At 34.9% G+C, this 72,089-nt stretch overlaps 2 non-coding genes across 2 annotated transcripts; both read right to left on the bottom strand.

Annotated features, from left to right (window-relative positions):
* Window positions 1-6,261: 6,261 nt before the first annotated feature.
* On the bottom strand, window positions 6,262-6,393 carry LOC149177062 (U6atac minor spliceosomal RNA). The gene has a single exon (XR_016258967.1). It is a non-coding gene; the product is annotated as a U6atac minor spliceosomal RNA (small nuclear RNA).
* A 49,824-nt stretch (window positions 6,394-56,217) lies between these two features.
* On the bottom strand, window positions 56,218-56,348 carry LOC149177061 (U6atac minor spliceosomal RNA). The gene has a single exon (XR_016258969.1). It is a non-coding gene; the product is annotated as a U6atac minor spliceosomal RNA (small nuclear RNA).
* Between the last annotated feature and the right edge of the window lie 15,741 nt (window positions 56,349-72,089).

The raw sequence follows: 72,089 nt of genomic DNA, 5'->3' as shown, positions 1-72,089 counted from the left end.
GCAGGATCATTAACCATAGAAATATTTTCAACATTAAAATGCACACAACAATCTTCAAACAGAGCACCTCGTGGATATAATCTTTTGCAAAAAAGATTAAATGCTATGTGAAATATCTTTAAGGAAGTTATGTTTCCATGAGGTATTATTCTGTACCAAACTCTAACATCTTCATCTAAAGAATACATGAACAATTTCATTTTCACATCTTCAATAACAATACCCTGTTGTTCCATGCATTCATGAAAATCCTAGAGGTGTTGGTCCGACCTTCTATCTGTGTTTCCACTGAATGTAGGAAAATAGGTATACCATTCATGAACTGAAGGGACATCATGGGGATAATCAACAACAAAATAAAAATCCAGTGGGGCAAATTTGTTGGCCAAGAACACAGGAATGGCCATTTTGAAAACATCTTTAGGTGAGTAATCTCAAGTTCATATGTAGGGGAAGTTTTCTGTTGTTTAGCATCAGAGCGAGTATGAGGTCTATTGAAAGCTAGGATGATAAAATAAGTATATAGACAATGGAGTCACCAAGGTGTTTATAATAGATTCAAATAGTGGAGTTGCCAAGGTGAGAGATATTCAACCCACACTTCACTTTCTCACCCGACAGAAGGGAATGTAAAAATTGTTGTACCCAGGGAAAACTATTTTGATACATTCCTCTGCAACGACGCCAAAAAGATGTTATATCTTTTTCTATCTCCTATCACACAAGTTCTTCAGAAGATATAGAATCCTCCTAGAGACAACATCTGGGTTGATAGGAGACCAGTGCCTAGGGAATCCGAGAGGAGTGCTTTTGAATATTATCAGTAGGGATTTCTGCTGCACTACATATGTCACGTAGTTTGAAAAGAAATAATTTAGGGGCTTGGTTCAATAGTCCATCATCAAGTTAAACTCAAGCAAACACAGATATAAATACTCAGGGGGTAAATATGGCTAATCTCAAAGAGAAATGTCTTGGTTCTGGTGGCCAACACACAACAATAGGCAGCTTAAATTTTTTGTTGTAGTATAGATAAAAGAGAGGAAGGAAAGGAGGGAAATCGATGCAGAGGGCTAGACATAACACAAAATCCGAAGCAACAATACCTAGCAGAAATATGGAAGAGTGAGGACTCGATGCAAATGCAAAAAGAGTGGAGTGCGAATTAAGGTTTCAAGCTTTATGCCTCATGAATACATTTGTCACCAAATAACATTAAGTAAATCTGTGCACATTACACATATTGTAGGCTATTAAATAACACAAGTAAATATGTAGTTAACACAGGTACTGTTACTACTTAGCAACAAATATACAACCATGAATGAGAGTGATACCAATGACTTCATTACACTATTTCATAGGAGGAAAGACACACATGAAGTGATAAACAAAGGAGAAACATAACATGCATTGCTCTGATTGGAATAAAAAAAACAGTTTCATTAACCTTCAAGATGGAGTCCCAATCATCAGTCAGTTACATTTAGCAATTGTATAGCTCAAGCCCCTCGCGAACAAGCAAATTGAACCAATGTGGAACCACAGAATTCCAGCCTCTTGGATGCAGAATTCAGGAACCCGTGTTAAGTGTTTCTTTCGACTCATCCATCTCTTACCTCTCTATATTACACTATCAGAGTGAAATATGCCCAGTAACATTGCCATAATGCTATATTGGAGCTTTGACTTATAGGAACTTTTACTCTTAATGACATTACAAAACAACGAGTTCCGATGTCCTTGGCCCCTTTTGTTTAACCCCTTTCTATTTTATTCCATGGGACTGAGGCTCATGACTTACCAATTAGCATTGAGGTGCTAGAGCATTTAGACTCTTATCGGGGGCCCTTTTTCCTTTGTTAAGATCTCTCTACCCCTCGTTCTTTAAGTTCTTCTAGACTACGTGCTAGCCAAATATTAGAGCCCCTTGAATCAGAGGTTTCCAATTAGGGAAATAACATGGGAGTTGCGACATTCTAATTCTCCAATATGTTGACCTCCGATATGACATCATCATTCCACATGGAATTTCATGAGTGGTGACACGTGTCACCCAGATTTTCCCCCTTAAGCCCCTTAAAACGCAAAAACTAGCTCCCACATGTCCTGCTGTACTACCAAGTCATGCTGACGTTAGCTGCCATTGTAGATTTATCAAAACCAATCATATGATGCCATGTGTCTTTATCAGAGCCAATCATATGTTGCCACATGTAGCTTATCAGAGCCAATCATATGTTTCCACATGCCATGCTAGAGGAGAGAGAAAAGGGCCCATTCGCCTTTAGTTTTATGAGGAAATCCTTTGTTAATCGTTTTCAGTGCTCCCTAGAAGTTTTTAAATCTATCAAAACTTCTCCCATATCGTAATTTTTTAAAGGTTCACATGTTCATAAGTTTTGATGTTGTGATATTGTGATGCGTCGATATTCTGTTGCTCTGATGCTGTGATGCGCTGGTATGCCTGACCTCGAATATGCGATCGCCAATATTCCTAACTATGATGTATCTAACCTCTGATATATGATTGTCGATATCTCCAGACCTCCGATATTGCAATATCTGATATCCTAATATGCCTTCACAAGGCTTCAATCATTGAAACTTGAGAAGACCATAACTTTTGATCTAGGAGTCCATTTTTGGACTTACACATATCGTTGGAAATCTTGTTCAAAGAACTTTCCAATGGAGAGGGTTTGATTTTGTCTTTGATTCCTTTTGAGGCTTGTAAGATGACTTCAAACTTCTCTTCTGATTTACTCGTTGGACAACTGAAAACACTTTTTGCAGTAAGTGACAAAACAAGGGATGGTTAAAGATTTTTGGCCATTGAATTTTCAACTAGTGTTTGTAATGGATGTGCTCTTGGAAAGCATCCACAAGACAAGTTTGAGAAGGGGCATGCATGGAGAGCCTCTTCACCTTTGGAACTTGTACATAGTGATCGCATTGGTCCATTTCCAGTACTTTCAATGAGAAACTCAAGATATGTCTTTTCATTTATAGATGATTACACAAGATTCACTTGGGTTTACTTCTTGAAACTCAAGTCTGAAGTTTTTCAACATTTAAAGATTTTCAAAGCACATGAAGAAAATCAGTTTGGAAAATTCATCAAGATACTCCACACCGATAATGGGAAGGAATATGTCAACAAAGATATCAAGAATCTTTGTAATGAATCATGAATACAGTTGCAGCATACAATTCCTTACACTCCGTTGCAAAATGGGGTGGTTGAAAGGAAGAATAGATATTTGAAAGAGATGGCTAATTTCATGTTGCATGCAATATATCTTCCATCAAAATTGGTGGTTGAAGATATCAATTGTACCTCATACATCCATAATAGATCTCATTGTAAATATGTTACTGGAAAAATACCTTTTGAGGCTTGGACTTGCATGCAACCTGAAGTCAGTTATTTCCACATTTTCAAATCTCAAGCAAGGGCTTGCATTCCTATAGTGAAGAGAAAGTATTTTTAGTCTCAGAATAAGGCATGCATGTTTGTTTGATATTCTGATGAAGTTAAAGGGTACAAATTGCTTGATATCAGCACTGAAGTTCTCTTTATCGAAAGGAGTGTAAATTTTGAAGAAGATGCTTTGCATGCACCACTAGATGAACCTGTTACAAATTTTCCCTCACCATTAATTGATGAGTATGTAGATGATACTTTAGATCAAAATTTTGATCTAGATGATCCTTTTCCTGTGACACCTATTGGACCACTAGTTGTTGAACATCGAGATCATACTTCCTCATGTAGTTCAAAAGATTCTCGACCACTTTTAGCACAAAAATGGCACAACATGAGTGATCTCCTAGATGATCCTACCACTATACCTTAGTTTGAGGAAGATCCACAAACACTGTTAGCTATGGAGCCATGCATGTGCATGCACTCTTATATGATGCATGCATCTGATCCACAAAATTATGCAGAAGCAGTTGGGCATCCTAAATGGGAAGCAACAATGGATGAGGAATACAACTCTCTCATTGAGAACCAGACTTGGGATCTGGTTCCACTACCTTCCAATCATAAACTTGTTAGGTGCAAGTGGGTTTACGAACCAAGAAATCAACATATGGCCAAGTTAGTCGATATAAGGTATGGTTGGTGGTGAAAGGTTTTCAGCAGGTACATGGTGTTGACGATGCTGAGACTTTTGCTCCAGTGGTAAAAATGGATTCCATCGAACTATCTCTCCATTGCAGTAGAAAGAGGATGGGAGGTGCATCATATGGATCTGAAGAATGCATTTCTTCCCAGTGATCTCGAGGAGGAAATCTACATGGAGTAGCCACATGGATATGTGCAAAAATCATCTCTGGTATGCAGCCTAAAGAAGTATCTCTATGGTGTCAAGCAAACACCTAGAGCATGGTATGAAAATATGGATTCCTATTTTTTATCTCAAAACTTTCTACGCTGCAAATCAGATTCCAATGTTTATTTTTTGAAGAAAATTGACTCCTTATTGATCATAGTACTCTACGTAGATGATATTTTGATAATAGGTAGTTCAACTTCTACCATTGCTAAGAATAAAACTGCATTGCATAAGTAGTTTTCTATGGCAGACATGGGCTTTTTGAATTTCTTCCTTGGACTAGAGATTGATCAATTATAGTGGTTCCGGGATTAAAATTTCTCAACCAAGGTATGTTAGAGATCTCTTGGTGTGATTTCACATGAGTGACTACAAGCCAACAACCACGCATTCTTATAATGGATAAAGCTTAAGAATGGAAAAGACACACCATTGCTTGATTTCACATTGTACTGTCATCTTGTGGAAAGTCTTTTTTATCTCACTCACTCCTATCTTGATCTCTCATATTTCGTAGGAGAAGTTTCCAAATACATGCAAAAGCCACATGAGTTACACTGGAAATCTGTAAAGCACATCCTTCGATATGTCCAGGGGACAATCACTCAGTGGGATTCATTATGCATCAAATTGTTCTTTGGATCTAATTGGGTTCACAGATTCAGATTGGGTTGCTAACAACATCGATCGCAAGTCCACCTCCGGTTATGTACTTAGTTTGAGATTCGGCCCAACTTGTTAGTCAAGCAAGAATCAAACCACCATTTCATTATAATTAGTAGAGGTCGAGTACATAGGAGAAATGAATGCCACTATTTAGGCCATTTGGCTACAACATTTACTATCTGATCTTGGTATCAATGTCCATCATCTAAATATCATTTGCTATGATAATCAAAGTACACTAAAGTTTTGTAGAGATCTAGTGCGGCGGAAATAGACCAAACATATCGAGATCCACATGCACTTCATTAGAGAACTAATTCATGATGGGATTATTGATATTCAATACTATCCCAGTTTCAAGAAGATTGTTGATATTTTCACCGAGACTTTCACTGAGTAGAAGTTTTGATTTCTGCAAGATCGTCTTGGAGTGAAAGACATGATTGCCTAGTAGTTGTCTTTTCTCTACCTTCTGCATTATATTTTGAGAGGCGGTTTTCTTCCCACTGGGTTTTCCCTCTTTCCTCTTTTCATGCATTGTATATGGGTACCTAAAATGGCCTTCTTGCTGGGACTCATTCATTTTGTATCACACTCACCTAAGTTATTCTTAAGGGGGGTGTTGGTGTACATGCACCTAGTTAGCCTTAATTAGCTTCAGTTCAACTCTAGTTATTGCATGTGATGTGCACTTGGCTTTAGTTAGTTAACTTGAGTGTTTACATGTGGTGTGCACTTGGATTTAGTTAGTTAACTCGATTGCTTACATGTGGTGTGCACCTGACTTTATTTAGTTAACTCTAGTGCTTGCATGTGGTGCATGTGCACATTAATAGAACATAAAGCACACTTGGCTTCAGGTAGCTTTAATTATCCATGGTTATTGCATGTACTAAGCTTAACTTAGTTTCTTTATGGATTGATTCTCGAAACCAATATTGTGTAATCAAAATCATTCTCGATTCCGATATTCTTTTTCAATCTCTTGCAAGTTTGTTCAATTATTCTTTAGGTAGATCCATATTTGCGCTCTAATAATTTTACACCATTGCAGTAATAGACTCAAAGTTTTAACACACAGAAACATGGAAAATCAGTACTTTTTGTGATTGGAGAAGGAACACATGAAATTTGAAATTAATACCTTTTGTGATAAGAGAAGGAAGGTATGAAATTCAAAATGCATTTCGGGATGAAGGGCACATTCTCATGATTTGAATTAATGAGATGGTTTAACAATGTTAAAACAAAAAAATTGTGGTAATATCCATCCAAGTGAGGGGATGGATGAACAACCTTAAATGTGTGTGATAAGAAAGTTTCAAGACTATTCTCTTCCTTGTCGAGGGAGATGCAAACCATCTCTCCTTTCTACTAACACCGAATTCAAGAGATGAAAGATGTGGTTTTCGCTTATCATTATAACTAGGTCGACATGTGGTATTTTTTTAGCCTTTACATTAGCTGGACAACTCATGCAAGTTTGAGGAGGGAAAATGTTTCATGTAACAGATGACAGTAACCCTTAACCAATTTATAGCCAATTTTCATAAATATTTTTTTAATAAATTAAAGTTAGTAAAGGATATACGAAACAAAAAAACCATTCTCATACTTTCCATATTGTACGTGGGATCATGTATTAGATGAAGAATATTCTGAGATTATCAAATAATCCATACCATTCATAATTTAAAGATTTGAAATTCCTCATGCTCAATTATATTAAAGATTCGAAACCTCAAGCCGAAATCCAATATAGGCCATGCCTATCCATATAATAAAATTATAAATTATTTTTTCTTGGGAAACAATTATAATATGTATGTCATATTTTAAAAAATTTAATGATGAAGTTTCATATTAATAATGATGATATTTTATATTTAAATTTAATTAACAAACATATAACAACTTAATACTTACAATATTTTTTTCAATAAAAACTTACTCTTTGTATATGTGTATAAGATTAAAAATATATATAACATGCCAAAAAGATGTCATTCATATATATATATATTAAATTTATGTTAACTTTGAATCTATAAAGTCTCTACAAATCAAAATTTTCAAACATCTTTCCAAAAAATAAATCTTTTGTTCAATTTTTGTTTTCTTAAAATTTACATTAAAAGCAAGTGTAATATGCAGCTTTGCTGCTTAGTACCTACTTCTTATGTAAAAATTAATTGATATCTAATTTAGATTAATTTAAATGTTTAGAGTCAAAAACCTTCAAAACCATGTAATTGATAGTTATTTTATATTAATTTAAATGTTTATTGAGTTAAAAACCTCCAAAACCATGTATATATAAAGTATGCTACATAATAATCATAAACCCCAATTTAAAATAGCTTTACATATAATATCATATTTATATCTCTTAAAATTAAATTAAATTGTTATTATTATTATTATGTAAAAAATTGTATTAAAATTTATAAATATATAAATTTTGAAATGCAACATCAACAATTTTCATGTAAAAAACTTAAAATAATTAATTAAACATTGTCTAAATAAATAAATTATATTTAAAAAGAAATATAAATGGTTTATGCAAATAAATTAGTTTAAATGAATATTGTAACTAAAAAATATGTTGTTATTTATTTTATATAGTAAAAGCAAAAACAATCAAACAATTATTAATTAAACAATTAAAAACTGTCAAATTAAAAATAAAATAAAATAATATATGACTGACTATATTTATTGCCTTTTACAGTTTTATTAGTAAAACTATATAGTAAAAACAAATATTAAAAAAGTGAGGTGGAAAAATAATTTACTAAGCATAAATATTTAGATTTGATAGGTGTACTCTGTTATTAAAAGTTATGACACTTGGTTTGGTACTTCATACATGCTCTCGCATCCAAAATTTCTAGCGTGTCTTCAGAAGCACAAATTTCAGACAAGTATGCTTCAAAGATTAGCTAGTTATGAGAAACGTTGATCGTAAAGGTATTATCCATCATATAAGACTTTGTTGATGACTTGCTAGCTTTGGAAAACCTTCACAATGGAAAAGGAACTTTGTAAAATCCTATTCTCCTTGCAAGTGCAAGATTGCTTTATGGTCTTTCTAGTGTACAAAAAAACTAAACAAAGGTAGCGAAGAGAGCACATGCAACAACTATAGCATTCTAATTAGAAACCACCGGGATCTATAGCATTCTAATTAGCAATATCAGGTATATTGGAGTCATCCATATGTCTTGGGATAGTCAAAATTAAACTTCCCTAATCTCTCTTAACAATGACAACTCATTTTCATAAATATTTTGATTTTGATAGGTGTAATCTTTATTAAATGTTTTGACACTTGGTTTGGTACTTCATACAATGACAATTAATTTTTTTAAATATTTTGATTTTGATAGTTCTACTCATTAAAAGTTATGACACTTGGTTTGGTACCTCATACAATGACAATTCATTTTCATAAATATTTTGGTTTTGATAGGTGTACTCTTTATTAAATGTTATGACACTTGGTTGCATGCAATATATTTTTGATTCTTTGTTTTTGATTTTTTTGTTTTCCTCACCATTCAATTTTAAACACCATGAAATTAACCATTTCATGTATATGAACCAATAGAATATAGAAATTCAAACTTAATTTTTTTCAAAATTTATTTTTGATTTTCAAAATATTTGGTTTAATATTTAATTTTTTCAAACCCTTAATGAATTTTATAAAATCTGTTTAGAAATTTCAAAACTAATTGAAAGTCAAACATTTTCACTAAAAACAAAAACAATATAACCCGCTAAATATAAACATATTTACATTTTAAATCACTTCCCTCCATATTTGATAAGATAGTATGTAAAATAGATCTCTACCGAGTCTTTGATAAGGAGAACAAACACATAGAAGGATGACCAACAAAAAACTAGTAAAATATGAATCTTTGAAAACTTTCAAACTTCTGCAAAGAGCAAACTGTATTGATCTTGAAAATGGTACAATACACACAAGGTTTTTACCAAAGAGTTTTGAACCATTTGTCTTTCTTTTTCATACATTATATATTAAAATGTACAAAAATTTAAGATCCATAATATCCAGGAAAGAAACCATAAAATATTACAACCTTTTTATGATACAATTTACTAAACAAAGTTTATCCCTATTGACAAAATTATGTGTATTCCATGTTGAGCTCTCGAACTGGGAATCATAATACATGAATATTTATTTATTTATTTTCCATACATTATATATCAAAATGTACAAAATTGTAAGATCCATAATATCCATGAAAGAAACCATAAAATATTACAACCATTTTATGATACAATTTATTAAACAAAGTTTATCCCTATTGACAAAATTATGTGTATTCCATGTCGAGCTCTCGAACTGGGAATCATAATACATGAATATTTTCTTACAAGTTGTCTCCAAATAATTTGTTTGGGTTTCCAAATCTTTCTCTTTCGCACGTTGTTTGATTGTCAAGCAAAATGACCTACACAACATAACCAACTCTTGAGACACACCACACGTTTTCAATATATGCATGTCAATATTATACTAGGAACAATGCTCCCAAGATGAGAATTTGGAATCACATGAAACATAAACCTATTGTTGGCTTGATCGCTATATTAGAGCTTCAATGAACGAAAGTTGATGATCAAAATAGACATATGACATCCATTATGTTGCGTTGACTGCAATTTTGGAAGCCAACCATTATAGCTTGCTAACACCCCTTGTGCTTTACTTCACTAGGAGAGGGAGATAAATCTCCACCATTGGTTTATAGTGAGATTAAGGGAAAATTAAGAAAGAAGATATAGCAACAAACCTAGCAAATCACCAATTGGACAGTTATCAACCAACGGAGCATGCTCCAATGGAGGATGATTCATAGGAGAAGCTCTTTCATCTGTAAGATAACAATGCAATTTTCATCAAAGAAAATAATGACATGTAAAGTAATACAGAAAACATAATATTGACTACATGAATTAGGAATCCCATCCATTGCACCTTGAATGATGTGATAGCTAGATAGATGGTGCATCCGTCTATGTGTTTGAATTGAATTCACACTGGTGGGATGTCGCCCCTCTACAAACATTCAGACATTATATTAATAACATTAATAACATCCATTACACACATTTAAGAGAAAATTAATAGGAAAGATATAATAACAAACGTGGAAAATCACCAATTGGTCAGTTGAAAACCAATGAAGCATGCTCCAGTGGAGTATGATCCATAAGAGAATCTCTTGCGTTTGTAGAATAACAATGCAATTTTCATCAAAGAAAATAATGGCATGTAAAGTAATACAAACATCATAATATTGACTACATGAATTAGGAATCACATCCAATGCACGTTGAATGATGTGATAACTAGATCGATAGTGCATCTGTCTATGTGCTTGAATTGAAGGCACACTGGTGGGATGTCGTACCTCTGCAAACATTTAGACACTACATTAACAACATCAAAAACATCCAATACACACATTTAAGAACAAATTAAGAGGGAAGATATAACAAAAAACCTGGCAAACATGGTAAATTTTAGGGGCGAATTTTAGCCCAAGGGCGAAATTTAAGGGGTTTTTCATTTTAGAGGGGGTGAAATTTTTATAAAACACCCATTTCATATATTTAGCCCAACTTTTATTTAAAAAGTAATTATTTTTTTCATTTTTTCCATTTTCTGGTCTCGGAGGTTGTTTGGGAGGTTGTATTTGGTCCCAATAAATAAAAATATAAATAAAGTGCAGGTATGGTAAATAAATAAAACCTCTTTTTATACTTACTCCAAAGGAACGATAAATAAATAAAAATATAAATAAACTAGAGGTATGGTAAATAAATAAAACCTCTTTTTATATTTAGTCCATAACCCTCTTTCTATTTAAGAAGGCTCAGAAAATAGGTTTTATTTAAGTGAATTCTATGTGCCAAATACCATATTTATAAAAGAGGTATGGTAAATTAATAGAAATATAAATAAATGAGAGGTATGGTAAATAAATAAAACATTTTTTTTTTTTTTTATATTTACTCCATAAGTCACCTTATATTTACAAACACGCAATGGTGTAAATAAATAAAAATATAAATAGAGTGGAGGTATGGTAAATAAATAAAACCTATTTTTATATTTAGTCCATAACCCTCATTCTATTTAAAAAGGCTAAAAGAAGAGGTTTTATTTAGGTGAATCCTATGGGCCAAATACCATATTTATAAAAGATGTATGATAAATTAATAAAAATATAAATAAATGAGATGTATGGTAAATAAACAAAGCATTTTTTTATATTTACTCCATAACTCGCCTTATAATTATGAACACTCAAAAAATGAGTTCTATTTAGGTGAAGCCTATGGGCCAAATACCATGGGCCAAATTATTATTAATACCATGCAAAAAAATGAGTTATATTTAGGTGAAGCGTATGGAGCAAATACTGTGGGCCAAATACCATGGGCCAAATTATTATTAATACCATGTGCAAAAAAACATTAGTAATAGTATTAATATTATTATTAATATTAGTATCAATAAAAATAAAGATGGCACATGGTATTGACCCATGGTATTCACCTGGAATGTAGCCTATTTAAAGGGGGGAATTAAACCATCATAGATCCATCTTTACCCTGGATCTAGTAAGCGCCCAGAGGGATCAAATATCGTGATATGCAAACTAGCATAGAGTGAAAAAATATTTGATCCCTCTCGGGGCTTGGTAGATGAAGAGTAAAATGGATCTTGTAATTTAATGTCACTTAAACATTTTAACTTGGTTAAAATAAAAAATAAAATAAAATCGATTATTAATTTTATTAATTTTTATAAATTACTAATAGTAGTTTTTAAGCTCCAGGTTTATGATAACCCATGGTATTGACCCATGGTAATACCATGGTATTCATGTGAGCATAAACTATTTAAAGGGGAAATTCTATCCACTTAGATCCATCTTAGTTCTGGGTCTACCAGGTGCTGAGAGGGATAAATAGATTTTATCCCTCTAAGAGTGGTAGATGTGGAGTTAAGATGGATATATGTTTGTTTTTATGATAATGAGTCTATTAAATAGACTTAGGAAATTATATTGTAAAAAACATCTTAAGGTGAATGGTTAAAGCTACATTTAGTCACTTCACAAAATTTAGTAAAAGATACCAATATCTCCATTAATATTGGTTTTTCTTATTTAACAAAAAAAATTCAAAACAGTGAAATCTTATCACTCTTTCCGCATCACCCTCGCAGAAGAGAGATAGTCGTTGCCCAAATTTCCCACCATTTTTCAAACATTCTCAATATGATATCTTTATGAAAAATTTAAGGTACTGATGTTGGATTAGTTGTTTCAAAAATATGTTGGTTTGTACAACCTTTCATCTTCTCTGTTATTCTTAATTTGTCGTACAACCTTTCATCTTCTTTGTTATTCTTAGTTTGTCGTAATGATCTGTAGGGGTTGAGCCACTGCACCATATTGTCCTAAAAGGAGGAGACTATGCACCAAAACGGAAATTAATCCACATGTTACAACGCTGTTAAAAAATGCAACCATATTGTCCTAAAAGGCGGATATTGTGCACCAAAAAGGAAATTAATCCACATGTTACAACGCTCTTAAAAAATACAAGACGTATGAAGGTAGTGAATTATGCTAATAAGCAATTTAGATTGGGAGAGACGTAATTAAATTTTGTTATTTAATTGAAGATTTCCAATTAAAATAATAATAAATCTACATTTATATATTTATATATTGATTGGAAGGACAACGCATGTTAATATGTCTCATTATATGGCAAAAGCAAAAAAGTACTCAAATGAAAAAAGATAAAAGAAAATAATATAAAAATATCAATTAAGTTGAGTTTCATACTTGTTAATTATAAAAAATAAATTCCAAATTTGTAAAAAAGCTAACTCAAAATAAATTTTGGTAAAAGCCATAGTGAACCTATTTAATGGGTTTAGAAAATATAAATAATGTTATAAAAAGTAAATACTAAATTTGCAAATAAGTCAACTGATAGTAAATATTGGTAAAAACTATGGTTAATCACTCACAAAATATAAATAACTTTATGTAAAGATAAATGAAATGCTAAAACTCTTTAAAAATATATATAAAAATAGAAGTAGAATTTCTAAACAAATAATTTTATATATTATATTTTGAATAATATAAAATACGTTATTATAATCATAATTAAAAATTTTATTATAAAAAATATAAAATATATTTTAAAAATTTTCAAAAAATAATTTTAACATTTTGTTATATGTTATTTTCAAATTTCTATTAAAAAAAATTGATTTTATAAACTTGAAAGGGTAGTTTCTTGGGTCGCGGTTTTATATATACGAAAATATGATCATTTTTACTAGTATTTTAATAATAATTAAAAAATATGCTTACTTTTTATTTTTAAATTTGTTTAGCAATCTTTAGAATGTTTACAACATATCTCTTAAAGAAATTGGAATTAAAAAACATAAATCAATAGAGAAATGGGGGTCGGGGTTTTGTCACTACTTAAAAATTTATGTAAAATATTAATGATATCTTTTAAAGAAAATGAATATTAGATAAAAATTATATATTAAATTTTAGAAAAAATATGACATGAAATTGAATTTAAATTGACATGTTTTGTCTTCTTTTGCCACCACCTAATTTTTTATGATTTTGTAAATTTAAGAGTAAACATTCCAACTCCATTTATTTTTATAAAACTTCTTTGCCACAAAAAGGGAAAAAGTGATACACATTAGCATGCTTTTACACACTTTCTTTCCATTATATCCCCTTCAGGCCTTTGGGATACCTACTACTTTCTTATATTATATAGTTGGGGCTTGCTACTTATTGGCATGTTGGGGTAAACAAACTTGATGTGGTTTTTTTATCGCGTAGTTGGAGTCTATGGAATAAGAAAGAAATTTGATAGCTTGACAAAAGTGGTAGGGAAAAGATTAATCTCTCATACCTTGACAGAACTGGTGGTCAAGATCAACACCTACAAGAACTTTGTTGTGGAATATTATCAAAACTAATAGAAGGATGTGAAAGAGTGTATGGTAAGAACCTTGACAAACACGGCCACTGAAACTTGCAAAATTGTTTGTAGGAAGAGAAAATTATGTTTTTTTTCCAAACATGTATGTTAGTATACTATAGTTTAATGAATATGTTTTCCTATAATCATATATGTTCCATACCTTAACAAAACATTCGCGAAGACTTCACAATGTTTTATTATTCAGTGAAAGATTTGCCAAGATCTTACAAGATTTTATAATTCAATGAAAGATTCACCATGACTTTACAAGATAATATAATCCGGTGAGAGATTCGCCAAAAAAATTATATATACATATTATATTATTGATAAATTGCCTCCCATTTTCCCTATGTATCATAGGGATTCGCCCTTTATTATACATATAAATTTATGGGTGGTTCTTAAAAATTTCCTTGCTGGAAAACCACTAGTTGGGCAGTTGTCAACCAACGAAGCATGCTTCAGTGGAGGATGATCGATAGGAGAAGATCTTTCATCTGTAAGATAACATTGCAATTTTCATCAAAGAAAATAATGGTATGTAAAGTAATACAAACATCATAATATTGACTACATGAATTAGGAATCCCATCCAATGCACCTTGAATGGTGTGATAACTAGATTGGTGGTGCATCTGTCTATGTGCTTGAATTGAATGCACACTAGTGGGATGTTGCACCTCTGCAAACATTCAGACTCTACATTAACAACATCAATGACATCCAGTACACACATTTAAGAGAAAATTAAGAGGGAAGATATGACAACAAACGTAACAAATCACCAATTAAATGGTTGTCAACCAATGAAACATGCTCGAGTGGCAAATGACCCAGAAGAGAAGCTCTTGCATCTGTAAGATAACAATTCAATTTTCATCAAAGCAAATAATGGCATGTAATGTAATACAAACATCATAATATTGACTACATGAATTAGGAATCCCATCCAATGCATCTTGATTGATGTGATAACTAGATCAATGGTGCATCCATCTATGTGCTTGAATTGAAGGCACACTGGTGGGATGTCACACCTCTGTAAACATTCAGACACTACATTAACAACATCAATAACATCTTGTACACACATTTAAGAGCAAATTAAGAGGGAAGATATCGCAACAAACTGGAAAATCACCAATTGGGTAGTTGTCAACCAACGAAGCATGCTCTAATGGAGGATGATCCATAGGAGCAAACACACTAGTGGGATGTTGTGCCACTGCAAACATTTACACAATACTTAATTAAGAAATGGTTATTTTTGTATAAAGAAATATAAACATGTTGATCTCGTCACTTTATGGAACTTACCTAGGACAATAGATGATGCACTATTGGAATGAGGACGACCTTGTTTATTGAGATGTTGAAACTGAAATGGTTCATAATTGGATGTAGGGACATTCAAATCAATTTCCATGCTGCCACTTTCTTTGCCTCCTTTGTTTTTCTTTTTAGAGATAAGGAAACTCTTCTTCATCTTCAAAGATGACCCATAAGCACCCAACCCAAGGGTGAAGTCATAGTTCATAATATGAAGATCATCGGCATCGTCCATCATTTTTTTAACCAAACCTATCAACTGTTTTGTCTTGCTCAAAGTAGTAGGAGGGTTATTCCTCAACAGGTCTATGTAGCCAAACAACTCCTCTCTAGCCAATTGAAGTTCTTCAACATTTGGATCTACATTGTTATCAACCATGATAGTTGTGTCAACATCTGTATTGAGGTTTGGCTCCTATATAGCTATCTCAGGAGGGGCATTGAATGTATTGGGTGTGGTATCATCATCCAATAAATCATTTGAATTCATTGAAGGGGAATACAACCAACCTACCTTTATGGCATGCTTGCAAACATTGCCACGAATAGACCATGGGAAATCACAAGTGAAAAAAATTGTGTTATGCCAAGTGATAAGATATTGCATATCAGGTGTACTTTGACTCCTCACCCAATAAGTATGAGATATGCTCTCATGAGGGCTGCAATCACTATCTAGAATTCTTCTAGCTTTTTCCATTGACGATTCAAGTTGCTTCTCTTTTTCATGGTTGTTCAAATATCCTTATTTTTTTCAAAATTTCCTTGAATCGGTAATACGGTTGAACATTAGTGAGGATAGTATAAAATATCCAATCCATCCTACGAGAACATTTCTTTCTACGATCAAATAGAAATGTAGTCTTGAGATAACAGTGGTATGATTCCACATCATTATTTGTCTCTTGATTTGCATGAGGAAAATCTTTGCAGCCTTTTACCCACATCCCTAAATGTAAAAACTCAATTAGTAAATGTATATTATATGTATGAAACAAAAATATTATAAACATAAGAAAGAGTATGTGCACTTACTAAACTTATCACCGACAACCCAATTCTTGTGGAAATAGTCCAAAAGCTTCACCTCAGTTTAAAATTTGGTGAAATTTTCATTTATTGCATTAGTCACTTCATAATTCGAACAATTTTTCATGATATGGCCTAGTTCATTGAACATCTCTTTTCCTTTTCTAAACTACTGGCTAACTGATTAACATTTTTGAGCCATGCCCTCCTTACATGCCAAACACACAATATTACTTCACACTTGGTGAGGCTCATGCCATATTTAATTCATTTTAAGTGAGAAATATTTAGATTGAATACAAGTTTCAATGTGAAATAAGAAGATTGAGGTTACCTCAAAGCAATAATTTCATCCAATGCATCATCAACCATAAAGGCCTTGACCTTCCAATCATGACGAAGATGATAACACATATGCATTAGGTGCTCCAACCACAGTGATATATCTTGCGTTGTACTACGTGACATCACCACCCATGCAATGGGAACCTCGCTTTGTTGGTCGTCAAACACCATGAGTGTGTACAACTGATACTATCATATTTAAAAAAATGAAGTTAATTTTACGTCATTAATCATATTGAATCATTACAACAAAAATGATTTCACTAAATGAATCATTGCAAAAATACTAACCCCATATTTATTTGTGTTGAATGTTGAATCCATGGCTATTAAGCTATTATGGGATAGCTTAACCATAGTGTCCAACATCCATTTTTTTTGTATTCTAGCTATAAAAGGGACATTTTCACCATTCGGATTTTGATAAAAGAAGAAATAATTTGGTGTTTTTCATACCAAAGATTCACACTCATTTCATCTTTTTTAAGAAGTTGGTAATTTCATTTCATCATATGATTATAGATGTTTGCGACATATTTTCTGTATAAGAAAAAATCCCTATCTCGATCATTGGCATCTATGTCAACATATTTTTTAATATGCATTTTACAAACTAAGTCAACAGTCACTTGTAGAAAAAAACAGGTTTCAACATAAGAAACCATGTCCCTTAAAAGCCTTGGCTTATGCAAAGACCTAGCATCACCTGCAATGTCACGATTTCCATGACAAGGCCATCCTTCCCCATCTCCATGATCATACATGTTATATGTTATCATTGCTATTGCTATCTCATGGCTTTGAACCATAACTTTTACAATAAAATGGCACTGGCAACCCCCCTTTTTCACAAATGACTGCTTTCGTTTAGTTGTACATTTTTCTCTATTGTCCTCTGGACCATATGAGCAAGCATAACTACATAAAAAAAATTAAGACGTCAAAACATATGACAAATAATAAAGCACTATTAATACCAACATCTAAAGAAGGCATTTCTAAAATACTTATAGTTCCCATCGTAGGGCAGCACTACCCCTTAAGCTTGGATCTTTGGTTAAGCCTGAAGTTTTGGTTTTTCATTAGGAAAAGGTACATGGAGCCTCTAGATTCATTTCCTCTCCTTTAATGAAGTCATCAACTCTATGTACAAGAATTTTTTCAACTCAATCAATACTCATGTTGGCCTTAGATACTTCAGACCAAACTAAATATTTACTAGAAAATATGATTTTCTCTTTAGGGTCTTGCACCTCAAGGCCCATTATAGTCTTCCATTTCTTTTCCATTTTGTCTCACAATTTGCAAAAAATGTGGAAAAAAATTAGGAGACCTATTGTCCCAATGAACATTTACAAGTAAAAAATTCAATGAACCTAACTCCCTCACATCATGTTCAAAATATTGCACTCTGGATCGCAAAGAAATATCACAAAGGGGAGTTGAATCTTCTTTATTTGCTAGAATGTATGGAATAAGAGAAATATGTATAATGAACATAGAAACTACTCTAAGCTCTAAATTTGTTTGGGAATGTATTCATAAATAAATCTCATGTAGATTTGAATGATGGGCCTTCAAACAACTCTAAAATGTGCTTGAATGATGGAAAAAATCTCAATTATCTACACTATAAACAAAGATTTCTCAGTATTGTGAACATATAACCCACTGGCAGCACTCAGAGCCATGCTTTTGTAAATGGAGCTAGTCTTGATCCTTTTGCTGAACATATAGTTTTGTTGATCAAATTTCTTATCGATACTTTTAAGCAGCAATTTGTATATATAGGCCACTGAAATGAAACGACTATTGATTTTTTACACTACCTATTTTGTTGGGCACCACTGTTACGGTTTTTGAGGTTGTTGAATTCATCTTCCTAAGTTAAATTTAGATTTTTTTTGGTTCCTCCATATATTGAATACAATTATTCAGAAAAACCAGACAACATTGAACATAACCACCAAGTTGTAGATTCAAACTACCATTTTTTGCCGATAGTATTGTTGAAGATTTATGACCCATTTTTGGTAGGGATTTTACACTTCTTTTGAATGCATCTTTTTGCTTTAATCCAACAGTTTTAATGTCAACACATCAAGTTTAAAATCTTGCCACCTTAGAATTTTGATTTCAGAGGTTCATGAGTAGTCTAAATCTATTTTAAAATTAGAATTTGAAGCATGAAAATTACAATCTAAGAATTTCTTGGTTTCAAATATTTCGGTGCAAAACTGAAAATATTTGATTGTCAAATTTAAGTTGGAGAATATCACCTATCATGAAGCTCAATATAGAGAGTTTCATGTAATCGTATGACTTTTGTGTATCACAATTTGGAATTTAATGTGTTAAAGCTATAAACCCGAGGCATATACATCAAAATTTTGGAAAATCAAAAGTATTAATCTCATTGAACATTTAACATTTCATACCCTACATTTCAGGTTAGTCAAACATCCATTTAATTTGTAATGTTAAAGCTTTAACTTCCAAAAAAAATTGCAAGCCTCCTTCAGAAAAACACTAGAAAATGATTTTTGTCGGCGGTGGGAAGTGATTTTCCAGCGCCTACATGAGTGCTAGAAAATCATTTTCCAGTACCTACATCAATGCTAGAAAATTATGATATTTTTTTTTCTAAATAAAACTAAATCTATTAATGGAACAAAAATAATAATACATGGAGGCACCGGCCTCTGCAGAACCTGTCTCAGATTTTACCATGTTTTAACAGACAGTAACTGAAAAAAGACTGCCCTCAAGGGGAAACCAGTCCAAAATTCACTGTATGAGCTGCCCACGCAGGGGAACCAGCCTGTAATAACCTTGTAGAAGAGTTTTTTGAACCAAACAAACAAAATTGACCCCAATTGACAGCAATTACAACAAAAAAACTTCAAAAAGTACCCCTAAGATGGTGACCGGGTGACTAAAAAACCTGAAAAGAGACCTTGGCCTGCTAGGTGTCAGCAGGTGGCAGAGGTTCCTCCACAATGAGACACCTGTAGGCATCCATATCTTCTTCGTCTTGCTGTTGTCCGCTCGTCGTGGCTTCCATCTTCGCATTGCCGCCTAGAGTGCTCGTCGTGGCTTCCATCTTCGCATTGCCGCCTGGAGTGTTGTGTACCTGAGCTGCGTCCGTCCGGTTCAGAGCTTCACCATGAGTTCTGCGAGTCCCCGAGCTGCTACCATGAGTTTTTCACCTGCTGGTGCTGGTCCTGTCCTGAATGATGCGTGTCGGGATGACAGTGCTCTGTGGCTCCTCTCTGAAGGCAACAAAAATGGTAGCAATAATACACGGGTGCTCCAAAGTGCACCGAAACTGGAACTGGGTAGAATGGCAGGGATTCATCGTCGGGACAAAGTCATCAAAAGGTTGCTGGGCTTCCTCATCACGCCTATAGCCGGCCATCTGGGCATGCCCCCGGCCACTGCGGTGAGCAGCAGACGAGGGCGAGGAGGAATCCACAGGAGTAGAGTCAGAGAGGGACAGTGAGGGAGGGCGAGTGGCTCTGCCTCTGCTGCTACCCCTTCTACATCTCATCCTGTGCTGCAAATGAGGCATATTTTCCTGGTAAGTATTGGTTCAACGGGTGCTTGGAGGAGCAGGAGGAGGGATGGAATGGCTCGTGGAGGCAGGAGAGTGGGGAATTCGATTACCAGAAGTAGAATTCAGGGCCGAAGCAGTAGCTCTGAAACAACAGAACAGGTTGTGCGAGAAGTGGGCACCTTCGACCATTTCAATGCAACAGAGGATCTGGCACCTTCTCCCCATAGTCGTTCGAGAGCTCGGCTCTGCAGCAGCGGGGAGGCAGTTACAGGCTAGAGGAGGTAGAATGGGGGGAAGGTGATCCGAATTCTCCATCTTATGGATCAGAGTGAGGTATCCTCGGCCTTCACCCAGCATTAAATTTTTTCCGCTTTCAGACAGCATTAAAACGCCATTAATTGTGGCAGTGGGTGTCTTGGTTGCAACGTGGGTGGCCATGTGGCCACGCCACTTGCTAGCTCGGATGAGCTGCGTTGTACTAGCACTATTAATCACTCGCATCCAGTTGTTCTGCATCTCTCTGCACCAGATTGATGCATTCCTATAAATGAGAGTTGTCATTTAAAATGTCAAGCGAGCCAGCGTTTAGAACTTAATCACTATCCACCCCTAGATTTGCCAAGAGATCCGCCACTTTATTGCCTTCCCTTTTGATATGTTGGAATGTGATTGCTCTATTGGTTAAGAGCCATTTTTCAATGAGCTCTAAATGTGCCGCTAATCTCCAGCTGCTAGCTACCTTGTGGGCATGTGTACCTTGCAGGATGTGATTGACTATGGTGATAAGGATTTGTGAGTCTCCTTCAATTATTATAGGAAAAAAACCATGCTTCTGAGCTAAGCACAGTCCCTGCCATAGTCCTTCTAATTCCGCTAAGTTGTTTGTGTCCCATCCTATTGATCCATAGAAAATCAAGAGAGGTATGCCTTCATGATCCCTGAAGATTCCTCCATAGCCTGCCTTACCTGGGTTGCCTTTAGAGGCTCCATCAAAATTTAATTGTATCATTCCTTGGGAAGGAGGTTGCCATTGACTTGGAGCATTGGAATTTTGAGAGATGTTGCTAGAGTGCTCGTGGGTCTGGGAAATACAAAGATGCCAATTCTCCCATATGTTCTTCTCCTGAGGAAGGGTAGGTAAGTCCTCTTCATGCCAATTTTGAAGGGCCAAGGTCTCCTGTAGATTGTTGCAAAAATTATGCCATATGATATCTAGAGGAGTACATTGATTCTTAAAAATGCACCTGTTTCTTTCTTTCCATAAAGTCCATACAAGTAGGCCTGGAATAATTTTCCATAGAGAGTTTAGCAACCTACTCTTGTAAGGATCGATTGTCCAGTTTCTAATGGTGTTTGTGATATCCTCTATTACTCTGCCCCTCTTTTGACATCTGAATTCAATTTTTTCCCATAGTTTATTGGCAAGATGGCATGTGTCCATGAGATGTTGGATTGTCTCTTCCTGTTGGTTACAATTGGGGCATCGAGAGGGCCCATGGAAGCTTTTCTTCCTTAGATTGTCCCAGGTGAGAATCCTTTTTTGACATAGCAGCCATAGAAACATTGAGATTTTGGGCCAAATGACCAGAGACCAAATTTTGTCCCACATTGGGTCTTTTCCATCCTGATAACCAATCAAGAGATTGTACACCTCCTTTGTAGTGAAAGTCCCACGTGGTGTGTATCCCCATCATAGGATATCCTTCTTGTCTGAGAATCGGATTTTCCTGTTCATGAGTTCTGTGTCAAGCTCATTATGGATTTGCTCTGTTCCTTGTCGGATTATTTGTGCCACATTTAGCCATTGCCTATATCCCTGATTGAGGCCTGGAGTCCAATGCTGATTGACTGTTTCCTCCTGTTGCGTTTCCCAATCCTCTGTATGTGGAGGTTTAAATAAATTGCTGAGCCATGGTCTTTGTTGCCAGGAGTCCACCCAGAACCTAGCATTACTGCCTTCTCTGATTTCCCAAAAACTGTGCTTCTGTATCATGTTGCTATGTTGTTTTGCTGCATTCCAGATTAGTGATCCCTTTTCAGTGGGAAGAAGTCTGATTAATTCATCTGGCGGCCTGTTATTTGCATATTTGGCAGTCCATAGTGTTTCCCAAGGTGTGTGTGGAACTGATAGCCATTTCCACCATATCCTTGCTCCCATAACAACATTGCTATGTTGAGGATCATGGAGACCCGCCCCTCCATATTTTTTAGGAAGGCAAACAGTCGTCCATTTAACCAATGCCCATTTTCTATTTTGGCCTGAGGATCCCCATAGAAAGTTACGTTGCAAGTTTTTGATTCTTTTAAGCACCCATTTTGGTGCTGCTAACACAGAGAAAAGATAAAGAGGCATCGATTGTAAAATGACCTTAACCAGCACCATACGACTGGCCATATTAAGGGCTCTATAGGTCCAGGAGGAAAGGCGAGCTTCAAGCTTTTCGAGGAGCAAATGCCATGAGGCATGTTTAATAGCTGATTCAGTCAATGGGGCGCCTAAATACTTTGAGGGAAGAGAGGCTTTAGAGAATCCAAGGATGTGAGATATAGAGGATTGAGTGGATGGGGGGGTGTGAAAAAAGAAAATTTGGGATTTTGCAGTATTGATGCTGGCTCCAGAAGCTTCCGAGTATTCATCAAGCAGAGATTTGAATTTAAAAGCTTCTTGAACTGAAGGGTGCCCAAACAGCATGTTGTCATCTACAAATTGTTGATGAGTGATGGCTAGGGATTCATGGATAGAGATGCCTCTGATCTACTGAGTATGAAGAGCATTCTTTATTAGACGTCCTAGCCCTTTAGCCATTAACACAAAAAAAAGGAGATAGAGGGTCTCCTTGGTGAATGCCTCTTGAGGGGTGGAAAGGACAAGAGGGAATACCATTTACTAAAATGGAGAAAAAAGTAGAGGAGACCATACTCATAACCCATCTGACCCAGGTAGGAGAGAAACCAAAGGCAGTAAGCATTCTTTGCATGTAAATCCAGCTTAATTTGTCAAAAGCTTTTGAGAGATCAATTTTGAGAAGCATACCTGCTTTTTTGCTATGCTTTAAAGAATGGATGATCTCATGAGTGAGGATGATGCCGTCAATAATTTTCTGTCCTTCTACGTATCTCGATTGTTCTGGCGATATTAGCAGGGGAAGTAGCAGTTTCAGGTGGGAGGCTATGACTTTGGATATGACTTTGTAGATAACATTGCAGAGAGCTATTGGCCTAAATTTGTCTGGAGTCATAGAATGCTCTTCTTTAGGTATGAGTGCAATAAAGGTGGCATTTAGAGATGGAAGCATCCAATGCAAAGTTCTAGATTCTTCCACAACCTGCCAAACATCCACTTTGATGAGATCCTAGAATTTATGAAAGAAGTTGGAGGTAAATCCATCTGGTCCAGGAGCTTTCCCCTCTTTGAGTTGATTCATTGCTGTTTCAACTTCCAATAGAGTAACCGGTCTAAGGAGTAATTGATTATGTTCTTCCATGATAATTTTAGGGATATGCTGGAGAATCCTTTCTATTGCTGGCTGTCTGTTGATTTGTGGTTCCTGATGAACGCTTTTGAAATGCTGTAGTATTTCTCTTTCAATATCCTCATGTTGTTCCATCCTTTCTCCTTGCTGATTCTGAATTTGTGAGATGTTGTTGTGCATTCTTCTTTGAATGGTGGTGCGGTGAAAGAATTTTGTGTTCCGCTCTCCCTCTTTTAGCCATTTTACTCTAGATTTCTGCCTCTAGAGGATCTCTTCTTGCTTTCTTCTTTCATCCAGTTGCTTCTGTAGGTTCTGTTCTTTTTCGATCAAAGTTTCTGTCCTTCCGTCAGTTATTATTGTTTGCTGAATTTCCATCATTTCTTGTGCTAAAGCTCTTTGGGCTTGAAAGATATTTCCAAAGGTCGTTTGATTCCATTGCTTGATATGTGCTTTGAGATGTTTAAGCCGTTGTTGAAATTGATACATTTTTTATCCTTTTGGGGGTTTGAAACTTTTCCAAATGGAGGTGACCATATTACTGAAATCCGGGTGGGTAAGCCAAAATGCTTCAAAGCGGAAGGGTCTCCTTGTGGAGTTGCCAGGTCTTTGCCATTGCAGAGATATGGGCCAGTGATCTGACCCTGAAAGCGGCAAGATTGAGGCAGTAAAATCTCCTCCTACATGAATTGCATTGTCAGATAACAAGAAGCGATCCAGCCTCGAGGCAATTTGTTGCGAGCCTGATCTTTTATTGTTCCAGGTGTAAATTCCATTGTTAAAAGGTAGATCGATGAGCCAGTTATTTTGTATGAAGTCCTTGAAGTGGTTGCTTTCCATATCTAGTCTGACCCATCCTCCATTCTTTTCTTCAAGCTTAGTGATCATATTGAAGTCACCCTCTGCAATCCAGAGAGGATGGGCTCTGGTGGAATTGATCCTTGCAATTGTGCTCAACAATGCCAATTTGTTCGCAACATCCTGAGGGAAATAGACATTGGTGAGATGTCCATGAATATTGGTCCCGATAATATGAAAAGTTGCTTGAATGAGATTATGATTCGCATGAAAATTAGTGAGCGAAATAGCTTGTGTATCCCATGCTATTGCCAGTCCCCCTGAAGCTCCTGAAGCATCCACTGCCACTGACTGGCTTCCTGGCTAGGCTTTTGCGAGAATGGTGTTGATGGTATTACTGTTACATTTTGTTTCTTGCATGAAGAAAATGTGAGGTTTCTCCTGTTGTATCATGTTTTTGATCATTCTGTACTTCACAGGGCTGTTTAACCCTCTTAAGTTCCAAGATGTGAGCTTCATGTTTCAAGATTGGGTAGCGGCCTGTAGTACTTTGTTAACTTGGAATATCTTCTTGACTCCACCAACATTTCCCCGATGATGATGGTTCTTTGTAGATCTGTCTTTCTTCCTCGTTTCTTGGTATCTTTGGGGAGGTTTTTCCCATCCCATTGACTGCCTGGTTGAATCCCTAGAGTTCGCTGCTGATGTGCTCTAGAGAGGATTACCTCCAAACTTTCTAGTTGTCTATCCAGGATTTTATCAAACTCTTTCCTTCTGCAAGCTTGCTCAAGACTGAATATATCCAGATCCCCAATGTCAATACTTTCAGGTTCCTCTTCCATATGTTTGGGCTCACTGCTTCCTTCTACTAAGTCATTTGAATGAATTGGTTCTTGGTGAGAGATATCCATTTCCATTCCATTGTACCTCGATTCAGATTCCTTGGTGGGCTTGGATGTTGGGCTTGTTAGGGTCTGAGATGGCTTTGGGTCTATCCTAGTGACTGAGGGCTGAATTACCAAGGATGGCTTGAGTATATCTTCGATGTGGGTGGAGGGTTCAGAGTCCTTTAAAGCTGATTGAGCTAAGATATCAAAGTTGTTGCTAGTGGAGGGTAGGGATGAGTTGGCTGTGGGATTTTTGGATCCTGAAGCAGATTTTTTGTGGTGCTTTTTCTGGTGTTGACTTTAGTAAATCCTTCCTCATCAGTTTTTCTGGAGGTGGTATTGGTATTGGGGTTTACGTTTAGGGGGCAGTCACGGAAAAGATGACCATGTGCATGGAATTTTCTACATCTAAAAGGGACATGTTCATAGTCTATTGGCTGAATCCATTCAAAATCATCGTGATATAGACTTACCGAGTCTAGAAGTGCCTTGTCTAGATGCATGTAAACACAGATGCGAGCATAGGAAGTGTACCTTCTTAGTTTCGTTTCTTCGGCTATCTTTATGAAGTCGCCCAGACCATTTCCAATGTCTTTTAGAGATTCTTCATCCCAGTATTCTAATGGAAGGGAGTATAGGTGGATCCAAATAGGTGCCCAACTGAAATCCTCTCTGTCCAGATTGAATCTTTCTATCCAGTCTCTAAGATACAAGCCTGCGGAGTTGAAGAAATAGGGACCGCCGTCTAGGACTCTATTATGGTCTTCTATGCAGTTGAAGACAACCGTAAAGAAGCCTTTGGGTCCGAGCTACAGGGTTACATGTCCTTTGGGTTTCCATTTGGCCGCAACCCAGCCCTGTAGGGCTTTCTCTGTCGGCCAGAAGCCAATAAATTTCCCTATGAGAGCGTGGTCCTTCATAAATTGGATTTGGGCATTGATCCAGTGACCAGGTAGTTCTATCTTGGGTCGCTCTACTGCAATAGGTTTGCAGGTGGCCGAGGTGGCTTTGGGGATCTCACTGTTCAATGTCAGATTGTCTTGCTACTGAGTCTGAGGCAGTGCCTTCGTGTCCTGTGGTAATTTTTGTTTCCCTTGCTCTGCTGGGTCAGTTTACTTTGTAGTGCTGATGGGCTCTGTCATGTCAAAATCCCTTTCAGTCTCATTGTGAATCCGTATCTCGTTGTTGCCACTGGGGGGAGGCACCGCGTCCCCCCTGGAAGGGGATCCATAGCAGTGGATCTGAATGCTGGGTTGTGCGGTTGCCAGAGAAGCTAAGGTTCTGCAGGTCTGTCATTGTTCAAAGAGGGTCAGATGTTGTGTAGCTTACCCGAAACCCTAAGCCGTAGAGCTCCCTCCATCAGCAAAATCCTCTGAACATTTCCTAGAAAATTATGATATTGAAGTGTCAATGCGAAGTTATAGTTTTGGAACCTTGAAAACATTATTATTAAAGTTAAGGGGTCAATAAAGTGCTTCTAGGTAACCATGTCTTGATGTCTTTTGGAGTCTAATTTTTCAAGTGAGCTGCATCACCCCTCACCAACACTAAGAGAAAAATGACATAATGAAGGACTTATATATATTTGTTGATTAACTTATAGTAGAGGGATAATAAAGATTGATTATTTACAATATCTATACGAAATGGACTTAATGAGAATAAATGAGTTAGAAAAAGGAAAATTGACATGCCAATAAAAGAGAGACAAGGGAAGGATCAGTCATAGTCCAAAACTCTAGTTTGGATTGGCCACATTTTTTTCAATCTTCGTGAGAACACCAACTTAAAGCACTATCACTTTGTTCATGACTACTTTATATTATTACTAGTTCACAACTACAAACGTAGATTTAAGGAGGGGATTCAAGTCCATCGACATATCCTATATTTTATTAGAAACCAACTAAATGCATATTGATAAGATAATATGTCATTTATGAGTCAGCCACTATGTGGTTATTGTTATGCTAATGTAGTGGTGTGTCGAGGAGAGGCACACCCTTAGAAATGGAATTCCTCCTCCCCTTTGGATCGATACATGGGAGTTTCAATGATAATTAATTGCTAAAATTATAGATATAGCATTAAAATTTATGTGTAGCTAAATTGGAAAAAAAAAAAAAAAAATTGGAAAAACCATAATAAAATGCAATGGCTCTTGTTAGATTAAATAACTCAATTATGACAATATAAGTTTTTTGTGTCATGTCTAACAAGTTATAAGTTATTTAAAGGATGCATGTCCAAATATTCCCATCTTTTGAGAGAAAAAGGGGAAATCTAGTAAACTCCAAGGGTGGAATAAAAGACAATTAACCCAACTACAACAATAAGAGAGTGGGAAGAGATTGGAGTCGCCACCATGTTCTTGAATGAAAACACAAACCAAAAGGGGGAATAGTGAGGAAAGAGGTACTTACTGATATCTCCTTTAACAGAGGTTGAAGAATATTTGAAGAGAAAAAGAAATGGAAAATGAGTTTCTGACAAGTCTATTGTAGGCGTTGGTAAATTAGATCTTTGGTAAATTATATATTAGTGTTTTATGAACAACAACTACATAAAGTGGCAACCAAGTGCATGAAAATAAAGTGTTTGATAAATCTGATAAGGATGGGTAACGATTTTTGAGGCGGTGGCCACCATTTTTGAGGTGTTGGTAACCATTTCCAAGGTGGTGGAGCATGCAAGGGCCAATTTATAGCGTTAGGGAAAAAGTTCAGTTGGTAAATTCTTAGGAACTGTTGCTAGCGAGACAGATGGGAAAAAGTGCGAACTTTAAACGATATGTTCTAGATGGAGCAATGCTCTTACAGGTGTATGGGGTTGACATGTTGGCAATTTTCAGAGGAGCTGGTTGGGAGCCAATTTTTCACCTCTTCACCGAGTATGATCTTAAGCTCACCTCTGATTCATTAACTCGTTTGATAGCACTAGCGCTAGGGTTCAGTGTTTCTATTTCAAGTAACAGAAGAAAGCATTGCGGAGGCAATGAAAACATCAGCTAAGGGGCAAAGATGGTTTAAAAGATAGGTGGTGAAAGGAGTAGATCTCAATTATTTCTTGAAGGAGGACAACCATGATCCTCGCTGGAGCGTTGGGGTGCACATCAATATTTTAGATCCAGAATGGGTTGAGCCTATGAGGAAGACTCAACTTTATCAGACATGTGATGGTCGTTTTTATAAAGTTTTCTTATACCATATGTGATTTCGTGTACATTTGGTTGGTTTTAACAAGATGAACCTGCCTTTTTACCTTCATCAAAGTTTGTTTAAGATGGTGGCCTCTGCAAGAAAAAGGAGGGTTTGGTACCCCCATGATGTATACAACCACGATTTGATCAAGATGTTATACACCCATGAAATGAACAAGAAATCATAGCATCCGAGGAGGACATTGGGACACCCCTTTTCCAGAAGGCATAAGAAGAAAATTATTGTTATACAGGTCGAGAGAAGCCAACAAGCTATTGGACAAACAAAAAAACCCCTAATAGGAGAAAAAAACCCTAGGGTTTCTAGGGTATATAGAAGGAATAGGACACCAGTCAGAATTCTAGGAGACTGAGGAAGATGAGACCTTGAAGGAAGTCCAAAATAAGGGTGAATATCCTATAAAACATGATCCTACAAAAAAATTTGCAAGGAGGCCAAGAACTAGATCCACGGACTAAAGCTTGAGTTCAAAGCTAAGCTGAATCTCAAGCTTAAGGAGCCTATTTTCATTGAATATGAAAAGGAAGATGAGCCTGTTAGAGATGAGGGGTTGTTAGTAGTATTGGTGACACAATATCCAACAGCTGAGAAGAGCCCACAAAAGAAAAGAAAAGGAGCCATGAGGGCAATCACAAAATAGGACAAGCTAGAGGCCATTGCAAGCTGAGCAGGGGAACTTAGAGTCTCAAACCCTAGGGTTTTTTGCTAGGGTTATTTTCTATAGGGATAGACTTTGTTTATTAAATTGTATCATAAAAATATTGTAATATTTTATGGTTTCTTTCCCGGATATTAGGGATCTTAAAGTTTTGTACATTTGGTTATACAATGTATGAAAAACAAAGACAAAGGCTTCATAACTCTTTTGGAAAAACCTTGTGTGTATTGTAGGAATTTCAAGAACAATATAGTTTGCTCTCCGCAAAAGTTTGAAAGGTTTCAAAGATTCATGTGTTACTGGTTTTTTTGTTTTGTTTTGTTTTTTTTTTTGGATTTTTTTTTGTTTTTTTGTTTTTATTTTTTATTTTTATTTATTTATTTATTTTTATTTTATTTATTTATTTTTATTTTTATTTTTATTTTTATTTTTATTTTTAGTTTTAGTTTTAATTTTTATTTATTTTAATTTTAATTTTTATTTATTTTAATTTTTATTTATTTATTTTATTTTATTTTTATTTTTATTTATTTATTTTATTTTATTTTATTTTTATTTTATTTTATTTTTATTTTATTTTTATTTTTTTATTTTTATTTTATTTTTATTTTTTTATTTTTATTTTATTTATTTATTTATTTATTTATTTTTTTCCTGTCCTCCTACGTGTTTGTTCTCCTTTTTTTTGCTCATATGTTCACATCTTCAGTATTGGAATATATTTGTAATGAACTAGAATTCATGTTTGATTGTTCACTCTCATAATATTAAAATTCTCTAAGCATTTTTCCATATAAATATTACAAAAATCACCCTATGGTTTGAGACTTGTAACCTCATATTTGAAACCAAAATAGGTAACCTAAATTTTGAATCAACATTGCATTTATTGAATAAACCTTTCCTTGCATCCTGTAAAGTGGAGAATAGGGTGTGGGGCAGAGATTTAGAACAAAGATTTGATACTGATGAATGTGAAACAGGGTACTAATTGGCTTTTCTTTATTATTTTCTAGTAATATTGGGAACAAAGAAGCAGGATATATGAAAAGTTGCATTATTGTTTAACATGCTAAACAAAGAGTCAAAAGTTTTTTCTTAAGAAAATATTATTTTCTTATGGATTCTTTATACATAATAATATAATTGGGCCATATAAGGTTTGAGCCATCTGCAATTTAGTGAGAGTGGGCTTTCTCATTACTTGAACTATAGCTTGGTAGATAAATCCTCTATGGAGTTTTATCTTGATCCCAGACGCTGAAATTAATGAATGGTATGTTGGTTAATGCTTTTAGTTCAGTTCTAGATTCGTCTATAATTAAAAGAAAATGATTGATGGTATGTAGGTTTTTATGTCTAGGCTAGTTGTAGAGTAGTCCATTATTGGAAAAATTATGAATGGTAAGTGGGTTTTGCTTTCAGGCCAGTTGTAGAGTAGCCTAGGTTTTGAAAGAAAATCTTGCTGCTAGATTGTAGAATTCTAAACAGAAGCTTCCTTTGCAGCAAAGATATTGTAAGACAATGTGGTTTATAGGGTAGACCTTGAAGGCTTAGGATGAAAGTATGAAAGGGATAATCGGCTCCAACAACTAGTGTAAACATGAAGACTTTTATGAAAAAATATTGGAAGATTGAAAGACAATAGAAGGATGAGGCAAGGCTAGAGATATTTGTTAAAAAATAGCTTAGATCCATCTTAACTTTGGATCTATCAAGTGTCAAGAGGGATCAAATCTCTCGGCACTTGATAGATACAAAGTTAAGAAGGATCTAGGCTGCTTTCAATCGTATGCTACCAAGGAAAATATATCGAAGATATGATTAATTTTATCAATAATGTGTAAATACATCTAATATTAATATAATCATTTTAAATATGCTAAATATGTCTGATATTATTCTGGTCATTTTAATTTTAAATTTTCTTAGTTACCTCAGTTTGTTGAGATGATAGATATTTTTAATAACTTTAATGATGAAATAAAATTTTTGAATGCAAAGTGACATTGTAATAATGTTGAATGATAGAAAATGTGAATAATAAGAATTTAGTCAATTACAAATAGGCTTCATTGTGATCAATCTCAAATTATTTTCTTCTACTATTCTTTTTGTCACCCTTGTTAGTTTTGTCATCTTTTCATATTGATTATATGAAAGGATAGTTGAAATCGTAAACCATTTAAATATTTAGCTCGAGTTGTTTTAGTAAACATCATACCTTATCTCTCTTGCTCTCAAATATTAATAACTTGAATTACTATAACACTAAAATCAATTTGCATTGCCAATAATGTTTTGTGCTTACACTGAAATCAATGCACATTGTTAATCCAATCACTTTAAAATTAATGTATCATCATTCATCCAATTACATCAAATAAAAAATCAACATCTACACTAAAATCAATGCATCTAATGCAAGGAATCAAATAAGATTAGAAAACAACTTCTACACTAAAATCAATGAATCTAATGCAAGCAATCAAATAGGATTAGAAATCAACATCTACTCTCAAATCAATGCATCTAGTACAAGTAAGAAAATAGGATCAGAAACCAACATCTACACTGAAGTCAATGCATTTAGTGCAAGTAATCAAATAGGATTAGAAATTACCATCTACACTTAAATCAATGCATTTAATGCAAGTAATAAAATAGGATTAGCAATCATTTACATTGAAATCAATGCATCTAGTGCAAGAAATCAAATATAATTAGAAATCAACATCTACATTGAAATCAATGCATCTCATGCAAACAAACAAATAGGATTAGAAATCGCCATCTGCATTGAAATCTATGCATTTAGTGTAAGCAATCAAATAGGATTAGAAATCGTATACATTGAAATCAATGCATCTAGTGTAAGAAATTCAAATATCATTAAAAATCGACATCTACACTGAAATCAATACATCTAGTGCAAAAAATCAAATAGGATTAGAAAACACCATCTACACTGAAATAAATACATCTATTTCAATAAATATTCTTCCCTCTCTCCCCCTCCATGTATATCTATATCTCCCTCCATATCTCCTTCTTTGTCTCTCTATCTCACCCCTCCCAAACACACACGCTCTCTCACTCCATATTTATCAATCTCTTTGTCCCTCTCTCCCTCTCTCCATCTCTCTCTTCTTCCCTCTCTTCACCTTCCATCAATATCTCTATCTTCATTTTTCTCTCTATATCACCCCCAAAATATACACTCTCTTTCTCCAATCTATCTATCTATCCCTCCCTCCTCCTCTCCCTCCCTCTCTCTCTTCCCCTTCTCTTCCTCTCCCCCACTTCTCTCTCTTCCATCATGTTGTCCTCTCTCCCTCTCTCTCTACACCATTCTATCTATGTATTTCTTCTTACCTCCCACTCTCTCCCCCTCCAACTTCATATCTCTTTCCCTCCCTCTCTCCACTCTGTCACATCCTCTCTCTTCCTTCCTCTCTCTCCCTTTCTCTCCCACCTCTCTCTCTCTCTCTCTCTCCAACTATATTACTATATCCCTCCCTCTCTCTCTCCAACTATATTACTATATCCCTCCCTCTATCCTTCTCTCCCCCCTTCTCTCTATCTCTCCTTGTTTGTCTCTTTATCTCACCCCCAAACATACACACTCTCTCTCCAATCTCCCTTGTCACTCCCTCTCTCTCTCCACTTCTCACTCTCTATGTCTTTCGTATTCCCTCCCTCTCTCCCCCTCCAACTCCATCTCTCTATCCCTCCCTCTCTCCTCCTCTCTCGCTCCCTCTTTCCTCCTCTCTCTTGTCCTTCCTCTCTCTCCCTTTCTCTCCTACCTCCCTCTCTCCTCCTCTCTCTTGTCCTTCCTCTCTCTCTCTTTCTCTCCTACCTACCTCTCTCTTCCCCCATCTCTCTCTCTCTCTCTCTCCAACTATGTTACTATATCCCTCCCTCTCTCCTTCTCACTCCTTCTCTCCCCCTTCTCTTCATATCTCCTTCTTTGTCTCTTTATCTCACCCCTAAACATACACACACTCTATCTATCTCTCCCTTGTCACTCGCTCTCTCTCTCCATTTCTTACTCTCTATGTCTTTCTTCTTCCCTCCCTCTCCCCATCTCAAAATCCATCTCTCTATCCCTCCCTCTCTCCTCCTCTCTCTCAAGTCCTCTCTCTCATCCTTCCTCTCTCTCCCTTTCTCTCCTATCCTCTCTCTTCCCCCATCTCTCTCTCTTCCTCTGCCCTCCAATCCTCTCACTATCTCCCTCTCTCTCACCCCCCTCCATCTTTATGTATCCCTCTCCCTCTCTTACCCTTCTCTCCCTCTCTCACTCCTCTCCCTCTCTTACCCTTCTCCCCCTCTCTCTCTTCATTCATTCTCTCCCTTGTCCTTGAGTTTATCTCCATATCTTCCTTTTCACTCCCATATCTCTCCACCTCTATCACTCTATGTTTTTGTTCTTCCCTCCCATATATATCTAGAGTTAATATATATTATAATATAACAAATTTAATATTGTATTAATCCAAAGTTATTAAATTTAATAATATTAATATAATAATAATAATAATAATAATAATATTAATAATATTAATCTTTTAATATTAATATTAAGATTAATAATGTTTTTTTGCATGGCATTAATAATAATTTGGCCCAAAGCTTCACCTAAATAAAACCTCTTTTTTAATGCTAGTAAATATAAAGTGAATTATGGAGTAAATATAAAAAGAGGCTTTAATTAATATCATACCTTTCGTTTATTTATATTTTTATTTATTTACCATACCTCTTTTATTTACCATGGTATTTGGCCCATAGTCTTGGTATATAAGTAGATGTTGATTTCTAATCCTATTTAATTTTTTATTTATTTATTAACCATACCTCTTTATACCTCTTTTATATTTATTTATTTACCATACCTATTTTATAAATATGGTATTTGGCCTATGGTATTTAACCCATGATATTAATATGGTATTTGGCCCATAGGCTTCACCTAAATAAAACTTTTTTATTTTTATTTTTCTTAAATATAAAGAGATTTATGGAGTAAATATAAAAAAGAGGTTTTCTTTATTTACGAGACCTCTAGTTTATTTATATTTATATTTATTTACCATACCTCTGGAGTATGTATACCTTCTGAAGTTTATTTATATTTATATTTATTTACCAGACCTCTTTTTTTAGTGTCTGTAAACCTCTTTTGATCCAGGTGGATGTTGGTGGCCACCCACCTATCCCACTTGAATCCCCACAACTGTCTCTTTTAGTTTTTCAGTTTCCGTAATTTTAGCAAAATTTACTATTTTTAGCAGTTTTTCGGGTCCTGAACTTCCGAAGCCATTTTGAGGCCCTAAACGACGTTTTTGGGAAATTTGGGAGCAGCATAGATCCGTGGACCGATGCTGCTCTTCCCAAAGTTGTAGTGCTCGGATAGATCTTTCTAACGAGCTATTGTACACGTCAAACGAAGATCGGGTGCCAAAGTTACGACCCCAGGAAGTTGATGTACCAACTTACCCAAAGGGGGCCCACAATTTGGCGTTTCATCTTCTAGGGTTAGGTTTTGGGATGTGAAGGGTTTTCCATTATTTCTGAACAATAAATAGGCCTTTGAGCCTCATTGTAACACAGTTCAGAGGCATGTAGGTGCCACATCTCTTCTCGGAGATAAGCTACCATTGCCCTAGCTGGTTTATTTCCATTTCTATTTGTAAGCATATTTCAGTATTTTACATTAATGAAATGAAGTATTATTTCCGCTGCATCTCTGTGTTTATGGTTATCTCTGTAATTTGTTGCGTTCCTGTTTAAATCCGGATCATTTTTATATTTTAAATTTATATTGTGTTTACACATAATAATAAATAGATTGATTTTTAAATAGGGCCGACTAAAAATGTTAAATGTTAAGTGTTAAACATTACATGTTAAATATTTATGTTTACATGTTTACGAGAGATCTACCCCCATACTAAGTTGTAGAGTGCCTCTCGGTGCAATGATACATATTCTTGGGTTTGTCGATCTTTTTCCTTGGAGTTTTCATTGCTTGTTTAGCAGTTGGATTAGAAAGAGTACTCTTCAATAATGAGGGAGTGCCTAGTCTGAAAGATGGAATGGTACTCTTCAATAATGAGGGAGCGGCTAGTTTGAAAGATGGAATTAAAACCATATAAATGGTTTGCAGTGCCTCCCTCTATCCCGACACATGTATTGATTCACTTTCTTCATTTCTTGGAGCAATGAATGCATTGAGAAAAAAACGAATGTACCAACCAAGGAACAATCCTTCTCACTACACTAGCTACACCTACTCCTCACCAATTTAATTTCACCCCTCGTGAAAAATAATGTTATGTTATTCTCTCATTAATGCTATGTTATTTCTCACTGAGAAACTTATTTTCATATATTCCTAGGAAGAAAAGTTGGGCAACACTTATGGTATACAAGTCTATGCATTAGCATGTAGGCTTGAAACTCTCAAAATTCAACAATTCTATTTTTCCTTTTGTATTATAAATATTATCAATTTCTAGGTGATAATTCAATCAAAGGACCATCCAACATCAAATAAATCACTAGGAAAACATATACATGGCTGAGTAACATCATTGTTAGCCAATGAGTCCTATATAATCATGAAGTCCTAGTACACCACCTAATCTATTTCACATTCTAGGATATAATTTTTATCATAGTAAGTGTGTTTCTAGATTTCTATTCTACGTCCTTCTAGAACCCCATCTCTTAATGAATTGTCAATGTGAGAAAATTGAGGTGGTTTCATTTATGTCTTATATAATTGTATTATTGAAATGAATATCTCAATATGTGTCAGATGGCTTGGGGCCTTTTCCTCTAGTTCTTGTCATGTCTAGTTAATTTTATGTATTAATATGGTATGAGAACACCTATAGTTCTTAGTTCATGATAGCTCCTCTTGATAGTGATCCATTAGTAATTTAAAATTGTAAAGAAATATTTAAGTGGTATTCTCTCCTCTCATCGATCCCATATTAAAATTTTCTTAAGAGCACTAGGCATTCTTTTATTGATCTAATAGGATTTACTTTTCTTGAAATCAAGTATCTTTGTGGTTTAACCGTGTTATAGAAGCTTCATATTTTAAAGGTTTACTACTGGTACTCTAAAGTTGGGTGTTAAAGTGAGTGCTTAGATGACATAATGGCAATCAAGGATGATATTGGTAATGTTTGAACAAAAGAAAATAGAAGGGGAACTATCACTTAGTGACAGTGATCTCTAAAGGGAAGCACATAATTTTTCTATCTCAAATAATAAATAACAACCCTCAAATGCCTTCAAATAGGAACCCAACAGGCTTCTACAAGACTATCATCGGCTAGCTCTGTGAGGTTTCATACGTTGCAGACATTGAGATCCTTGCTCAAGGCCACAACTGATTGTCTCCAGATTCCTTCTTTATAAGATCTGTAAGTTTGGTATTGTTGCTTGTGATTATAATTCTATTAGTTTGGTTCTGTGTTTTTTTTATATTATTACATATTGTGTGGTTTGATCAGAAGACAAAACCCAAAAAAATGGAGGTCCATTCTATTGTAAATCATGCTTTTGCAAAGTGCTTCTCGAACATTTTAAGGATCACCTTCTTCATGATCAGGAAAGGACTCATTTCAAAATGAAAGATGCTCATGGACATGCATATCATGATGGAAAGTATATGGAATAATCCTAAGGAATATAGTGTTCCATCATTCCAAAGGAAACAAGGTTCCTTCAAATAAAATAGTTGGTATGCAAAGATTGTGCAGGAAACAATGACTTGCATTTCTGCAATTTTATTTAGTAATTGGGCTATGGTTGATTAATTAGTAGTTGCAAAAATATTGCAATTTTTTTAGGGGATCCATCATACGGTGGTCAAATTCAAAGGGATTTCCTTGGCCTTCTTCCTCCAAGTGGATATATGATGTGAGAGGGTTAAAGCAATATCTCAGATAATAGTGAGTTAAACCTGCAGTATTATAAGCCATGACAAATAATAACGATACCTCAAAGGAGTTGGTTGATGTCGCAGGGGAGTAGTTTGATTAGCGTTCTATCGGGTCAAAGCACAAGGGAGTAGTCTGAATTGGAATCGGGTCTGTTGCAAGGGAGCAGTGTGAATTGGAATTGTGTCATCGTGAATTCACAATTATGCAAGGTTGGAGTGGGTGCGCTCCATTTGAACATTGGATTTTAATGCGCTCTGCTTAAAAATTGGAGTTTAATGCAGGTGGTGGAGGGTATGCATGGGGAAGCAGGGTGGTAGAGGAGGTATGAGGGGATGATGGGATAGGAGGGTGGCAGAGGAGGAGGTTCTCCAGCCACAGAAGGTGGGTCTCGACATAAGGCGGAGGTTGATGAGAGGAGGAGGGGGGGTCGCGGATCACGGTGGGATCATAGATCACAGTGGGGTTAGAGAGCGAAATCCAGATGCTGGAGAAGGGGGAATAACTCACTCCAAAAATAAATATTAAAAGAGTGAGGTGTAAAAATAAATTACTAAGCATAAATATTATAACTCACTCCAAAAATAAATATTAAAAAAGTGAGGTGTAAAAATAAATTACTAAGCATAAATATTATAACTCACCCCAAAAATAAATATTAAAAAAGTGTGTAAAAATAAATTACTAAGCATAAATATTTAGATTGGATAGGTGTACTCTTTATTAAAATGTTATGACACTTGGTTTGGTACTTCATATAAACACAGTTCATTTTCATAAATTTTTAGATTTGATAGGTGTACTCTTTAATAAATGTTATGACACTTGGTTTGGTACTTCATATGATGACAATTTATTTTCATAAATATTTAGATTTGATAGATATACTCTTTGTTAAATGTTATGACATACATTTAATTGCATACAATATTTTTTTGATTTTTTGTTTTTAATTTTTTTTCATGACAATTCAATTTTAAACACCATAAAATTAGTCATTTCATGTAAATGAACCAAAAAATAGAAATTCAAATTTAAATATTTCAAAATTTATTTTTGATTTTCAAAACATTTAGTTTAATATATATTTTTTTTTCAAAACTTTAATAAACTTATTAAAATCTATTTAGAAATTTCAAAACTAATGAAAAGTTAAGCTTTTTCACTAAAAACAAAAACAATATAACCCACTAAATATAAAAATATTTGCATTTTAAATCATTTATTCCCCTCCATATTTGATTAGATAAGAATTAAAACTACAAAATACATTAAAATTTAAATATTCAATGTTTTTATTTTTATGGAACACGTTTAAATATTTTATGTTTTTGTTTTTACTAAATATTTTTTATTAATTTTATTTAATATATTGTTAAAAATAATTGTGATATTAAATTTGATTTATTAATTTTTTCACTGAATGCATTTAAGTATTTTATGTTTTTGTTTTTAATGAAAAATGATTGTGATATTAAATTTGATTTATTATATTTTTTTACTGAAAACATTTAAATGTTTATGTTTTTGTTTCTACTTAATAAATTTTTATCAATTTTACTTGATATATTATTACAAATGATTGTGATATTAAATTTGATTTATTAAATTTATATAAATTAAGTTTCCTGCCGATTTTCCAATTTTCTTTTTAGTTAATGAAAATAATAAATTTACAAAAACTATTTCACTGAACTTTTATTTAAAAAAAAAGAAGTTAATGCTCTTGAAATATCTAACACCATTTTGACTAGGGAAATGCATTTCAATTAATTTTATCGAAGTGCGGTCGATCACTTCAAATGTGACAACAGGTTCAAATCATAGCTTCGCCTCTAAGGCTACGCAATTTCCAATAGTCACAAGCCTGTCAGGGGGTGACTGGTTAATCAGAAGTTGGGAACACTGTTTTTTTTTTAAATAAGTCGTGAGCCTGATTGCTTCGATTGTGACTGCAGTGCAAATTTCATCACTGGTACTGATAATCTGTGGGTAGGAAATTCTTGATAATATGTTAACAGTCAGACTCCATGGTTTAAAAGTCATGGCGATCATTCACTCTGAGTCAGTTGATAATCTGTTAACAAAGACTCCATGGTTTAAAAATCATGGTGATCATTCACACCGAGTCAATGTAGTTCAAGAAAGATATATATATATATATGAATTGTAGCGTTGCAGATTGTTTTCCTTGGCAAACCATTGTAGCGTTGCAAGAGGAGAAGATGGACATATGTTATGTTCCTTCTATTTCGTTGTATATTATGAGAATGTGTCTCTTCTTGGTTTATTTGATTCTCCTTGTCAATCCCTTTGTTTTGATCACACATCAGCATCCTCATCTCAGCAATGTAACTGATCTGCTTGGATTCATGTCTGCAATCACCCCCAATCATTACGTGATAATTGGAATCAAAATGTTTCAATCTAAAGCGAGTGAAACAAATAAATTCATTTTAGTGAAGGTTAGGTAGGTTAAGAGTGAAACATATTATGTTAGCAATTGATACTAGGAATAGATGCCAAGAGCACCAAAAAAAAATGAAAATTTGTTTCAATAAACATGCATTTTTTAAAAATTTTTATTATGTTTAGGACATTTATATAGTTATAAGAGTAAAATAGAAAATAGCGGTTGATCATAGTTGATAGAATCAACAACTATGCTAAGTATCTTGATATAGACTAAACTAAATTGTTACTAAGCTACCAATAAACTAACAACATGACAATATCCCCATATTAATGGATCCCAATGAAATTTAGGAACCATATAACATGCTTTTCAAAGTCATTTATTTTATGTTTTTCTAGACATTAAAAAAAAACACTTTGTTGATGCCTAATTAGTGTAAATAAATAATAGAGAAAATGGAGAGTCATCGAGAGATGAACTGAAGAGTCACTCCCTCTTGTATATAATAATGCAACAACCTGAATGAATAATACGATTACATTTGAGGAGTTGAGGTATCACTCCTACACCTGCATGCATGCTGCTTACCGATATACCTCTCATGGTTTCATCACTCTCTTGGTTTCATAGTGTTAAACATGGGTGCGATGAATGAAATTCTCTTATGATTGTGTATCAGCGTTCTGGACCCTAATAAGGTATTTTTCTCTTTTCATACATTTTATTTATAAATCACAGTCAATTAGTGTTAAGCATTAATACTGAGTTAAGCGCTAAACCTTTCCTTAAGCGCCTTTATTAACAGTATAAATTAAGCACGTGGATGGTATTGATAAGTGGGAAGTGGTATCTCACATTCCCTAAAGGCTGTAAACAGTATTCCTAGAATTCACGCGATTAACCTTAGCAGGCAACACGTAGCACGGGAAAACCACTTTTCTCATGTGCTCTCGACCTGATATCGGTCGTGAAATTTTTCACACGAAATTTCGCGACATCCGTTTGATTGGACGGGTCACATCGACGGTGGAGTTCGTCCGGGTTAGTTTGTGAGCGGACAATGTGATCTTCGTTGGATCTGGAGAAGTGAGATCAATGGTGTGGATTGAAGCGCTTGATAAAAGGAGAAGTCAACAAGGGACTGACAGTGATTGGTCAGATAAGCGGGACCCTCAGGGGGAATTCCATGTACAAAACCGGATTTAAGCGTAGCTGATTAGTTACAAAGTTAACCAGTAATCGAATTACAGACTAACACCTCATTTTCGTCAACCTCCTGCGTCATTTTTTTTTACTAGCAAAAGAGCGATTTTTTTTACACAGTACATATTTTTAAAATGCACTCATTGATATATGTTGTGGGAGTGGTTCTCAATGGGAAGGAGAATTATCCTGAGTGGTCTCAGAAAATCAAACACACTCTCATTTTTAATGAGTTGTGGAAAGGAGTGTGTGTTGGAAACGGAGACAAAGAGCCAGAACAACCTACCTTAGACAAGGAATTCACCATTTGGGAAAATAAGAACAACAAGGCTTATGCATTGATTGCAACATCAATAAATGAAGAGGTGAGTCGCCATATTTCACCATTTTCAAATGCTTTCGAAGCCTTACAAAAACTAAAGGAACTCTATGACTCACACTCTGCACTTGAAGTTGTTCAACTCATGATTAAATTGTTCACCCTTGAATTACAAAATAATGATCCTCTTGCTCTTGCATCAGAAGTAAAATCTATTATGCATGATATCAAAGTCACTAATGTTGCACTGGACATTCCTCTGAAAACTTTTCTCAAGGCACTTTATTCCACTTACTCAAATTATCTTGAGTCATTGCAAGCAAATGGAAACCTCAAAGATATTACCTTTGACTCCCTTGTGAAAAAAATTGCTGAAAGAGAGAAAGATTTTGGGAAGAAGACAACTCCTCAGTCTTTTGAAGAGGCTGTGTGCCTTGCAAATAGAGAGAAGAATCTTGCTCAAGATTCTTCAAGAGGAATAGGTGGTTGAAGAGGAAGAGGAAGAAATTTCAAATGCAGGGGGCAGACACTCTCAAGGAGAAAAGTCAGATTTGCACTGCATACGCTGCAAAAGAGATGGATCACATGATGCATCCACATGCAAGTTACCCTGGGACAGCATTGAGCATGAAAGAAACCAACCCAAAGGTAAAAGTAATGAAAAATAGAAAGGTATAGCACCTGAATCCGCTCACTATGTTTTGGCACACTGTAATATTGGAGTAAATGAAGACTTATTTAATGCTTCACTTTCTTCTTGGAAAAATGATTGGTTGCTTGATTCAGGAGAAACTTGCCACATGAATTTTAGAAGAGATTTTTTTGAAGAATTTCCTGACAATGTTGATGGAGTAGCATACTTTGCAGACAAATCAAAACTCAAGCCATCAGGGCTTGGTACAATCCGGCTTAAATTGCCTGCTCTTCCAGACTTTCTTCTGCATCATGTTTTATATCTCCCACAGTTGAGGAGAAACTTGTTGTCCTTGGTCCACATCCGCCAGCAAGGATAGTCCATTGATATGATTGATGGCAAGCTTGAGGTGAGAAAAGCATCAGACCACTCACTTGTCATGATGGGGATAGAAGAAGAAAGGCTTCTCAAGCTGTCGGGTACCTCTGCTCGTGCACAAAATTTCTCATACAATTATCATTATGAAGAAGGTACATTTCCATCAAGTTTATTATGGCATGCTAGATTTGGACACTTGAACTATGACAACCTCTGCTTTTTGAAGAGAAATGGTGTTACTGGTTTGCCTACAATTCCTAGGAAACTTAAGCAATGTGATGCTTGCATTCTAGGAAAGCATAGCAAATAGTCTTTTCATGATTCACATTCCAGAGCACATAGAAAACTTGAACTCATTCATTCAGATTTATGTGGTCCAATGCCTATTCCTTCTGCAAATGGAAATAAATATATGATGACATTTATTTATGACTACACCAGAATGTGTTGGGTTTATTTATTGAAGAACAAATATGGTGCTTTTCAAACATTCAAGAACTTTCATACATGGATTGAAAATGATGCACAATCTCATATTGGCTCTATTCGCACTGATAATGGAAAAGAATACACTTCAAATGAATTTGAAAACTATCTTCGCCAACATGGGATCAAACATAAAACAAATGTGCCTTATAATCCCCAACAGAATGGAGTAGCTGAAAGAATGAATAGGACAATCTTAAATATGGTGCACTCCATGATTGTAAAAATGATGTTTTGGGCTAATGCAGTTCTATGTGCTGTATATGTAAAGAATAGATGTCCATCTAATGATATTAGAAACAAGAATCCTTAGGAAATGTGGTATGGGCACATTCCTTCAGTAAAGCATCTTAGGGTCTTTGGTTCCACATATTATGCCTTGATACCAAAGGTTCATAGAAACAAACTTGGTGCAAGAAGTCGTAAGTGTATCTTCCTGGGGTATTCAAACACCTCCAAAGCATACAGTCTCTATGATGAAGTCAATAAAAATTTTGTTGTATCTAGAGATGTAATGTTTCTTGAATCATCTAAAACTGACAATGTTGTTCAGCAACAACTTGATCGCTTGGATAGATTCGAAAATGCAAAATCATTTCAAAAATTTGATAACCATATTCCACATCTTGAAGGGGGGATTCCTATACTAGATCAACCTGTGGAATCTTCTTCTAAAGCACTCTCTCCCCGCATGAAACTCCAACAATGGATGATACTTTGAGTGATGTGATTGACAAAATTGGGAGACTCAATCTTGATTCAGTCCCAACTCAATCAATGGAGTAGCCTGGACCATCTCGGAAAGGTCCCCCAAAGTGGTTGACAAAGACACTTGAAAGTGTTCATCATGATGAGGTTGGAAAGATATGAACTGGAAATTCAACCCGACAAAATGGAGGTAATGTAAATGACTCTAATTCACCTGTTGATATGGATGTTTCTTATGATTATGAATTGAATTTGTCTACAGATTTTGAACCAACTTCTTTCAAAGAAGTTGCTTCTCATGATGAATGGAAAGAAGCAATGCAAAATGAGTATGATGCCTTGATAAAGAATGGCACTTGGACGCTAGTTGATCCTCCATTGGGAACCAAACGAATTGGCTGCAAGTGGGTCTACAAGAACAAGTATAAAGTTGATGGCTCACTTGAAAAGCACAAAGCCAAGCTTGTGGCAAAAGGTTTTGCACAGAAGGAAGGGGTCGATTATGAGGAGACTTTTTCCCCCACAACAAAATGGGATACCATCTGGACACTCTTTTCCCTAGCAGCTTAGAATGGTTAGAAAGTCATCAAATGGATGTAAAAACTAATTTCTTGAATGGAGATCTAAAATATAATGTTTTTATGTCCTAGCCTGAAGGATTTGGTGTAAAAGAACATGAACATAAAGTATGTAAACTTGTGAAATCCTTGTATGGCCTCAAACAAGCACCATGAACCTAGTATGAAAACCTAATTGAGCATCTTTTGAAACTCAATTTCAAACATTATGATCTTGATGATGTAACTTTGTCTGTCAGGAAGGTTGGCAAAACAATTGTATGTCTTGTGGTATATGTAGATGATCTTTTGATGACAGGGAACAATGAGACTACATTGCATCCATAAAGAAGGAATTGAGGAAAGGTTTTGAAATGACTGATTTGTTCTATGTTCATTACTATCTTGGTATTGAAGTAACTCAACATCCGAAGTCCATATTCCTTTCTCAAAAGAAGTACATTGGAAATCTGTTGAATAGGTTTGGCGTGACTGAATGCAATCCTCTGACTACTCTAATGGAACAAAACTTAAAGCTCACATCCATTGAAGGGAAAGAATTTGAGGATGCAACAAAGTATAGACAGCTTGTAGGAAGTCTCAACTACCTAACTACTACCAGACCAGACATTTCATTTGTTGTTGGAATCCTCTCCAGGTTTATGCAAAATCCTTGTGAGGGACATTGGTCTACTGCAAAAAGAGTTCTAAAGTACTCGAAGGGAACTCAAGACTTTGGAATCAAGTATACACAGGTGGGCGACTTCAGCTTGATTGGATACTCTGATTTATACTTTGATGGAGACAAAGAAACTGGGGTATCTACTTCGGGTTATGTTATGAGTCTTGGATCAAGAGCTGTCTCTTGGAGATCAGGAAAACAATCAGTTCCAACAAATTCCACAACAGAGGCAGAATATGTGGTAGTAGCTGAGGCAACAAAAGAAATTGTGTGGCTCAAGAAAATTTTGGAAGATTTGTAGGTAAAACAAGTACATGCGACTCCACTCATGATTGACAATACCTCAGCAATAAAGTTGTCCAAGAACCCAAAGTTCCATGATCAAGCGAAGCACATCAATACAAAATATCATCTCATTCGACATCATGTTAGGCCAAAACAATCCATCTTTGCCATTGTTCCACTAATGAGTAGATTGTAGACATCTTCACCAAAGCGCTTGGAAGAGAAAAGCTTGAAAGATTCAGAATGATGATTGGGCTCACCAACATCCCTTCAGATTAAGGGGGAGAATGTTGACACCTAATCATAGGGATTGGGTGAACAATTGTAATTAGTGTAAATAAATAATAGAGAAAATGGAGAGTCATCGGGAGATGAACTGAATAGTCACTCCCTCTTATATATAATAATGCAACAACCTGAATGAATAATAGGATTACATTTGAGGAGTTACCTCTTGGTCTGACACACTTTGAAATGAAAAGAAAACACATTTTTTTGTTTTTAAAAACAAAGTCAATATAGCTTATATGGCTCAATCCCAACAAAATTTAGGAGCGATATCAACATTATTTTCAAAGTCCCATTTTCACTCTTATAGCTTGTTGTAGCAGTTACAACCACCCTCCAAAATTTTGTCTTAGCTTCATTTTCGAGCCTCTCTACCAACCATCCTCAGTAGCATGTCTTGCACTGTCAAGTACATGAGATTTAGTGGTTTTCTAGCAGCATGACAACTTTTACATGATGGCTTGTTTCACTCCCCTCACAGGCTACTTCCCCGAACTTGGTCCAGCTGCTGGCTGAGCAGCACCCTCAAGAAATTGCGTAATTCTGGAGGGGAATCAACCTTCCCTCTAGAAATTGCACAATCCTAACTGACACCCTGTTGGGCTCAGAAACTGCGCAATCTAGCTCAGCAGGACTGCTCAGCCCAAAAATTACACAATTCTGTGAAGAAGTTAGTTGCTCCTCCCAGAAATTGCACAATCTCCCTGGGTAGCTAGCCTAGCTCCCTCCAAAAAATGCCCAAATTTCTCCCTCAGGAAAGCAAGCTATTGCACGTGCCCTCAGGTTGACCGGTTCCACCCGGGACTGAGAAAACTTAACTCACATGCATGGGATGCCTTTTCCCGAAATAGCAAAAAACAACATGAAAAAAAATATCCCTACATTTTAGGGAACTATTTTTAGCAACTGGAGGTTACATGCAAAGATCGTTTTAGAAACCTTCCTCCAAGTGTCGCTTTTTGCTAGATTTGTGGCATGCGCGTCATGAACTTCAAACTTATTTATTTGACGCTTTAGAGCCCACTTCCTCACATCGATCTTGGGGCTCTGACATCCCACAACACATCCAAGTGTCTTCGACACATCCATCTCAACTATTTCCGAGTAAGTCCACTTAACTTGTCTTTTGCAACATTTCTGTCGCTTTTTGTGTTTTGGCTTGTGTGAGTGTTGTCTGCTTGATTTCTGTGAATGCTTATTGTCATTTGCATGCATATTAGCTTGTACTAGCACTGTTGGGTTTTCTTTAGCATCTCACTATTATCGCATGCATGACACTGTTTTGCACGAACGGTCACCGATTTGGTGACTCGCTTCACACACATGCATGTTGTTCCATTTTCTCAATCTTGCATTCATTGTTTGCATGCACGATCATTCACTCTTGCTTACGCTCAGTATCGCCATGCATTCACCTCCACATTTGCTTTCAATTTCCCGTCGGTGGGTCTGGGCAGCCTTGACCCGAACTCTGCCTCAACAAGATAGCATTGCACAATCCTGAGAGGGAAGGCTTTGCCTTCCTCCTAGAAAATGCGCATTTCTGCCCAGTGATTGTCCTCTAGTCTTGCATTGCATAATTCTGAGAGACAGTGACTGTTGGCCCAGAAAATTGCACAATGCAGTCCCAGTAGCCAGCAAGCCAGTCTGGGTTGCGCATTGCACAATTCCAGCAGCCAACCAACCTCCAGACAGTCTGAACTACCTTTTGCGTGGTTCCGGCAGCTAATCTCCCGGCCTCCCAGGAAAAATTGCACAATCCTTGCCAGTCAATCCCCAGGTATGTTGCATGTCACTCCTCAAGTTTGTTTTGGTTTTAGCTAACAGATTTCTTGGTATGCATGTCGCCATGTCTCTAGATCTAGCAGGTGTTCGTCTGCCTCTCAACAGTTTAGGATCAATGGCATCCAAGAGAGCAGGATCAAAGGACACTGATGGAAGTGCAACTGGAGTAGCAATTGAGCAAGTGTCTACAAGTTTACTGACCTATGAAGACACCAAGTTGATTGTAGACAAGTACATCAAGCTAAAATGGCAAGAGGTCAATGATGCATTTGCAGGCACATTTGGTGAAGATCTTGAAAACTGCCAAATCTATGTGAACATTCACAAGTTTGGTTTGTGCCGAATTGCATGTAGGTATCCTATGTTCCGATGCGCGGACATGATACATTAGATTGTCTTGTACACTGATCCTGAGACGATGACATTGAGCAATGTCAGCAGGATGAAGATTTCTACCTTCAGGGCACAGGATTATGAACAAATACAATATATGTTGAAGTTTATAATCACCATGGAGACAGTGTTCAACATACCTAGCAGCAATGCCAACTCCAGGGATAACTTGAAGAACTGGGTAAAGGAGCTGACTAAATTTAGGATGACACCCAACCAGGTTTACAAGACGAAGATACTGTGGAAGGCGTATCAATACTTGGTCATCTTTTCATGTCACTTGTATGGCCAAGAGAGCATAAAAACCTTCCCGCAGAGTTGGGTGATCACATTGGACCAATTGGCTAGTGAAGGCAAAGCATGCAACTGGTCCAACATGTTGGCTCACAGGCTTAAGGAATAGGTAACAAGAGCTCGACAACTGCCCAAAGGTTAGCAAACAAAAATCTACATGTCCACCTACATCTTGGATGCAATCTGTGCCCATCAAGAGTTCTTGGGCTTGAAGTGGACATGGACATCAGGAAAGACCTCTTTGAACACTTATTGTAAAATGTTGTCAAAATGTAGCTGCAGAGGATTTATCACAAAGTTGTCACATCATTTTGTCACCCCGGTGTACAAGATGATATTTGAGCAGGATCCACCTTGCATGTCGAAGGCAGCAATGGAGGCACTGATCAACATAGCTGATTGGTATGTCTCACCATCTGGCACCTTCATACAGATGTACAGTGTGGAGAAGCCTCCAAATGTTTTGCCGAAGTTTTCCATGGAAAAGCTCATCATGCAAGAAGTATCATACCACATCTTGGTAGGACTATCATCTAGGCTACACTGGAAGAAGAAGGCCCCTTGGCCCACTCTTTCGTTGCAGATCAAGTTATGCAAGATACGAAATTTCAATCATGCAGATGTCGAAGCAGAGGAAATCAAGAAATATCCATTCGACGCCTGAAGCTACAGTCTGTATGACCCACATTGTTTTGTAAAAGATCACTGCGCGAGAGTACAGTTTCAGTGGATCCACAGGGTGTGTCATTGGGCTGAGGAAGACCCATGGATATATTGTTACGGCTTCTCCAGGCCCAATGAACTGGTCGACATCACTATGGAATGGTTAATGAAGCAACATCCAAGAGAGCACCAGCAGCAGCAGGAGCAGAGGTAAACATATCGGCGTGCGACAAAGGCAAGAGGAAGATTGTTGACAATGTGGAGGCAGAGCAAAGCTACAAGTTCACAGCAGACCCACTTGTATAGAAAGCAGCTTTGGCAATAGAGGCAAAGAGGCAAAAACGCGATAGGAGGAACGCACAAAGGAAGAGAGAAAAACGAAGAATGGAGGAAACAGAGAAGGAGTTGCATGAGTTGAAGGAGAAACTCTGGAAGGAACAGGAGCTACGTAGGCAAGAGAAGGAAGCGTAGCAAGAAAAGGTACAATAGGTGGCACGACATGTACAGATATATGAAACTGTGCCTGTACAGGTAGTTGACTCATCTGAATAGATGGCACCAAGCATGCAGGGTGAGAAGTCGTAGGAGAAGGACTTTTCTCAAGAGATTGAACAAGAACTTGAGCAGATGGATACAGATATGGAGTAGCAGGAGTTAGAGCAAGACATCGACCTCATGCCTTACCACCAAGAGGTCGACCCACTAGCTTCACTGAATTCGGAAGCAGAGCAAGTCCCAAGCGACCAAGGAGACACTAAGATCCTTGGAGACAATCCAGAAGGAGAGATGCACAACATATCATTTGACGAGTCACATCATAATTTTGTGCAATCTCATAGAGCGTCTACTCCAGATGACAACACATCTCCTATGAAGATTGAGGAATGAGTGATTGTGTCAAACGTGCACAAGCATCTAACAATATTAGCCGATGCTACCAGAGCATATGCTGAAGCCACCGACTCGAGTGTTTGCTTCTTGATAGCTGAGAATGAGTGAATGGCTAAGGATCTACAAACAACCAAACAAGGAGGAGAACTGGTTACAGCATCCGCCCGAGTAGAGTTGAAGAATGCAATACTGGATGAAGTATTTTCCCTTGAGACAATCATGTGGGCATTGTATTCCAAGTTTGGTACCATGCATAAAGCAGTTTTCCATCTCAATGGTTGGCAACAACGATGTGCTAGGAGAGCACGTATATTACCAAACGTGCATGTTGTTGTTGATTACATGCAAACATGGAAAATGAGATATAAGGGAGCCTCGTTACACTTTCCCAAGAGGATAAAGCCCAGAGCGGTTGAGCTGAAGGCACGCATCCAGAGTCATACCTGGAACTATGAAGATCTCCCACATCTCATCACTAGTTTGCAGGCTTCCCATGCACGGGTATTCAGGAGTATGGATGTTGTTGTGTGCGCACATGCGATCACATCTATTGGGATACTCACTGAGGCAAATACAAAGGCACAAGTTCTACTGGAGCTTGACTCGTACTTTGACGAGTTGATGTGCATAGCAACGAGCCCAGACTTGGTGATTAGTGCAAACACCATGCATCAATATGTTGATGCTCCGGCCGCACTCAAGACAATGATGCGCATGCTATTAGACGAGTTGGATAAAGGAGCCCAGGCAGTGTACCATGAGGTATTGTTTTGTACCAAACTCTAACATCTTCATCTAAAGAATCCATGAACAATTTCATTTTAACATCTTCAATAACAATACCCTGTTGTTCAATGCATTCATGAAAATCCTAGAGGTGTTGGTCCAACCTTCTATCTGTGTTTCCACTGAATGTAGGAAAATAGGTATACCATTCATGAATTGAAGGGACATCATGGGGATAATCAACAACAAAATAAAAATCCAGTGGGCCAAATTTATTGGCCAAGAACGCAGGAATGGCCATTTTGAAAACATCTTTAAGTGAGTGATCTCAAGTTCATATGTAGGGGAAGTTTTCTGTTGTTTAGCATTAGAGCGAGTATGAGGCCTATTGAAATCCAAGATGACAAAATAAGTATATAGACAATGGAGCCACCAAGGTGTTTATAATAAGATTCAAATAGTGGAGTCACCAAGGTGAGAGATATTCAACCCACACTTCAATTCTCACCCGACAGAAGGGAATGTAAAAATTGTCGTACCTAGGGAAAACTATTTTGATACGTTCCCATGCAATGACGCCAAAAATATGTTGTATATTTTTCTATCTCCTATCACACAAGTGCTTCAGAAGATATAGAATCCTCCTAGAGACAACATCTGGGTTGATAGGAGACCAGTGCCTAGGGAATTCGAGAGGAGTGCTTTTGAAGATTATTAGTAGGGATTTCTGCTGCACTCCATGTGTCACGTAGTTTGAAAAGAAATAATTTAGGGGCTTGGTTCAATAGTCCATCATAAAAGTAAACTCAAGCAAACACATATATATAAATACTCAGGGGGTAAATATGGCTAATCTCAAAGAGAAATGTCTTGGTTCTGGTGGCCAACACACAACAATAGGCATCTTAAATTTTTCATTGTAGTATAGATAAACGAGAGGAAAGAAAGGAGAGAAATCAATGTAGAAGGCTAGACATAACACCAAATCCGAAGCAACAATACCTAGCATAAATATGGAAGAGTGAGGACTCGATGCAAATGTAGAAAGAGTGGAGAGCGAATTAAGGTTTCAAGCTCTATGCCTCATGAATACATTTGTTACCAAATAACATTAAGTAAATCTGTGCACATTACATGTATTGTAGGCTATTAAATAACACAAGTAAATACGTAGTTAATACAGGTACTATTTCTACTTAGCAACAAATATATAACCATGAATGAGAGTGATACCAACAACTTCATTACACTATTTCGTAGGAGGAAAGACATACATGAAGTGATAAACAAAGGGGAAACATACCGCGCATTGCTCTGATTTGAATTAACAAAATAGTTTCATTAACCTTCAAGATGGAGTCCCAATCATTATTCAGTTATATTTAGCAATTGTATAGCTCAAGCCCCTTGCGAACAAGCAAATTGAACCAATGTGGAACCACAGAACACCAGCCTCTTGGATGTAGAATTCAGGAACCTGTGTTAAGTGTTTCTTCTGACTCATCCATCTCTTACCTCTCTGTATTACACTATCAGAGTGAAATATGCCCAGTAACATTGCCATAATGCTATATTTGAGCTTTGACTTATTGGAACTTTTTCTCTTAAAGACATCACAAAACTATGATTTCCGATGTCCTTGGCCCCTTTTGTTTAGCCCCTTTCTATTTTATTCCATGGGACCGAGGCTCATGACCTACCACTTAGCATTGAGGTGCTAGAGCATATAGAATCTTTTCGGGGGCTTTTCCTTTGTTAAGATCTCTCTACCCCTCGTTATTTAAGTTCTTCTAGACTACGCGCTAGCCAAATATCGAAGCCCCTTGAATCAAAGGTTTCCAATTAGGGAAATAACATGGGAGTTGCAACATTCTAATCCTCCAACTCGACCTCTGATATGACATCACCATTCCATGTGTCACTTCATGAGTGGTGACACGTGTCAACCAGATTTTCTCCCTTAAGCCCCTTAAAATGCCAAAACTGGCTGCCACATGTCCTGCTGTACTGCAATGTCATGTTGACGTCAGATGCCACTGTAGCTTTATCAAAACCAATCATATGATGCCATGTGTCTTTATTAGAGCCAATCATATGATTCCATGTGTAGCTTATCAAAGCCAATCATATGTTTCCATGTGTCGTGTTAGAGGAGAGAGAAAAGGGCCCATTCGCCTTTGGTTTTGTGAGGAAATCCTTTGTTAATCGTTTTCGGTGCTCCCAAGAAGTTCTTAATTCTATCAAAACTTTTCCCATATCACAATTTTTTAAAGGTTCACATGTTCAGAGGTTTTGATGTTGTGATATTGTGATGCGTCGATATTCTGTTGCTCTGATGCTGCGATGCGCTGGTACATTCGACCTCGAATATGTGATCGCCGATATTCTTGACTGCGATGTATCTAACCTTTGATATGTGATTGTTGATATCTCTGGACCTCCGATATTGCGATATTTGATATCTTGATATGCCTTCACAAGGATTCAATCCTTGAAACTTCAAAAGACCATAACTTTTGATCTAGGAGTCAATTTTTGGACTTACACATATCGTTGGAAATCTTGTTCAAAGCACTTTCCAATGGAGAGGGTTTGATTTGGGCTTTGAGTCTTTTTGAGGCTTGTAAGATGACTTCAAACTTCTCTTCTCATTTACTCTTTGGACAACTGAAAACACATTTTGCAATAACTGACAAAACAAGGGATGGTTAAAGGATTGTTGGCCATTCAATTTTCAACTGGTGTTTGTAATGGATGTGCTCTTGGAAAGCATCCATAAGACAAGTTCGAGAAGGGGCATGCATGGAGAGCCTCTTCACATTTGGAGATTGTACATAGTGGTCGCATGGTTCCATTTCCAGTACTTTCAATGAGCAACTCAAGATATGTGTTTTCATTTATAGATGATTACATGAGATTCACTTGGGTTTACTTCTTGAAACTCAAGTCTAAATTTTTTCAACATCTAAATATTTTCAAAGCACATGAAGAAAATCAGTCTAGAAAATTCATCAAGATACTCCGCACCGATAATGGGAAGGAATATGTTAACAAAGATATCAAGAATATTTGTAATGAAGCATGAATACAGTTGCAACATACAATTCCTTACACTCCACAGCAAAATGGGGTGGCTGAAAGGAAGAATAGATCTTTGAAAGAGATGGATAATTGCATATTGCATGCAAGATCTCTTCCATCAAAATTGGGGGTTGAAGCTATCAATTGTACCTCATACATCCATAATAGATCTCCTTGTAAATATGTTACTAGAAAACACCTTTTGAGGCTTAGCCTGGCATGCAACCTGAAGTCAGTGATTTCCACATTTTCGGATCTCGAGCAAGGGCTTGCATTCCTATAGTGAAGAGAAAGGATTTGGAGTCTCAGAGTAAGGAATGCATGTTTGTTGGATATTCTGATGAAGTTAAAGGGTACAAATTGCTTGATATCAACACTGAAGTGCTCTTTATCGAAAGGAGTGTAAAATTTGAAGAAGATGCTTTTCATGCACCAGTAGATGAACCTGTTACAAATTTTCCCTCGTCATTAATTTATGAATATGTAGATGATACTTTAGATCAAAATTTTGATCTAGAAGATCCTTTTCAAGTGACACCTATTGGACCACTAGTTGTTGAACATTGAGATCATACTTCCTCATGTAGTTCGAAAGATTCTCGACCACTTTTAACACAAAAATGGCACAACATGAGTGATCTCCTAGATGATCCTGCCACTATACCTCAGTTTGAGGAAGATCCACAAGCACTCTTAGCTATGGAGCCATGCATGCCCATGCACTCTTATATGATGCATGCATCTGATCCACAAACTTATGCAGAAGTAGTTGTGCATCCTGAATGGGAAGCAACTATGGATGAGGAATACAACTCTCTCATTAAGAACCAGACTTGGGATCTGGTTCCGCTACCTTCCAATCATAAATTTGTTAGGTGCAAGTGGGTTTACAGACCAAGAAATCAGCATATGGCCAAGTTAGTCAATATAAGGTATGGTTGGTGGTGAAAGGTTTTCAGCAGGTACATGGTGTTGACGATGATGAGACTTTTGCTCCAGTGGTAAAAATGGATTCCATTGAACTATCTCTCCATTGCAGTAGCAAGAGGATGGGAGGTGCATCATATGGATGTGAAGAATGCATTTCTTCACGGTGTTCTCAAGGAGGAAATCTACATGGAGTAGCCACATGGATATGTGCAAAAATCATCTCTCTCATATGTAGCCTAAAGAAGTATCTCTATGGTGTCAAGCAAACACCTAGAGCATGGTATGCAAATATGGATCCCTATTTTTTATCTCAAAACTTTCTACGCTGCAAATCAGATTCTAATGTTTATTTTTTGAAGAAAATTGACTCCTTATTGATCATAGTACTCTACGTAGATGATATTTTGATAACAGGTAGTTCAACTTCTGCCATTCCTAAGAATAAAACCACATTGCATAAGTGGTTTTCTACGACAGACATGGGCTTTTTGAATTTCTTCCTTGGACTAGAGATTAATCATAGTGGTTATGGGATTAAAATTTCTCAACCAAAGTATGTTAGAGATCTTTTGGCGTGATTTCACATGAGTGACTACAAGCCAACAACCACACATTCTTATAATGGATAAAGCTTGAGAATGGAAAAGAAACACCATTGGTTGATTTCACATTGTACTTTCATCTTGTGGGAAGTCTTTTTTATCTCACTCACTCCTATCTTGATCTCTCATATTTTGTAGGAGAACTTTCCAAATACATGCAAGAGCCACATGAGTTACACTGGAAATCTACAAAGCACATCCTGCAATATGTCCAGGGGACAATCACTCAGTGTGATTCATTATGCATCAAATTGTTCTTTGGATCTCATTGGGTTCACAGATTCAGATTGGGTTGCTGACAACATTGATCGCAAGCCCACCTCCGGTTATGCACTTAGTTTGAGATTTGGCCCAATTTGTTAGTCAAGCAAGAATCAAGCCACCATTTCTTTATAATCAGTAGAGGTTGAGTACATAGGAGAAATGAATGCCACTATTTAGGCCATTTGGCTACAACATTTCCTATCTGAGCTTGGTATCAGTGTCCATCATCTAACTATCATCAGCTATGATAATCAAAGTACACTAAAGTTTTGTAGAGATCTAGTGCGACGGAAACAGAACAAACATATCGAGATCCACATGCACTTCATTAGAGAACTAATTCGTGATGGGATTATCGATATTCAGTACTATCCCAGTTCCAAGAAGACTGCTGATATTTTCACCAAGACTTTCACTGAGCAGAAGTTTTGATTTCTGCAAGATCATCTCGGGGTGAAAGACATGATTGCCTAGTAGTTGTCTTTTCTCTACCTTCTGCATTATATTTTGAGAGGTGGTTTTCTTCCCACTGGGTTTTCCCTCTTTCCTCTTTTCATGCATTGTATATGGGTACCTAAAATGGCCTTGTTGCTGGGACTCATTCATTTTGTATCACACTCACCTAAGTTATGCTTAAGGGGGGGTGTTGGTGTACATGCACCTAGTTAGCCTTAATTAGCTTTAGTTCAACTCTAGTTATTGCATGTGATGTGCACTTGGCTTTAGTTAGTTAACTTGAGTGCTTACATGTGGTGTGCACTTGGATTTAGTTAGTTAACTTGATTGCTTACATGTGGTGTGCACCTGACTTTAGTTAGTTAACTCTAGTGCTTGCATGTGGTGCATGTGCACATTAACGGAACATAAAGCACACTTAGCTTCAGTTAGCTTTAATTATCCATAGTTATTGCATGTACAACTAAGCTTAACTTAGTTTCTTTATGGATTGATTCTCAAAACCAATATTGTGTAATCAAAATCATTCTCGATTCCAATTTTCTTTTTCAATTTCTTGCAAGTTTGTGCAATTATTCTTCAGCTAGATTTGTATTTGCACTCTAATAATTTTACACCATTGCAATAATAGTCTCAAAGTTTTAACTCGCAGAAACATGGAAAATCAATACTTTTTGTGATTGGATAAGGAACACATGAAATTTAAAATTAATACCTTTAGTGATAAGAGAAGGAAGGTATGAAATTCAAAACGCATTTCGGGATGAAGGGTACATTCTCATGATTCAAATTCATGAGATGGTTTAACAACGTTAAAGCGAAAAAATTGTGGTAATATCCACCCAAGTGAGGGGATGGATGAATAACCTTAAATGTGTGGATAAAAAAGTTTGAAGACTATTCTCATCCTTGTCGATGGATATGCAAACCGTCTCTCCTTTCTACTAATACTGAATTCAGGAGATGAAAGATGTGGTTTTCGCTTATTATCATAACTAGGTCGACATGTGGTATTTTTTAGCCTTTACATTAGCTGGACAAGTTACGCAAGTTTGAGGAGGGAAAATGTTTCATGTAACAGATGACTACAACCCTTAACCAATTTATAGCCAATTTTCATAAATATTTTTTTAATAAATTAAAGTCAGTAAAGGATATACGAAACAGAAAAACCATTATCATACTTTCCATATTGTACATGGGATCATGTATTACATGAAGAATATTCTGAGATTATAAATAATCCATACCATTCATAATTTAAAGATTTGAAATTCCTCATGCTCAATTATTTTAAAGATTTGAAATACCTCAAGCCAAAATCCAATATAGGCCATGCCTATCCATATAATAAAATTATAATTTTTTTTTTTTGGGAAACAATTATAATATGTATATCATATTTTAAAAAATTTAATGATGAAGATTCATATTAATAATTAAGATATTTTATATTTTATATTTAAATTTAACTAATAAACATATAAAAACTTAATACTTACAATATTTTTTTCAATAAAAACATACTCTTTGTATATGTATATAAGATTAAAAATATCTATAACATGCCAAAAAAATGTCATTCATATATATATATATATATATTAAATTTATGTTAACTTTGAATCTATAAGTCTCTACAAATCAAAATTTTCAAACATCTTTCCAAAAAATAAATCTTTTGTTCAATTTTTGTTTTCTTGAAATTTACATTAAAAACAAGTGTAATATGCAGTTTTGCTACTTAGTACTTACTTCTTATGTAAAAATTAATTGATAACTAATTTAGATTAATTCAAATGTTAGAGTCAAAAACCTTTAAAACCGTGTAATTGATAGTTATTTTAGATTAATTTAAATGTTTATTGAATTAAAAACCTCCAAAACCATGTATATATAAAGTATGCTACATAATAATCATAAACTCCAATTTAAAATAGCTTTACACATAATATCATATTTATATATCTTAAAATTAAATGAAATTATTATTATTATTATGTAAAAAATTGTATTAAAATTTATAAATATATAAATTTTGAAATGCAACATCAATATTTTTCACGTAAAAGACATAAAATAAATAAATTAAACATTGTCTAAATAAATAAATTATATTTAAAGAGAAATATAAATGGTTTATGCAAATAAATTAATTTAAATGAATATTGTAACTAAAAAATATGTTGTTATTTATTTTATATTAATTTCATTATCCAATTATTAATTAAACAATTAAAAACTGTGAAATTAAAAACAAAATAAAATAATATATGAATGACTATATTTATTGCCTTTTACATTTTTATTAGTAAAACTATATAGTAAAAGTAAATAATAAAAAAGCGAGGTGTAAAAATAAATTACTAAGCATAAATATATAGATTTGATAGGTGTATTCAGTTATTAAAAGTTATGACACTTGGTTTGGTACTTAATACAATGCCAATTCATTTTCATAAATATTTTGATTTTGATAAGTGTAATCTTTATTAAATGTTTTGACACTTGGGTTGGTACTTCATACAATGACAATTAACTTTCATAAATATTTTGTTTTTGATAGTTGTACTCCTTATTAAAAGCTATGACGTACCTCATACAATGACAATTCATTTTCATAAATATTTTGGTTTTGATAGGTGTACTCTTTATTAAATGTTATGAGACTTGGTTGCATGCAATGTTATTTTTGATTTTTTGTTTTTTGATTTTTTGTTTTCTTGACAATTCAATTTTAAACACCATGAAATTAGTCATTTCATGTAAATGAACCAATAGAATATATAAATTCAAATTTAAAAAATATTTAGTTTTTTCAAGCCTAATGAATTTTATAAAATCTATTTAGAAATTTCAAAACTAATTGAAAGTCAAACATTTTCACTAAAAACAAAAATAATATAACCCGCTAAATATAAACATATTTACATTTTTAAATCGTTTACTCCCCTCCATATTTGATAAGACAGTGTTTAAAATAGATCACTACAGAATCTTTGATAAGGAGAACAAACACATAGAAGGATGATAGACAAAAAACCAGTAAAACATGAATCTTTGAAAACTTTCAAACTTTTGCAAAGAGAAAACTATATTGACCTTAAAAATACTACAATACACACAAGGTTTTTCCCAAAGAGTTTTGAACCATTTGTCTTTCTTTTTCATACATTATATATCAAAATGTACAAAAATTTAAGATCCATAATATCCAGGAAAGAAACCATAAAATATTACAACCTTTTTATGATACAATTTACTAAACAAATTTTATCCCTATTGACAAAATTATGTGTATTCCATGTCGAGCTCTCGAACTGGGAACCATAATACATGAATATTTTTTATTTCTTTTCCATACATTATATATCAAAATGTACAAAACTGTAAGATCCATAATATCCAGGAAAGAAACCATAAAATACTACAACCTTTTTATGATACAATTTATTAAACAAAATTTATCCCTATTGACAAAATTATGTGTATTCCATGTCAAGCTCTCGAGCTGGGAATAATAATACATGAATATTTTTTTACAAGTTGTCTCCAAATAATTTGTTTGGGTTTCCAAATCTTTCTCTTTGGCATGTTGTTTGACTGTCAGGCAAATGACCTGCACAACATAACCAACTCTTGAGACATGCCACACGTTTTTAATATATGCATGTCAATATTATACTAGGAACAATGCTCCCAAGATGAGAATTTGGAATCACATGAAACATAAACCTATTGTTGGCTTGATAGCTAGATTAGAGCTTCAATGAATGAAAATTGATGAACAAAATAGACATGTGACATCCATTATGTTGTGATCACTACAATTTGGAAGCCAACCATTATAGCTTGCTGACACCCCTTATGCTTTACTTCATTAGGAGAGGGAGATAAATCTCCACCATTGGTTTCTAGTGAGATTAAGGGAAAATTAAGAAAGAAGATATATCAACAAACCTAGCAAATCACCAATTGGACAGTTGTCAACCAACGAAGCATGTTCCAATGGAGGATGATCCATAGGATGATTCATAGGAGAAGATCTTTCATTTGTAAGATAACAATGCAATTTTTATCAAAGAAAATAATGACATGTAAAGTAATACATAAAACATAATATTGACTACATGAATTAGGAATCCCATACATTGCACCTTGAATGATGTGATAGCTAGATAGATGGTGCATCCGTCTATGTGCTTGAATTGAATTCACACCGGTGGGATGTCACCCCTCTACAAACATTCAGACATTATATTAAGAACATTAATAACATCCAGTACACACATATAAGAGAAAATTAATAGGAAAGATATAGCAACAAACTTGGAAAATCACCAATTGGTCAGTTGTCAACCAACGAAGCATGCTCCAGTGGAGGATGATCCATAAGAGAATCTATTGCATTTGTAGAATAACAATGCAATTTTCATCAAAGAAAATAATGGCATGTAAAGTAATACAAACGTCATAATATTGATTACGTGAATTAGGAATCACATCAAATGCACCTTGAATGATGATAACTAGATCGATAGTGCATCTGTCTATGTGCTTGAATTGAAGGCACACTAGTGGGATGTCGCACCTCTGCAAACATTCAGACACTACATTAACAACATCAAAAACATCCAATACACACATTTAAGAGCAAATTAAGAGGGAAGATATAACAAAAAACCTGGCAAACATGGTAAAGTTTAAGGGTGAATTTTAGCGGTGAAATTTAAGGGGTTTTTCATTTTATGGGGGCGGAATTTTTATAAAACACCCATTTCATATATTTAGCACAACTTTTATTTAAAAAATAATTATTTTTTTCATTTTAGCCTAAAAAAAGGGGTGGATAAACTATGAAAATACTCATTTGATCCGATTCACCTGGTTTGGGAGATTATATTCCATTATAATCCCCCGATTTTTTACTTTGCAATGTTAAAGTTGTTTGCAATCGCCCATTTTCTTGTCTGGGAGGTGGTTTGGGAGGTTGTATTTGGTCGCAATAAATAAAAATATAAATAAAGTGGAGGTATGGTAAGTAAATAAAACCTCTTTTTATACTTACTCCAAAGGTACGGTAAATAAATAAAAATATAAATAAACTAGAGGTATGGTAAATAAATAAAGCATCTTTCTATATTTAGTCCATAACTCTCTTTCTATTTAATATGGTAAATTAACAAAAACATCAATAAATGCGAGGTATGGTAAATAAATAAAACATTTTTTTAATATTTACTCCATAAGTCACCTTATATTTACGAACACGCAAGAGTGTAAATAAATAAAAATAAAAATAAAGTGGAGGTATGGTAAATACATAAACCCTGTTTTTATACTTACTCTAAAGGTATGGTAAATAAATAAAAATATAAATAAACTAGAGGTATGGTAAATAAATAAAACCTCTTTTTATATTTAGTCCATAACCCTCATTCTATTTAAGAAGGCTAAAAGAGGTATTGTAAATTAACAGAAATATAAATAAATGCGAGGTATGGTAAATAAATAAAACATTTTTTTAGTATTTACTCCATAAGTCACCTTATATTTACGAACACACAAGGGTGTAAATAAATAAAAATATAAATAAAATGGAGGTATGGTAAATAAATAAAATCTCTTTTTATACTTACTCGAAAGGTGTGGTAAATAAATAAAAATATAAATAAACTAGAGGTATGGTAAATAAATAAAACCTCCTTTTATATTTAGTCCATAACCCTCATTCTATTTAAGAAGTCTAAAAAAAGAGGTATTATTTAAGTGAATCGTATGGGCCAAATACCATATTTATAAAAGATGTATGGTAAATTAATAAAAATATAAATAAATGAGATGTATGGTAAATAAATAAAACATTTTTTTATATTTACTCCATAATTCACCTTATATTTATGAACACTCAAAAAATGAATTATATTTACGTGAAGCTTATGCGCCAAATACCATGGGCCAAATTATTATTAATACCATGCAAAAAGACATTATTAACATTAATATTAGTATTAATAAAAATAAAGATGGCACATGGTATTGACCCATGGTATTCACGTGGAATGTAGCCTATTTAAAGGGCAAAATTAAACTATCATAGATCCATCTTTACTTTGGATAAGCGTCGAGAGGGATCAAATATCATGATATGCAAACTGGCATAGAGTGAAAAAATATTTGATCCCTCTCGGGGCTTGTTAGATCAAGAGTAAAAATGGATCTTGTAATTTAATGTCACTTAAACATTTTAACTTGGTTAAAATAAAAAAATAAAATAAAATCGATTATTAATTTTATTAATTTTTATAAATTACTAATAGTAGTTTTTAAGCTCCAGGTTTATGATAACCCATGGTATTGATCCATGGTAATACCATGGTATTCATGTGAGCATAAACTATTTAAAGGGGGAATTCTATCAGCTTAGATCCATCTTAATTCTGGGTCTACCAAGTGCTGAGAGTGATAAATAGATTTCATTAGATGTGGAGTTAAGATGGATATAGGTTGGTTTTTATGATAATGAAGCTATTAAATAGACTTAGGAAGTTATATTGTAAAAAACATCTTAAGGTGAATGGTTAAAGCTACATTTAGTCACTTCACAAAATTTAGTAAAAAAATACTAATATCTCCATTAATATTGGTTTTTCTTATTTAACAAAAAAAAAATTCAAAACAATGAAATATTATCACTCTTTCTGCATCACCCTCGCAGAAGAGAGATAGTCACTGCCCAAATTTCCCACCATTTTTCAAACGTTCTCAATATGATATCTTTATGAAAAGGTTAAGGTACTGATGTTGGATTAGTTGTTTGAAAAATATGCTAGTTTGTACAACCTTTCATCTTCTCTGTTATTCTTAGTTTGTCGTACAACCTTTCATCTTCTCTGTTATTCTTAGTTTGTCATGATGATCTTTAGGGGTTGGGCCACTACACCATATTGTCCTAAAAGGTGGAGATTGTGCACCAAAAAGGAAATTAATCCACATGTTACAATGCTATTAAAAAATGCAAGATGTATGAAGGTAGTGAATTATGCTAATAAGAAATTTAGATTTGGAGAGACGTAATTAAATTTTATTATTTAATTGAAGATTTCCAATTAACATAATAATAAATATACGTTTATATATTTATATATTGATTGGAAGGCTTCTGACAACGATCACTTCTTTCCATTATATCCCCTTCAGGCCTCTAGGATACCTACTACTTTCTTATATTATATAGATGGGGCTTGCTACTTGTTGGCATGTTGGGGTAAACAAACTTGATGTGTTTTTTTTTATCTCGTAGTTGGAGTCTATGGAATAAGAAAGAAATTTGATAGCTTGACAAAAGTGGTAGAGAAAATATTAATCTCTCCTACGTTGACAGAACTGGTGGTCAAGATCAACACCTACAAGAACTTAGTTGTGGAATATTATCAAAACTAATAGAAGGATATGAAAGAGTGTACAGTAAGAATCTTGACAAACACAGCCACTGAAACTTGCAATATTGTTTGTAGGAAGTGAAAATTATGTTTCTTTTTTCCAAACATGTATGTTAGTATATTACAGTTTAATGAATATGTTTTCCTATTATCATATATGGTTTCATACCTTAACAAAACATTCACCAAGACTTCACAATCTTTTATTATTCAGAAAGATTTGCCAAGACCTTACAAGATTTTATAATTCAGTGAAAGATTCGCCATGACTTTACAAGATAATATAATCCAGTGAGATATCCGGCAAAAAAATTATATATACATATTATATTATTGATAAAATAGCCTCCCACTTTTTCCTATGTATCATGGGGATTCACCCTTTATTATACATATAAATTTATGGGTGGTTGTTAAAATTATCCCTGCTGGAAAATCACTAGTTGGGCAGTTGTCAACCAACGAACCACGCTCCAGTGGAGGATGATCCATAGGAGAGACTCTTTCATCTATAAGATAACAATGTAATTTTCATCAAAGAAAATAATGGTATGTAAAGTAATACAAACATCATAATAGTGACTACATGAATTAGGAATCGCATCCAATGCACCTTGAAAGATGTGATAGCTAGATTGGTGGTGCATCTGTCTATGTGCTTGAATTGAATGCAAACTAGTGGGATGTTGCACCTCTGCAAATATTTAGACTCTACATTAACAACATCAATGACATCTAGTACACAAATTTAAGAGAAAATTAAGATGGAATATATAACAACAAACGTAGTAAATCACCAATTAAATAGTTGTCAACCAATGAAACATGCTCGAGTGGCAAATGACCCATAAGAGAAGCTCTTGCATTTGTAAGATAACAATTCAATTTTCATCAAAGCAAATAATGGCATGTAATGTAATACAAACATCATAATATTGACTACATGAATTAGGAATCCCATCCAATTCATCTTGATTGATGTGATAACTAGATCGATGGTGCATCCTTCTATGTGCTTGAATTGAAGGCACACTGGTGGGATGTCACACCTCTGCAAACATTCAAACACTACATTAACAACATCAATAAAACATTGTACACACATTTAAGAGCAAATTAAGAGGGAAGATATCACAACAAACTAGAAAATCACCAATTGGGCAGTTGTCAACCAACGAAGCATGCTCTAATGGAGGATGATCCATAGGAGCAAACACACCAGTGGGATGTTGCGCCACTGCAAACATTTTCATAATACTTAATTAAGAAATGGTTATGTATGTATAAACAAATATAAAGATGTTGATCTTGTCACTTTATGGAACTTACATAGGACAATAGACGATGCACTATTGGAATGAGGACGACCTCGATTGTTGAGATGTTGAAACTGAAATGGTTCATAATTGGATGCAGGGACATTTAGATAAATTTCCATGCTGCCACTTTGTTTTCCTCTTTTATTTTTCTTTTTAAAGATAAGGAAACTCTTATTTGTCTTCAAATATGACCCATAAGCACCCAACCCAAGGGTGAAGTCATAGTCCATAATATGAAGATCATTGGCATCATCCATCACTTTTTTTAACCAAACCTATCAACTGTTTTGTCTTGCTCAAAGTAGTAGGAGGGTTATTACTCAACAGGTCTATGTAGCCAAACAACTCTTCTCTATCCAATTGAGGTTCTTCAACATTTGGATCTACATTGTTATCAACCATGATAGTCGTGTCAACATCTGTGTCGAGGTTTGGCTCCTATATAGCTATCTCAAGAGGGGCATTGAATGTATCAGGTGTGGTATCATCATCCAATAAATCATCTGAATTCATTGAAGGGGAATACAACCAACCTACCTTTATGGCATGCTTGAAAACGTTGCCACAAATAGACCACGGGCAATCACAGATGAAAATATTTGTGATATGCCAAGTGATAAGATATTGCATATCAGGTGTACTTTGAATCCTCACCCAATAAGCATGAGATATGCTCTCATGAGGGCTGCAATCACTATCTAGAATTCTTCTAGCGTTTTCCATTGATGATTCAAGTTGCTTCTCTTTTTCATGGTTGTTCAAATATCCTTACTTTTTCAAAATTTCCTTGAATCGGTAACACGGTTGAACATTAGTGAGGATAGTATAAAATATCCAATCCATCCTACGAGAACATTTCTTTCTACGATCAGATAGAAATGTAGTCTTGAGATAATGTTGGTATGATTCCACATCATTATTTGTCTCCTGATTTGCATGAGGAAAATCTTAGTAGCCTTTTTCCCACATCCCTAAATGTAAAAACTCAATTAGTATATGTATATTATATGCATGAAACAAAAAAGTATAAACATAATAAAGAGTATGTGCAGTTACTAAACTTATCACTGACAACCTAATTCTTGTGGAAATAGTCCAAAAGCTTCACCTTCGTTGAAAATTTGGTGAAAATTTCATTTATTGCATTAGTCACTTCATAATTCGAACAATTTTTCATGATATGGCCTAGTTCATTGAACATCTCTTTTCCTTTTTCTGGACTACTTGCTAATCGGTTAACATTTTTTAGCCATGCCCTCCTAAAATGCCAAACACACAATATTACTTCACACTTGGTGAGGCTCATGCCATATTTAATTCATTTTAAGTGAGAAATATTTAGATTGAATACAAGTTTCAATGTCAAATAGGAAGATTGAGGCTACCTCAAAGCAATAATTTCATCCAATGCATCATTAGCCATAAAGGCATTGACCTTCCAATCATGACAAAGCTGATAACACATATGCATTAGGTGCTCCAACCACAGTGATATATCTTGCGTTGTACTACATGACATCACCACCCATGCAATTGGAACCTCGCTTTGTTGGTCGTAAAACACCACGAGTGTGTACAACTGATACTATCATATTAAAAAAAATGAAGTTAATTTTACGCCATTAATCATATTGAATCATTACAATAAAAATTATTTTACTAAATGAATCATTGCAAAAATACTAACCCCATATTTATTTGTGTTGAATGTTGAATCCATGGCTATTAAGCTATTATGGGATAGCTTAACCATAGTGTCCAACATCCATTTTGTTTGTATTCCAGCTATAAAAGGGGCATTTTCACCATTCATATTTTGATAAAAGAAGAAATAATTTTGGTGTTTTTCATACCAAAGATTCACACTCATTTCATATTTTTAAGAAGTTGGTAATTTCCTTTCATTAGACGATTATAGATGTTTGCGACATATTTTCTGTATAATAAAAAATCCCTCTCTCGATCATTGGCATCTATTTCAACATATTTTTTAATATGCATTTTACAAACTAAGTCAATAGTCACTTGTAGAAAAAACAGGTTTCAACATAAGAAACCATGTCCCTTAAAAGCCTTGGCTTATGCAAATACCTAGCATCACCTGAAATGTCACGTTTTCCATGACAAGGCCATCCTTCCCCATCTCCATGATCATACATGTTATATGTTATCATTGCTATCTCATGTCTTTGAACAATAACCTTTACAATAAAATGGCACTAGCAACCCCCCTTTTTCACAAATGACTGCTTTTGTTTAGTTGTACATTTTTCTCTATTGTCCTCTAGACCATATGAGCAAGCATAACTACATAAAAAAAATTTAAGATGTCAAAACATATGACAAATAATAAAGCACTATTAATATCAACATCTAAAGAAGGAATTTCTAAAATACTTATAGTTCCCATCGCAGGGCAGCATTACCCCTTAAGCTTGGATCTTTGGTTAAGCCTGAATTTTTGGTTTTTCATCGAGAAAAGATACATGGAGCCTCTAGATTCATTTCCTCTCCTTTAATGAAGTCATCAACTCTATGTACAAGAATTTTTGCAACTCAATTAATACTCATGTTGGCCTTAGATACTTCAGACTAGCCTAAATTTTTACTAGAAAAAATGATTTTCTTTTTAGGGTTTTGCACCTCAAGGCCCATTACAGTCTTCCATTTCTTTTTCATTTTGTCTCAGAATCTGCAAAAAATGTGGAAAAAAATTATGAGACCTATTGTCCCAATGAACATTTACAAGTAAAAAATTCAATGAACCCAACTCCCTCACATCATGTTCAAAATATTGCACCCTAGATCGCAAAGAAATATCACAAAGGGGAGTTGACTCTTCTTTATTTGCTGGAATGTATGGAATAAGAGAAATATGTATAATGAACATAGAAACTACTCTAAGCTCTAAATTTTTTTGGGAATGTATTCATAAATAAATCTCATGTAGATTTGAATGATGGGCCTTCAAACAACTCTACAATGTGCTTGAATGATGGAAACAATCTCAATTATCTAACCTATAAACAAATATTTCTCAGTATTATGAACATATAACCCACTGGCGGCACTCAAGGCCATGCTTTTGCAAATGGAGCTAATCTTGATCCTTTCGCTGAACATATAGTTTTGTTGATCAAATTTCTTTTCGATACTTTTAAGCAGCAATTTGTATATATAGGCCACTGAAATGAAACGACTATTGATTTTTTACACTACCTATTTTGCTGGGTACCACTGTTACGGTTTTTGAGGTTGTTGAATTCATCTTCCTAAGTTAAATTTAGATTTTTTTTTGTTCCTGCATATATTGAATACAATTATTCAGAAAATCCAGACAACATTGAACATAACCACCAAGTTGTAGATTCAAACTACAATTTTTGCCGATAGAATTGTTGAAGATTTATGACCCATTTTTGGCAGGGATTTTACAGTTCTTTTGAATGCGTGTTTTTTCTTTAATCCAACAATTTTAATGTCAACACAGTTTAAAATCTTGCCACCTTAGAATTTTCATTTTAGAGGTTCATGAGTAGTCTAAATCTATATTAAAATTACAATTTGAAGCATGAAAATTACAATCTATGGATTTCTTGGTTTGAAATATTTCAGCACAAAACTAAAAATATTTGATTGTCAAATTTAAGTTGGAGAATATCACCTATCATGAAGCTCAAGATAGAGAGTATCATGTAATCATATAACTTTTGCATATCACAATTTGAAATTTAATGTGTTAAAGCTATAAACCCGAGGCATATACATCAAGATTTTGGAAAATCAAAAGTATTAATCTCATTGAACATTTAACATTTCATACCCTACATTTTAGGTTAGTCAAACATCCATTTAATTTGTAATGTTAGAGCTTTAACTTCCAAAACAAATTGCAAGCCTCCTTAAAAAAAACACTGGAAAATGATTTCTATCGGCGGTGGAAAGTGATTTTCCAGTGCCTACAGGAGTGCTAGAAAATCATTTTCCAATACCTACAACAATGCTAGAAAATTATGATATTGAAGTGTCAATGCGAAGTTATAGTTTTGGAACCTTGAAAAAACATTATTATTAAAGTTAAGGGGTCAATAAAGTGCTTCTAGGTAACCATGTCTTGATGTCTTTTGGAGTCTAATGTTTCAAGTGAGTTGCATCACCCCTCACCAACACTAAGAGAAAAATGACATAATGAAGGACTTATATATATTTATTGATTAACTTAGAGTAGATGGCTAATAAAGATTGATTATTTACAATATCTATAGGAAAAGGACTCAATGAGAATAAATGAGTTAGAAAAAGGAAAATTGACATGCCAATGAAAGAGAGACAAGGGAAGGATCAATCATAGTCCAAAACTCTAGTTTGGATTGGCCACATTTTTCAATCTTCGTGAGAACACCAACTTAAAGCACTATCACTTTATTCATAACTACTTTATATTATTACTAGTTCACAACTACAAACCTAGGTTTAAGGAGGGGATTCACGTCCATCGACATATCCTATATTTTATTAGAAAGCAACTAAATGCATATTGATAAGATAATATGTCATTTATGAGTCATCCACTATGTGGTTATTGTTATGCTAATGTAGTGTTGTGTCGAGGAGAGGCACACCCTTAGAAATGGAATTCCTCCTCTCCTTTGGATCCATACATGGGAGTTTCAATGATTAAATTGGAATATATATATATATATATTGATTGGGAAAATTCATAATAAAATGCAATGGCTCTTGTTAGATTAAACAACTCAATTATGACAATATAAGTTTTTTGTGTCATGTCTAACAAGTTATAAGTTATTTAAAGGATGCATGTCCGAATATTCCCATCTTTTGAGAGAAAAAGGGGAAATCTAGTAAACTCCAAGGATGGAATAAAATAAAATTAACCCAACTACAACAATAAGAGAGTGGGAAGAGATTGGAGTCGCCACCATGTTCTTGAATGAAACCACAAAGAAAAAGGGGGAATAGTGAGGAAAGAAAGAATAGTGTGGAAAGAGGTACTTACTGATATCTCCTTTAACAGAGATTGAAGAATATTTGAAGAGAAAAAGCAATGGAAAATGAGTTTTTGACAAGTCTATTGTAGGCGTTGGTAAATTAGATCTTTGGTAAATTATATATTAGTGTTTTATGAACAAAAAATACATAAAGTGGCAACCAAGTGCATGCAAATAAAGTGTTTGATAAATCTAATAAGGAGGGGTAACAATTTTTGAGGCGGTGGCCACCATTTTTGAGGTGTTGGTAACCATTTCCAAGGTGGTGGAGCACGCAAGGGCTAGTTTATAGCGTCAGGGACAAAGTTTAGATGGTAAATTCTCAGGAACTGTTGCTAGTGAGAAAGATGGGAAAAAGTGTGAACTTCAAATGGTATGTTCTAGATGGAGAAATGCTCTTACAGGTGTATGGGGTTGACATGTTGGCAATTTTCAGAGGAGTGAGCTGGGAGCCGATTTTTCACCTCTTCACCAAGTATGATCTGAAGCTCACCTCTGATTTCATTGACTCGTTTGATAGCACTAGCGCTAGGGTTTAGGTGTTTCTATTTCAAGTAATGGAAGAAAGAATCGCTGAGGCAACAAAAACACTAGCAGAGGCGAAAAGATGGTTTACGAGACAGGTTGTGAAAGAAGTAGATCTCAATTATTTCTTGAAGGAGGACAACCATGATCCTCACTGGAGCGTTGGGGTGCACATCAATATTTTAAATCCAGAATGGGTTGAGCCTATGAGGAAGATTCAACTTTATCAGACATGTGATGGTCGTTTTTCTAAAGTTTTCTTATACCATATGTGATTTCGTGTACATTTGGTTAGTTTTAACAAGATGAACCTGCCTTTTTACCTTCATCAAAGTTTGTTTAAGATGGTGGCCTCTGTAAGAAAAAGGAGGGTTTGGTACCCCCATGATGTATACCACCACAGTTTGATCAAGATGTTATACACCCATGAAATGAACAAGAAATCACAACATCCGAGGAGGACATTGGGACACCCATTTTCCAGAAGGCATAAGAAGAAGAAAATTATTGTTATACAGGCTGAGAGAAGCCAACAAGCTATTGGACAAACAAAAAAAAACCCTAATAGGAGAAAAAAACCCTAGGGTTTCTAGGGTTTATAGAAGACTAGGACACCAGTCAGAAGTCCAAGAGACTGAGGAAGATGAGACCTTGAAGGAAGTCCAAAATAAGGGTGAATATCCTATAAAACATGACCCTACAGAAAAATTTGCAAGGGGGCCAAGATCCAGATCCACAAACTAACTAAGGCTCGAGTTCAAAGCTAAGCTGGATCTCAAACTTAAGTAGCCTATTGTCATTGAATATGAAAAGGAAGATGAGCCTGATAGAGATAAGGATGGGTTGTTAACAGTATTTGTGCCACAATATCTAACAGCTAAGAAGAGCCCATGGAAGAAAAGAAAAAGAGCCACGAGGGCAATCACAAAATAGGACAAGCTAGAGGCCATTGCAAGCTGAGCAAGGGAACTTAGAGTCTCAAACCCTAGGGTTTTTTGCTAAGGGTTTTTTTCAATAGGGATAGACTTTGTTTAGTAAATTGTATCATAAAAATATTGTAATATTTTATGGTTTCTTTCCCGGATATTAGGGATCTTAAAGTTTTGTACATTTGTTTATACAATGTATGAAAAACAAAGACAAAGGCTTCATAACTCTTTTGGAAAAACATTGTGTGTATTGTAGAAATTTCAAGAACAATATAGTTTTCTCTCTGCAAAAGTTTGAAAGGTTTCAAAGATTCATTTTTATTTTTATTTTTATTTATTTATTTATTTTTATTTATTTATTTATTTATTGTTTATTATTTATTATTATTTATTATTTTATTTTATTTTTTATTTTAGTTTTATTTTTATTTTTATTATATATATCTATATATATATATATATAGATTGTCCTCCTTCTACGTGTTTGTTCTCCTTTTTTTTGCTCATATGTTCATATCTTTAGTGTTGGAATATATTTGTAATGAACTAGATTTCATGTTTGATTGTTCACTCTCATAATATTAAAATTATCTAAGCATTTTTCCATATAAAGATTACAAAAACCACCCTATGGTTTGAGACTTGTAACCTCATATTTGAAACCAAAATAGGTAACCTAAATTTTGAATCAACATTGCATTTATCGAATCAACCTTTCCTTACATCCTGTACAATGGAGAATAGGGTGTGGGGAAGAGATTTACAACAAATATTTGATACCGATGAATGTGAAACAGGGTACTAATTGGATTTTCTTTATTATTTTCTGGTAATATTGGGAATGAAGAAGCAGGATATATGAAAAGTTGCATTATTGTTTAACACTCTGAACTAAGAGTCAAAAGTTTTTTCTTAAGAAAATATTATTTTCTTATGGATTCTTTATACATAATAATATAATTGGCCCATATAAGGTTTGAGCCATCTGTAATTTTGTGAGAGTGGGCTTTCTCATTACTTGAACTATATCTTGGTAGAGAAATACTCTATGGAGTTTTATCTTGATCCCACACACTGAAATTAATGAATGGTATGTTGGTTAATGCTTTTAGTTCAATTCTATATTCGTCTATAATTAAAAGAAAATGATTGATGGTATGTAGGTTTTTATATCTAGGCGAGTTGTAGAGTAGTCCATTATTGGAAAAATTATGAATGGTAAGTGGGTTTTGCTTTTAGGCCAGTTGTAGAGTAGCCTAGGTTTTGAAAGAAATTCTTGCTTCTGGATTGTAGAATTATAAACAAAAGATTCCTTTGCAGGAAAGATATTGTAAGACAAGGTGGTTTATAGGGTAGACCTTGAAGGCTTAGGATGAAAGTATGAAAGGGATAATCGGCTCTGACAACTAGTGTAAACATGAATACTTTTATGAAAAAATATTGGAAGATTGAAAGACAACAGAAG

The sequence above is a fragment of the Pinus tabuliformis genome, chromosome 4_1 (assembly GCF_031772625.1).
Source record: "Pinus tabuliformis cultivar Carrire ecotype Pingquan chromosome 4_1, CPIR1, whole genome shotgun sequence".
Classification (NCBI taxonomy): domain Eukaryota; kingdom Viridiplantae; phylum Streptophyta; class Pinopsida; order Pinales; family Pinaceae; genus Pinus; species Pinus tabuliformis.
Note: the sequence above shows the minus strand (reverse complement) of the source record. Positions and strands in the feature narration are given on the sequence as shown.